The sequence below is a fragment of the Euphorbia lathyris genome, chromosome 5 (genome assembly GCF_963576675.1).
Source record: "Euphorbia lathyris chromosome 5, ddEupLath1.1, whole genome shotgun sequence".
NCBI lineage: Eukaryota > Viridiplantae > Streptophyta > Magnoliopsida > Malpighiales > Euphorbiaceae > Euphorbia > Euphorbia lathyris.
This window is the reverse complement of record NC_088914.1, coordinates 5,118,133-5,190,221: the sequence shown is the minus strand read 5'-3', so window position 1 is coordinate 5,190,221 and position 72,089 is coordinate 5,118,133. Positions and strand designations below refer to the sequence as shown.

The 72,089-nt window shown below is 36.1% G+C and overlaps 2 protein-coding genes and 1 non-coding gene across 5 annotated transcripts; 1 reads left to right on the top strand and 2 right to left on the bottom strand.

Moving 5' to 3' along the window:
* Nucleotides 1-24,530: 24,530 nt before the first annotated feature.
* LOC136229562 (uncharacterized) lies at nucleotides 24,531-27,848 on the top strand. The gene is made up of 4 exons (XM_066018433.1): nucleotides 24,531-25,316; nucleotides 25,482-25,722; nucleotides 27,097-27,214; nucleotides 27,343-27,848. The coding sequence occupies exons 1-4, from the start codon at nucleotides 24,709-24,711 to the stop codon at nucleotides 27,432-27,434; spliced, it is 1,059 nt and encodes a 352-aa protein (XP_065874505.1). The 5' UTR covers nucleotides 24,531-24,708; the 3' UTR covers nucleotides 27,435-27,848.
* A 1,771-nt stretch (nucleotides 27,849-29,619) lies between these two features.
* On the bottom strand, nucleotides 29,620-42,227 carry LOC136228622 (glycerophosphodiester phosphodiesterase GDPD1, chloroplastic-like). 3 transcript variants are annotated; one of them, XM_066017057.1, is made up of 8 exons: nucleotides 42,006-42,227; nucleotides 40,911-41,089; nucleotides 37,802-37,861; nucleotides 35,177-35,257; nucleotides 33,660-33,860; nucleotides 32,680-32,775; nucleotides 31,161-31,357; nucleotides 29,620-30,003 (listed from the first exon to the last, which is right to left on the bottom strand). In XM_066017057.1, the coding sequence occupies exons 1-8, from the start codon at nucleotides 42,082-42,084 to the stop codon at nucleotides 29,772-29,774; spliced, it is 1,125 nt and encodes a 374-aa protein (XP_065873129.1). In that variant the 5' UTR covers nucleotides 42,085-42,227; the 3' UTR covers nucleotides 29,620-29,771. The 3 variants fall into 3 exon arrangements, with proteins under 3 accessions (XP_065873129.1, XP_065873130.1, XP_065873131.1); XM_066017058.1 differs by having other exon boundaries at nucleotides 40,911-41,083; XM_066017059.1 differs by lacking the exon at nucleotides 37,802-37,861.
* A 15,490-nt stretch (nucleotides 42,228-57,717) lies between these two features.
* LOC136231562 (small nucleolar RNA R71) lies at nucleotides 57,718-57,824 on the bottom strand. The gene has a single exon (XR_010689935.1). It is a non-coding gene; the product is annotated as a small nucleolar RNA R71 (small nucleolar RNA).
* Between the last annotated feature and the right edge of the window lie 14,265 nt (nucleotides 57,825-72,089).

Sequence of the window (72,089 nt, the reverse complement as noted above, 5' to 3'; positions counted from 1 at the left end):
CTGTTAAATGGATGTTATAATATTTTTGGATCCTGGTGTTACCCATTCATTTATTGCTATATGCTATCCTATAAGAATAAATATAACTCCACAAATTTAAGGCACTCCTTATCTTAATTACTCCACTAGTAACTCAGTGAAAATAGCTCTTGTATTTTCTTCTTGTCCTATTATAGTAGAACTAGCAAATTTGATTCTGTTAGATGTGATTGATTTTGATGCCCTCTTGGGAATGGATTGGTTATCTCAATATCTTCCACTTTACATAGTCGTGGGAAGGTGGTGAGATTTAACATACTGGGAGATGTTAAATTCGAATTCAAAGGCAATAAAGATACTTCCTCTTCGATTTTCATATCAGCCATAACAGCTAAAAAGTTGTTGTATAAAGGGTGTCAAAAAGGTTAATTAGCCTTAGTAAATGATATAATGGTAGATGGGGGGAACGTAGAGAATATTCATGTTGTTAATGAATTCCCAGATGTCTTTCCCAAGGAATTACCAGGGTTACCTCCTGAAAGAGAAATTGAGTTTTGTATTGACTTAGTTCCTGGTACTACCCCAATATCCATGCCACCTTACAAGATGGCACCGGCAGAATTAAAGGAGTTGAAGGAGCAGTTGCAAGATTTAATTGATAAAGACTTCATTCGACCTAGCGTGTCTCCTTGGGGTGCTCCGGTGTTGTTCGTTAAGAAGAAAGATGGATCGCTTCGACTTTGCATTGATTATAGACAGTTGAATAAGGTGACAATCCGTAACAACTACCCTCTTCCTCGAATTGATGATTTATTTGATCAGTTGCAAGGTGCGTGTCACTTCTCTAAAATTGATTTGTAGTCTGGGTATCATCATTTGAGAATCAGGAGCGAAGATATACGTAAGACAACATTCAGAACACGATATGGCCATTATGAACTTTTGGTAATGTCATTTGGCTTAACCAATGCACCAACGGCCTTTATGGATCTAATGAATAAGGTGTTCAAACCATTCTTAGACCGCTGTGTGATTGTGTTCATTGATGATATCTTGATATATTCACGCAGCGAGGAGGAACACGCCAACCATTTGAGAATGGTATTACATGCTTTGAGAGAACATCAACTTTATGCTAAGTTCTCTAAATGCGAGTTTTGGATGGAAAGTGTGGATTTTTTAGGACATGTAGTGTCCAAAGATGGAATTCAAGTAGATCCTAAAAAGGTAGAAGCAATCACCAATTGGAAGAGACCTATTATAGTGACAGAAATTCGTAGTTTTCTGGGTTTAGCTGGATATTATAGGAGATTTGTTCAAGATTTTTCCAAGATAGATGCACCTTTAACTCGGATAACTCAGAAAAATATCCCTTTTGTATGGTTAGAAGCATGTGAGAATAGTTTTCAAAAGCTAAAGGAATGTTTGACTTCAGCACCGGTACTCACTTTACCATCTGGATCAGGAGGATTCATTGTATATTGTGATGCTTCTAGAGTTGGCTTAGGATGTGTTTTGATGCAAAATGGTAGGGTTGTAGCCTATACTTCGAGACAATTAAAGAAACATGAACAGAATTATCCAACTCATGACTTAGAGATGGCAGTAGTAGTATTTGCACTAAAGATCTAAAGGCACTATCTATATGGGGAAGCTTGTGAAATTTACACTGATCACAAGAGTCTTAAATACATATTCCAACAAAGGGATTTGAATTGTAACAAAAAAAACAAAGGGATTTGAATTTAAGGCAGAGACGTTGGATGAAACTTTTGAAAGATTATAATTGTGTCATTTTATATCATCCTGGTAAAGCTAATGTCGTGGCAGATGCTCTAAGCAGGAAATCTTCAGGAAGTCTAGCTCATATTAGCTCAGAAAGAAGGCCTTTGATTAAAGAAATGCACGATCTGTATGATTCTGGAGTGCAACTAGAGTTGAATCATTATGGCACATTCTTAGCTCACTTTAAGGTTAGATCGGTATTACTTGACAGAATCAAGGCAGCTCAATCAAGAGATCCTTAGTTGTGTAAGATTGCAGATGAATTGAATGATGGCGAGGCTCGAGATTTTAGAATTGATGATGGTGGATGTCTACGACATGGAGACCGATTTTGTGTTCCCAATGTATATGATTTGAGGAAAGAGATCATGGAAGAAGCACACTTTGCAGCTTATAATGTGCATCCAGGCTCTACAAAGATGTATCAAGATCTTAAGAAGATGTATTGGTGGAATGGTATGAAGCGAGATGTAGCAGAGTTTGTATCTCGTTGTTTGACTTGTCAACAAGTGAAACTCGAACATCAGAAGCCTTCATGATTATTACAACAATTGCCTATTCCATAATGGAAATGGGAGCGAGTAACCATGGATTTTGTAGTTGGATTACCCCGTGCTTTAACCGGATATAATTCTATTTGGGTCATAGTTGATAGACTAACCAAGTCACCGCATTTTCTTCCAGTAAAGACAACATATTCAGTGGCAAAATTGGCACAGTTGTACGTGGATAAAATTGTTTGCCTACATGGAGTACCAGTGTCTATTGTGTCCGATAGAGGCTCGGTATTTGCTTCAAAATTTTGGGAAAAACTCCAAAGTGCTTTGGGCACTAGGTTAAATTTTAGCACAACTTTTCATCCACAAACAGATGGTCAATCTAAAAGAACAATCCAAACGCTAGAAGACATGTTGAGAATGTGTGTATTAGACTTTGGTGGTCATTGGGATACATATTTTCCTCTCAATGAATTTGTATATAATAATAGCTACCACTCAAGCATTCAAATGGCTCCTTATGAAGCATTATATAGTAGGAGGTGCAGATCTTCTTTATGTTGGAAAGAAGTTGGTGACAAGAAGCTTACTGGTCCAGATATAATACAAATAACTTCTAAAAAGGGTTCCCATCATTCGTCAAAGGTTAAAAACTACCTTTAGTATGCAGAAAAGCTATGTGGATCCAAGGAGGAAGGACGTGGTATTCATGGAAGGGGACTATGTTTTCATCAAAGTGTCACGAATGAAAGGAATCATGAGATTTGGAAAGAAAGGAAAGTTGACACTTAGATACATCGGTCAGTTTGAGATTTTGAAGAGAATAGGCGAAGTTGCATATCAACTAGCATTGCCTCCTAACTTATCACAGGTTCATCTTGTGTTCTATATATCAATGCTAAGGAAATATGTCCCTGATCCTTCTCATGTTCTTCATCCTCAAGCGATAGAAGTTAGTGAAGGTTTATCTTATGAGGAGCAACCAGTGGCAATTGTGGATCATCAAGTTCGCCAACTTCGATCAAAAGTCATCTCAACGGTAAAGGTGTTATGGAGTAATCATTCCATGGAAGAGTGCACTTGAGAATCCGAATTGGAGATGAAGAACAATTATCTTTATCTATTTCAAACATGAGGTTAGTCCTTTAATTTTAAATTCGATGACGAATTTCTTTAAGGGGGGAAGAATTGTAAAACCCCAAATTATATATATATATGAAAGTTAATTGCTAAAATGAATTAGTTAGAAGGAGTTAAAGTTAAAGTATAATTACTTTTGGACAATTTTTAAAAGATATTATAAATATAAGGCTAGTATGGAAATTTGGCTTTTTTTAGAATAAATGTCGGTGGCGGAGATGCGTATGTTGAGATGGATGTGTGGTCATACGAGAAAGGACCGGGTGCGTAATGAAATAATTAGGATAAAAGTAGGGGTCACATCTATTGAGAATAAAATGAGAGAAAACCGACTAAGGTGGTTTGGCCATGTGAGACGTAGAGCGCTTGATGCGCCGGTTAGGAGAACCGAAGAGTGGCAAAGGGATGTAGTGGTGAGGGGTAGGGGAAGACCTAAGCAAACTTGGAGGAGGGTGATCGAGAGTGATATGAGTTTACTGGAAATTGAGGAAAATATGGTAGTGGATATGACGGAGTGGAGAGAGCGAATCTGTGTCGCTGACACGACTTGATTTTCACGGTTTTATATGATGGTTCATGTTAGCCGACCCCGAATCATTTCGGGACTAAGGCTTTGTTGTTGTTGTTGAACAATCTGCGATGATCGCAGATCATCTTCTTCCTTAAACATTGAAAGTTCCATTTTCATTCCTCACCCTTCCTAAACCTTGTTCTTCCTCATTTTTTCACCGTTTTTGGCGTTCTTTATACCGAAATGAAGATCTCAACTCCATCTATAAGTGCATGTAAGTTTTATTGTAAGATTTTGAGTTTTTAAAATTCGTTTAGAGAGAGAAAATTCGTCACTTTTTCTATTCTCTCTATTTCTCGGTCCTATGTTCATTATTTTGCAATTTTAACACCAAAAATGGACTCAGGAGGTCGATTTACCTATGGATACACTGTATTTTGATGCATGCAAGGAGTTTTGAGGTCTAATCGGAGCTACACCGGAAAAAGTAAGAAATCTAACCAAAGTTTAATTTTCCGGTTGATTTTGGATGTTTTGAGAGTGATTCTATACTCCTGGAATCATAAGAAACAAAGTGGTATAATTAATTTCTCAAAATAACCAACTTTAATTTTTCCGATAGGCGGATCCCGACTACCGGTGATATTTTCCGGTGACATACGAAATAAGGGCAGAAAAAATGTTTGGTTAACTTCAGAATGTTCTAAATATTATTTGGAGCAACATTAATTCTTGGATCTTGGCTAAATTCCTTTTAGTCTCTATAAATTACGAAAGTATATAGTTGGGTGAAATTAAGGAAAATAAATTAAGTTGGGTTAAAAATAATTTTTGGATCCTTATTTAAATAAATATTCAGAATATATAATTCTAAAAGTAAAGATCGATGGGAGATTGGACTAAGCATAATTAATTAATTATGCTCTTAAGATTTTTTTTTTGAATCAAAGAATTAATGAATTAATGGGCCGTTAATTGGCAATAATGTAATACATTTGAAGAAACAAAACTCGGTAAAGAATTAAAGAATAAAGGACGAATGTTTAAACGTGCCGACTTTACCATGGCATGAGTCGCCTCGTTAACTTGTCTGTGGATCCACTTGACTGAGAATAGGTCATTTGTACGAAGAATTTCCTTGCAGCACGAGATGAGGTCTCCAAATTCTGATTCGTCACCATTCGAACCTTGTATCGCATCTATTACGAGTTTTGCATCGGATTCAAAGACCACCAACTGATGTTGCTGTTCATGCTCCCAAAGCATTGCTTGCAGCAGCGCTTCAGCTTCCACCTCCTGCACCCGCGGGCAACACTGCAGTTTTACCGTTTTAACCGCCATGAACCTCCCTTCCGCATCTCGAATAATAATACCGACGCCTGCAGCATTTTCAGCAGCGAAGATTGCCGCATCAACACAGTATGATAGTTGGTTAGGTGCCGGTTTATGCCACAATTTGCACGCCTGAACTGTCGGTTTCCTGGAGCTAGCATTTCGCAGCAATTTGGCTCGATTCCAGTCACTAAGGACCTGCTGTGTGCAAAACAGAATCTGCTTGGTGGATGTAACGTTATAGTTCCACAGTCTGTCATTCCTGGATTTCCATATGCTCCATGTGTGCATTAAGAACCGATCTCCCTCCTTCTTGCATAGGCGATGGAGCATTCTACTAAACCAGTCGGCTATTCCCTCTGCGCCCTCCGATTGGGTCTGAACCAGTCCCAACAGCCCCATATGTTGCCATACCCGCAACGCACTGACACATTCTGTAAAAACATACCATTCATCTTCCCATTGGCCATTACACAATACACAACAAGTGCTCAGAATCAACCCTCGCCTTTGCAAATTGACACGGACAGGTAAACAGTTACGTGCTAATTGCTAATTAAAATATCTGACCTTATGTGGGATATCAGTGTTCCATAATCGTTTCCACATACCCGAAATATGATACCATTCTCCGCCTTCCATTTCAGTAGCCATCCTGTATGCACTTTTAACTGTATAGCATGCTCTTAAGATTATTGGTTAGTTAATTTGGTTGATATATATATATTATGAAAATGGATTATAAGTATATATGTTGTTTGATGATGAGTAATTTTGGGAGTAAAGTATTGGAATTACTGACAGTTATGGAACTGTCGGATGATTGATGTCCAACCGGGGTGATAAATTGTAGTCTATGGAGTCACCGGGGTTAGCGCCTCGCATTGGTCGCCTGGCGAGATTCCCGTGTCCATGTTTGCCGTGAGGACCATGCCCCTGTCGGACATTCGTCGTGACTTGACCCGCGAGTTTGCCCCTCGAGACGTGTGGGACCATGTAGGGGGCCGTGCTCGCTATTGATCGACGCTGTTGACTCCGGCGGACGCTCCCGAGGTTGCGATGGACGTGGACCCCAGGACAGACATGTTTTCAGCGGAGGCTGTTGCTACGGTTTTTGGTCGAGAGGAGATGCCGGTGAGTGTTCGACCCCTTTTTATTCTTTATTCGCGAGATGGTTAGGGATACTCATTGTGTCTTTATATGCAAGAGGGTTCCTTGAGGAGCACTCGGATGTCCGACTTTTTCGACGGTGCTCAGGCTCGAACGCCTACGGGCGAGCCCTCCTATTATGCGGGTGAGTCCTCAGGCACCGCCCGGCCCGAGTGGCCTCCCTTAGGTGTACCTATCCCTGACTTTGGGAGGGACTTCTCGGTAGTTCATTATGACGAGACAGGAGTGGCCTATGCCGGCATTGAGATAGCTCCTCCCGTTTTCACATCGAGGGCGCCGTTTGATCCCCCGGATGCCCTCCGCACTTCGAGGGAGACATGCACGGATTACGTGGGGTTATCTGGTTATCTCAGAGAGCGACTCAGCCTGCGTTGCGCCAGCCACCTGGTAAGTATCCTTATTTTATTTTAGTGTAGTGGAATGTATGCACATATGTATGTATGACTTCTGTTGTTGTCTGTTCTTCTTCTTTTTTTTCTTATATCTATATCTTTTATAGAGCGATCTCTATGCAAATGAGCAGAGTCGGAGCGAGTCACAGCGGGATGCCGATGCCAGGGTTGGCCAGGTCTATCGGGAGAGGAACGCTCATTGGTCGGGGATGATGCAAGCGGAGACCGAGGGGCGTCTTGTTGCCGAGGAGAGGACGCGAGTGGAGACCGCGGGGCGTCTTGCCGCCGAGGAGGGTCGTCGGATCGATGAGGAGGCCTTATCTGCGGAGCGGGCTTCTCGTCTGAGGGACTTTGAGGACTACTGGGATCTTCCCCCTTATTAGGCTTATTATTTGTAGGTTTTTCATTAGTATTACCCCGATGTATAGCTTGTATATAGGGAGAGGGATGGATAGGACGTAGGCTTTTTATGTGAAAAGAGAGATAAGAAATGTATAACTCATGATTCATATTACCATGCATTCAGTAGATTGTAATGATTCCAATCATCCTCTTCAAATATATTCATGCCTTTATTTATTTACAAACAATAGAAATACTTAGCCGCTTATACATTATTTTTATAATTGCTCAAGATACAACTACTGTTACCAGGACCTGCCTTTTTTCGGTTTTCAGATCCCAACGATTTTTCATCTCTCCTTTTACTATCCCGGAATTTTCAAATGAGTGCCGTTTCGGGTTTTCACCCATTGGGAGGTCCCTTATTGTTGCACAGGTCGCCCTTTGCGGGTTTTCAACCTATCGGGAATTTTCATTTCTTTTTTTCTTTTTCTTTTCTTTTTTTTTTTTTTTTTTTTTACGAAAAGTATTTCTTAAGCCTATCCAGATTGGTAGGTTCGGAGAACTCCATGCCATCCATAGTAGTAAGCTTAACCGCCCCTTTGCTTAGGATTTTCTTCACGAGGAATGGCCCTTCCCAGTTTGGCCTGAACTTGCCCCTAGGGTCGGTGTGCGTCACTCGGATCTGTTTCAGCACCATATCCCCTTCTTTGATAGGGCTGACCTTGACCTTTTTGTTGAAGGTTCGGGCCATCCTTCTCTGATATAACTGCACATGGTAAAGAGCGTCCATCCTCTTCTCGTCCACCAACGCCAACTGCTCACATCGCTTCTTCACCCATTCCGTCTCAGGAATCTCTGCTTCTACTGCGATTCTCAACGATCGCTTTTCAATCTCAATTGGGAGAACGGCTTCCGCACCATATACTAAGGAGAACGGCGTTGCCCCGGTAGATGTTCTAATGGTGGTGCGATAGGCCCACAAAGCAAGTGGAAGCTGCTCGTGCCAATTCCGATGCGACTCCACTGTCTTTACAAGGATCCTCTTAAGGTTCTTATTTGCCGCTTCTACTGCCCCATTAGCTTGCGGGCGATACGGAGAAGACCTATGATGCTCAATACCGTATTCTTGGAATAGACTTTTCACTTCTCCTTGAAACTGGACCCCATTATCCGTGATCATGTGATGAGGCACTCCGAACCTGGTGATCAAGTGCTTTTCAATGAACTTCCTCATTTGTTTAGACCCCAACTTGCTAAATGATTCTGCCTCTACCCACTTGGTGAAGTAATCAATGGCGACTGCAATGAATTTGTGTCCGTTTGACGCATTAGGCCTCACATCCCCGATGATATCAATGCCCCAAGCCGCAAACGGCCAAATGGGTGCTAACACGTGCAATTCCATAGCTGGTAAGTGATTATAATCTCCGTGGATTTGACAATCATGGCATTCTTCGCATACTCGTTACAATCCCTTTCCATGGTGAGCCAATAGAAGCCTTGCCTTATGATTTTCTTTGCCAATACTGCTCCTCCCATATGGGCCCCACAAATTCCCGAGTGTACTGACTCCATTGCCTCACGGGCTTCTCCCGCATCCAAGCACCTTAGTTGTAAACCATCGGCGTGCCTTTTGTAAAGCAAGTCGTTGTGGATGACGAACTGCTGAGCTAACCTTCTAATCACAGCCTGATCCCTAAGTTCCGATTCCGCCGGGTATGTTCCACTCTTCATGAAGTTCACGATATCGAAATACCAAGGCTTTTCATCTGCCCCCAACAGCATTACATCTTCGTAGCACGGTTTGTGGGACCTCTTCAATACCAAAGGCTTCGAGGCAAGGTTCCGAGGGTTATCCCATACTGGTACCAAAGTGGCCAAAGCATCCGCTGCCTGGTTCTGCGCTCGAGGAATGTGATAAAAATGACACTCGCTGAATCTTTACGCCAATCCCTCCAACTGGTCTAGGTATGGACGCAACCTTTCCTCCCTTACTTCCCAATTTCCTTGTGCCTGTTCGATAATCAGTTTTGAGTCGCCCCAGATTTCAACATATGATGCTCCCAGTGCTGCTAACGACTCTAACCCATAGATGCACGCTTCATATTCGGCCATATTATTGGTGAGAGGGAAGGATAACTTCTTTGCCATTGGGACCCTTTCTCCTTCTGGTGAGATAAGTAGCACTCCTACTCCGGCTCCATTTGAGTTAACCGTTCCATCGAAGAACATTTTCCACGGTATAACTTCTATCGCGTTCAAGTGCTCATCAGGGAAATCATAGTTTATCTCTTCCTCTTCCGCATTTAGAGGCTGATTGGCCAGAAATTCCGCTACGGCTCTTCCCTTAATAACCTTTTTCGTGACATATTCGATGTCAAATTCGGACAAGAGCAACAACCATCGGGCTAGCTTCCCTGTTAGAGACGGAGTTCGGTACAGATACTTCACGGGATCCATCCAAGAAATAATGATCACTTTGTAAGACTGAAAATAGTGCCGTAGTTTCTTTGTTAGCCATACTACTGCCACGCACGTCTTTTCGATCATGTTATACTTAAGCTCGTATTCCAGGAACTTCTTACTCAGATAATACACTGCGTGCTCCACACCAGTGTCCCCTTCCTGGGCCAGCATTGCCCTAATAGATCGCTCCTCGATCGCTATATAGAGGAGAAGCGGTTTTCCAAGTTTAGGCGGTCTCAGAACCGGTGGATTAGACAAATAGTTTCGGATACTCTCTAATGCTTGCTGGCACTTATCATTCCAAACCGTGGGTTGATCTTTCCGTAGCAGCTTAAAGATCGGCTCGCAGATCGCAGTGAGTCGTCCTATGAACCGACTGATATACTGAACCTGCCCCAGAAATCCTCTCACTTCTTTCTCATTCTTGGGTGCTGGCATTTCCTGTATGGCCTTTACCTTGTCGGGATCCACCTCAATCCCCTTGTTACTGATCACATAGCCTAAGATCTTCCCCGATGAAACACCAAAGAAGCACTTCTTCGGGTTCAACCTTAGCTTGAACTCTGCGATTCGGGCTAAAAACTTTTCAAGTGCCGCGAAATGCCCCTCTCTTGTCTCCGACTTGACCATCATGTCGTCCACATAAACTTCTACCTCTTTGTGTATCATATCATAGAACAGTGCCGTAGCCATTCGTTGATAAGTTGCCCCGGCATTCTTTAAACCAAACGGCATTACCCTATAGCAGTATGTTCCCCACTCAGTTGTGAACGAGGTCTTTGCCTTGTGCTTTTCTGCCATCTGAACTTGTATGTAGCCCATGAAGCCGTCCACATTTGTGTGCAAGATGCTCGATGCTGCACTGTCGATTAATACGTCGATGTGAGGCAATGTGAATTCATATTTGGGGCACGCCTTGTTAAGATCTCTATAATCGATGCACATTCTCACTTTTCCGTCCTTCTTCGCGATGGGCACTACATTTGCGACCCAAGGGGGATAGTCGATTACTTCGATGAACCCCGCTTCTAACTGTTTCTTCACTTCTTTTCTGATCTTATATGCCCATTCCGGCCTCATGCGTCGGAGTTTCTGTTTCACGGGCTTAGCATCGGGGTATGTCGGAATACGGTGAGTTACGATTGATTGATCGATTCCTGGCATGTCTTCGTATGTCCAAGCAAACACTATTTCGTATTTTTTAATTATTCTCTCAAATTCTTTCCTCTCTTCAGTAGTTAATTCTTGAGCAATTTGTATAAGTTTAGGATTTTCATCCGTGCCAAGATTGAAAGTTGACATTTCTATTGTATTGATTTCAAATGTAGGCATGTTATATGAATGAGAATGCATGGAATAATCAGAATCAACATCAAGCAAGTAAGCAAAATCAGAATTCATTTCATTGATAGTGTTGGCGAGTACATCATCGGATTCAAATAAAGCAGTAATACAATTTTCATCATCGGGGTTCTCGGGTTTCTCATAAGCCTTAGAGGTACTGGGCTCGTTCACCGCTCCCACAGTTGCTTCAATAGTGATGACCTGCTCCTCAGCATTCAGATCTAACATCATGATCTCCTCGATGAAGCAACTTGCCTCTCCTTTGCCCCAGTCGGTAACATCATTGAAGATCTCAAACCCTGGCAGGATCTTTCCTTTGGTGCTAGTCCATGACTCGGGAGTCCCCGAATAAACCTTTCCGTGCCTCTCATTCACAAAATACTTCTTTAGGCCCACCTTTCCTTCACCACCTGTGTTGGACGGACCTCCCAGCTCATATCCCAAACCCCTCCGGGTTTTTTGACTCTTGAAGTCCGGAAACTCTGGCAACCCTTGATGGTGTGCCCCCAAGCCCATACCAGGGATGAAACCTCCTTTCATCATCTTCACCACATCGGTGGTCATGCTAGACTCGTAGATCCCAGAAACTTGGAATCCGGAGAAAAGCTGAGGCTCAATTCCCAATGCCGCCACTGAACTCAATTTCTCAGCTCTGATTGTCATTATCTCCTCCCCGAAGGGGAATTTGATCATTTGGTGGAGCGTGGAGGGCACACCTCCCAACTTGTGGAACCATGGATGTCCCAACAACACGGCAAACGTCACCGGTATATCCAGCACAGTGAATTCAGTCTCCTCTTCATGCGGCCCTACTTTCAGCTTAGCCTTGAAGACTCATTCGATGTGTCTACGGCTATCATCATAAGCCCTGATCACGGTTTCCGAGGCCGTCAGATCTCCTCTTTCTACTCCCAACTTGGACAAGAGTTTCAGCGGGCAAACATTAATGGCCGATCCATCATCAACCATCACATAGCTAGTCTTCTTCCCGTTAATTTCAGCTCAGATGTACAAAGGCTTGTTGTGAGCCTTACCCTCCTCCGGGAGATCTTCGTCGGTAAAAGTGATTTCAGTATTCTTCCGGGCCATAATTGCCCCTACTAACGCTGCCGGCTCAGTGTCGGTAGAAATGACCAAATTTTGCAGCTCCTTCATCAGATTCTCACGGTGGTACTTAGAATGGTATAGGACTTCCCACACCGTAGACTTAGCTTGTGTTTTCTTCAACTACTCGAGGACTTGGTCATCTGGCTTGGGAGCCGATCCTTCCCCTATTTCTGTCTCAACCATAGGCGCCTTCCCTTCGGCCACTCGACCTGATCTTGTCATCACGATAATTTTCGGCTCATCATCAGATTCATCCCAAATATTGATAGGAATTCTCCGATCAGCGTCCTTCTCGTCCGAGGAACTTTCCCAAATGTCCACAACCATTAGGTCCATTACGTGAGGGACATTTGGATTTAAATACAAGGGATCTGCCGATCCATACATAACCCAGCCTATCAATTCATCATAGTTCCAGAGAAACACCCTGCTCATTCTTCTTGCCGTTAACGGAATAGCGCCTCTCTGTATGCACATGAGCTGCACCTTATCGCTCATCATTTCATGACATAACTCGTAGCGGTACCTCCACCTCCTAACATAATCCACGAATGGTTCCTCGGGGAATTGCCTGATCCTACCCAGATCTTCCAGGGATCCCGTCTATGGAACGTACATCTCATATCTCGACACAAAAGCATCCCTAAGAGGTATCCAATGACCCATTTCTTCCTCTGATAGGCCTTGGTGCCACAACAAGGCTTCTCCCATGAGAGTTTCCGGGAAATGTTCATGTAATTCACATTGAGGGAACCCAGCGTCATACATATGGTTGCGGAACAACCTTGCGTGCTCGACAGGATCCTGGTATCCACCATACCGGGGCATTGCCAACACCACTTCGGGTGTTTCACAAGATGGTGAGTCCGGGGTTTGCTCCGTAAGCATCCATACTGTATATTCCTTAATGAACCTCTTGGTCATCGCGGCCCAATCACACTTAATACGCATCGGGAGAGACATATACCACATCAGCGGCTCCCCCATCAGTGAATTGCAAAACAGACTGGTGATCTCTTCTTCCTTAAAACCCAAAGGCCCCATGGCTGATAAGTAGAAGTGAAGGTGTTCCATTGGATCCTTGTTGCCATTATACTTACTGACCATCGACAACGGGCGTTTGATAGGCCCAATCTGCAACACGAAGTGCTCTGACATCCTGTTCTTAGTGTTCTTGTACTTTTCAAGGAATAGATCGGACAATTGTTCCTAATCATGCTTGCAAGAGTCGGGTAATGAGTGGAACCACCCCAAAGGCTCGCCTATCAGCGAATGGTGGAACCACTGAGCAATCTCGTCCACCCCGAAGGATTCAACAAACATATCATGCATATACTCGCGCAAGTGCACATCGGGATTCTCTCCTCCACTAAATAGGCTCAATTCTGGCACAATAGTTCGAGACGACCCTTCCCCGGTCTCTTCAGCACCATCTTCATCATACGGTGCTCCACCGTCTAACCCTTCATCCATCGGTTCACCCTCCTGCTCCTTGCCAAGGAAGGACACATATAACCCATTTCCCACATTGCTCTTCTAATCGGAGTCCAACAACTCCTCTTCATTTTCCTTGAAGGATTCCATGACTAATCTTGCTCCGAGCCCAGACCCGATCATGCTTACCCTATGGTTAGGCAATGGATTACGCCTAGTGGAAGGGTTCGCTGACGAAGGATCAGCTATCTTCTTTTCCTCAATCAAATCATGAATCTCATGTTTCAGTCTCTCGCAGTTCTCAATAGTGTGTCTATAATTACTGTGGAACTCGCAGTATCCCCTAGCTTGTATCTGCGGAGCAGGCGGTGCCTTGTTATAATGAGTGAGGGCTTTCAATAATCCCTTTTTCTGTAATCGTTCGAAAACTTTTGAGTAGGTCTGATCAAACTTGGCGAACTGCCTTTTCTCGATAGCATTAAGATCGAGCACTTTCACTGCGGCCGATTCTGTACTCGCGCTTGGCCCTCTGGCACTATATCCAGACTTTGTCCACTTAGTATAAGCTTTCTTCAGCTCTCCGTCCCCTTCGACTGTCAAGGCACAGCTATACATCTGACTGAAATCGGTAAAAGGCATATACCGCAGCTCATTCTTAATATACGGCAACGTGTTGCCAATTACCATTCGGATCTGATCCTGCTCAAGCGGCTTCTACTTCATAACTGCCGCCTTGGCTCTCCACCTCCTCACAAAATCGGAAAAAGACTCATTAGCTTGTTGCTTAGTGCTTTCCAGTTCCTTTAGAGTAACCTCAAGCATAGTGTTGAAACTATACTGAGCGATGAATGATTTTGCCAACTCCTTCCAATCTCTCTTTGTCACTATCGGCAACGCATGAAACCATACAAGGGCAGCTCCCTCCAGATAGGTATTAAATAGTCCCAGGACTTGATCCTCAGTTAGGATTGTGTGCTTCATCACTGCAACATACTGATTCATGTGAGCCATGGGATCCCCAGTTCCATCGAACTTCTTCATGTCAGGGAGCCGAAACTTCTAAGGCAAAGCAGTTGCCGACAAACAATTCTTCAAATTATAAAAGTCCTGACTTCCGGAGCTTCCCCCACGCAGATCCTGCACCTCTTGAGTGATGTGTTACTTCCACTCCTCTTCCTTAGCCTTCTCTTTCTCAAGCTATTTCTGGATATAATCCTGATAGTCATCCTCGTTCCCGAAGCGGGGACCAGTGTTTACCTCATTCTCAGCACGCTTACTACCACTCTTGTTATCCTTCAATGCCAGCTCAGCTAGCTGGGCCAAAATTGCAGCCAACTGATCGTTAATGTTGTTCACAGAGTTTTCCAATTCGGCCACCTTTTCATCGATCGTAGACATACTGACAGAATGCTGAGTATACTTGGACGAAGATGATTCAGAAGCCACAACTGCCGATTCGGAATTGTCAATTCGTAGCTGATCAAACTGCCTGACTAGCCGGCTACTCTTGTGAAACCACAACCGCTTAATGATGAAGTCTGCGCGAACGGTATCCATTAGTATGTATGCATGATTTTATATGCATGATTCGTGGTGTGTGTGTTTATTATTTACGGATATATAAGATAAGAAGAACAAATGTTAGTCTAATTACACGTATCACAACATCTCTCTTCCACCCTTATTCCTCCACACACTCGATGGTCCAAGTCTCTTTCCTAGGATTTTGGGTTGGGGCTCACATTGCGGTCCAGGGGACGCATGATGCCGTCGATTATTGCGAAAAAAGTAAATCATCCACCAGACAATACAGTTCGTTTTGACGTATCAACGTTTAGTGACTAAGATATCGACCAACTGGATTATTCTTCTGAATAACTCGTCCCTCGTTATTTTACGAGATGCATTAGTTCGGGTTTTGACTCCCTTTGAACGCATCTCGGATTTTAGACGTGGTATGAGTTATTCTTTCAGTTCAATCGTTCGTTATTGACAATGACTCGTTCCCTTTTATCCATGTGGGTTCGTGTCTCGATTTTTGGATTACAACGGGATCTTTTTTGGATCTATCGAGAGACATAACCACGTGTTTATTTAGTGATGAAAGCACTTTTTATTTTAAGGAACGGACTTATCGCGTAACGTGTTTGTTTTTAACGTCAAGAATCCGCTTGCTCGTTTTGGCTACATGAGAAGATAGCGAGTCTTATTTGAGCGCACGGTAATCTTTCGGCTAGCAACAATTCTTTATTTCTTCCAATTTACGGGATATATCATCCTAGCGTGGTTATAGAAAGTCAACGTTTCGTTGAATCGCATGCTTATTCGAAGCAGGGATATTACCGTTCTTTTTCATTTAGGCACGAGTTAAGCAAACACGCAGATCGGGCCATATTTCTTGTAGTTTTGGTAACGGTCGAAATGATCGAGCCATTAATTAAACCCACAGTCTCATCCATATGGCGCAATTATGCGGTTTTAGCTTAATTCGGCTTTATGATTTTAAACGGCGTATATACTGGAGCGAGGCACGTATTTAACGACATTGGTTCATTTTCTTTAACTACCCTCAGGATGGATATACATCGTAGATACAGAATGACTTTGGTCGTTTGTTTATTTTTGCTTTTCTTTTATTTTCTTAGTCACTTTCGCGGACACGTCCATTTCTCTTAAGAACAACACAAGGCATAACGTAAGAGCTCGTCTTTTATTCGGAAGGGACGGACCATGTTTCCGAAACTCTTTACGTTACAACGGGGTCATTCGAACCAGAAATGTTCTTTATTTTCGTTTTGTCATAATCTCGTTTTATCCCAACCTATTTAAAGAATGTGAATAACGGCTACAGTTAATATAGTCTTTTGAATCGATATATAACTATCCTTAATACCAAACCAATTCATATTAATATGTGCTTACATCATAACGTATTTCCTGAACATGTGCCTTCTTCGGGACACGGAAAGGGACCAGGCGGGTCGCACAAGTTCATTCATATGAGATGACTAAGTCGTCTTTAGTTCGAATCGTTTCGACGTTTTGGGGTAGTTTGTATATCGGTTTAAGAGTATATATTAACGTATCGTTTCATTTTCTTTACATATTTTAGGATTAGACACGTATCATGGCAATTTGAAAACACGAATTGATTCATTTATCACATCAAAAATAGTAACGGGTAATCCTATGGCAACTTCTAAGGCTACTATATGCTGACACGGCTGATCGCGGGACCTCATAGGACCGCACAAATTCGCCCCTAACGAATGGATGGGGACCCTTTGACGCCTTACTATAAGGGGGAACTTACGCTAGCCTCTTTCGAGCGACGAATGGACTCTCGCTAGAGGTTTCGCGGAAATTACCCAAAAGGTTTGCAATAATGCTTATGAATGCATACGAAAAGAAATAATACGATCCATCCCCGTTAAAGGCTTAATACACGCCTTCCGGAATCAAATTTCTCGCTTCCCCAGCGGAGTCGCCACTTGTTAGACAAGGTGCCGAACGGCCTCGCCTGGGCGGACCGGGGGGTGGACACCTCATGGCGACGTAAGTGGTGATTGGCGCCGAAAGCAACCAATCATGGAATCAAGCTGCTCGGCAGGACCGGAGCTCGGAGTATGGAAGAGTCACCACCCACGAATGGGAAAATGAACACCGATCCCTTGCGGGAGACCGGTGAGGGTTTGGGAAACTTAGGTACGAGCCGAGAAGGCTAGCTCCTTTTCGGAGAAAGGCTACTAGGTACCCCGACATCGCCCGGTTATGAACCACCGGCCTCCTACTCAGCGTGTTAGGCGATAACGGACTAATCGCATATTTCTTTAAGTTTAAAATTCATTTGAAACCTTTTCTTCTCGCTTTGAAAACCGTTTTGAGCATGTCATTGAAAGCCACTTTAGTAAAGAATCACCCATTTTGCATGAATTTAAAGTATATAGGAGAGAGAGTGGGAGAAGAATTTGATTTATTCATAGTGCGATTTTATGCTTTAGACTATACACTAACTCTAAGCTAATCTCATTCCCAAAAAACGAGCTTATTTACATGGTTCGTACCTTAATCGCCGTTGGAACGATTTAGGTACGTTTCAAAGCCCCGTTAATTTATATGATATTTACTCGAATCGTCGTTGGAACGACTCGAGCATTTGAAAAACGTTTGAACAAGAAATTTTAACCAAAAGCGTGATTAAGCATACAAGTCCATTTATTTTTGTACAAAACCATTACGAAAACGATTCAAAACTCCATTATTTACAATCTAAGAAACGATTTTAATTACAAGGTTCGCTTAATCCGTCGTTGGAACGGATTAAGGTTTTAAAACGTGATATTTTAGAAAACAATTTAAAATGGCAAAAACCTTTCATTTACATTGAGAATCAAGAAAACTCTTTAGTTTAAATAACCAAATTGAAGTCTCTTTTTTGTGGTTTATTTCCCTTTTTTCACTCAAATGAATCTTTGCTTATCATAATCACAATAAATTAAATCACAATTACCAAACAAAACCCATTTAAAATATACATATCCATAAATGTCAAAAGAATAAGAAAAGGAATATATACATTTTAACCGAAAATAATGATATATCTATAACAAAAAAAAAACGAGTAAAAGGTACCATATAATATAGCTAAGTATAGGTAGAATGATGAAAATAATACTAAGTATATTATATTGTAACCAAAACATATGAAAATAATGAACAAAGTTTATAAGTAAGGAAAATCACATTTATACCAAAATAGTTTTTACATAGTATGTACTAAACCAACATTAATAACCCAAAAATCATTTACCCAAAAAGGCAAACAAGTAGAAAAACCATACATATATATGTACAAAGGATTTACAAAGCTAGATTAAGTTTAAAAAAAAGATAAATAATTACATAATACATAATTAATAATTATATAACCCAAAAATGATTTTAATAAAATAATTACATAGTTAAATACATGTATATACAAGTATAAATACCAAAAGGTTGAGAAAAGAGGGTTAAAAGAGGAATTTTCGGATTCCAGCAGATTACCGACGGAAAATCCGTCGCCAATCTGCTGTTAGTGACAGAAAAGACAGAATTACAGAAACAGTCCAGAGGTTTCCAGATTTGTTCAAAAGCTTTAGATTAGATCTATTCTATCGTTTTGGGTCCCCGAACTACCAAAATTGGATCATAGTCTATAACGGAGATTCCTAAAACGACGTTTTATTTTTAAAACACTATTTAGAAATATTTTCAAAAATTTATAATTACAACGTTTTTAATCCCGAACTACATTTGAATCGGATCACGGTTCGTGTTGGGATATCAAAATGAGGTTTTTATTTCAAAACAAAACCGAACGTTTATTTAACACGTGACGAAAATTAAATAAATACGGAATAATAAATAAAACGTGATAAATAAATGACTAAATAAATAAAAAACTATAACATAAAAATAAATAAATAAAGAGAAAAAAAATTAAATAAAATAAAACGAGTCTAGTCCTCTGATAATACCTTAAGATCGGTATCTGACAGTCGAAGTCGTTTGATTCCACGAGTTATGATTTTCCGGCGTTTTTTGTGTTTTCGATAAAATATTCAACTTTGGAAAATTTGGATTTTTTTGGGAAAAAAAATATTTTCTCCAAAAAATTAACTTTCTCTCTCTAAAAATGTCTAGAGTGAGAAAGCTCCAAAAATTCCCTCCTCCTCTTTGCATGGGGATCTGTGCCTTTTATAGGCACGGATCCCCGGAGACTTTGGGCGACGCCCGATTAAGATTGGGCGTCGCCCAAAGCAGGTTGGGCGGACGCCCAACTTATGTTGGGCGAACGCCCAACTCTCGTTGGGCGCGCGCCCAACAGGCGTTGGGCGTTCGTCCAACGGGCGTTGGCCGTCCGCCCAACGGGCGTCGGGCGTTCGTCCCACCTACGTTGGGCGCTTGCCCCACGTCGTTGGACGCTCACCCAACGGCCGTCGGGCGCGCGGGCCCAACGGACGTCAAGCGTGCGCCCTGCGCTGTCGGGCACGCGTCCAACTGTCGTTGGACGCGCGTCGGCTGCCGCTAGGCATTCGCACCCCGTCGCTGAGCACTCGCGAGCCGTCCACTCGACGACCGCGACTCCCATTAACTTCTTCCTTTTTTATTATATGTTTTTATTTTAAAACTTCCGGAACCAACCGCTTCGACCGTCTTGTTACAGGTTTTCGTCACAGGTCCTCCGACTCGGTGTCTACAGGAGCTCTCAGTAACTAAGGTATTAATTGATAATGGATCTTCAATGAACATTATTCCAATAACCACTTTAGCTAAGTTACCCATTCAAGCGCAAAAAGACACATACGAGATATATTGTGAAAAGTGAAAAACATAGCAAATTACTAAACATAATCAAAATTCGTTTTTGTGTAATTGTTAGAGTGAGTGAGAGAGAGAGAAAGAGAGAGATCAGTTCAATTCATTTTCAATCTGAAAATTTATAATCTTTCTATAGTTCCCAACCGATGTTTGTTGCTTTGGTTATAAGTAACAAAATGTGAAATATTGTGAGTGTTGAGCGAAGGAAGATACTTCATTCAAACTTACGCCTTTTTGTAAAAGGTTTGTTCTCTACATGTGAAAGAGATCGTTAGTGGATTAAAGCTCAATATAAGGTATCTTGAGGTCGAACCAGTATAAATCTGCTGAATATTTCTTTCTCTTCTATTGCCTTTTTACTTCTACTAAATTATATATGATCTGAACTTTATCTCACATTTCAACACTTAGAATATTCTTTAAACTGTGCATATTTTATATATAACTTGCTTTACATTCTTCAGAACCTCTAATAAAGAGTTATCCTCAAAATTAGGAATTGTCGGAAGCAGAAACAATCTAAGTAGACTGAATTGCTGATAAGCTCATTAGACTGAAATTGTCTCTGATATTGAAATTACCCTCTGTGCTACATTGACTTAAGTAAAAAGTTTTAAAGGCGTACAAGTATTCAATAGTTATATTTATTCACCCCCATTTAGAACTATTTCACCTTATTAGGGACCAACATCCTTCACCTGCCATTGTTCCACTCTTTTACAGTCTCTCATATTTCACTTTACGCTCATAAGTGTTTCTCTCTTTCACACAATCAGGCCTTTTATCACAGGCTTTGATACCAGATCTTAAAAGGAACTCGGAAAATAAAAGAGAAGCAAATGTAGACGGAATAGTCGATGGACTTTATTCAACTTAATCAGTATCTATTTATAACATTTACAAAACAAAAAAAGAGAAAAGTTACCAACCTACCATGTAGATAGCTAATAGATAAAAATTAAAAAACAATTAACAACAATACCTTTAGAATAGGACTTGGTAAGCTATTAACAACAATACCTCGAATCAATCTTTCTCGATCATAACTTATTTATTGGTTCTTTTCCCCCTTCACTTCATTTGCTTCACAGATTGTGAAATCTCGATCTCTCTGGTAACCTTTTTTTTTCTTTTTCTTTGATTTTTAGTGATCCGTACCACGAAAGAAATTATTTTAGATTGAGAATGGAAATGAACTGTAGTGAAGTGTACATGTTGAAAAGAAATGCCAAAATTATCCTTACAATTGGAATGGGTCCCATATGTAAGTTAAATATTTGGTCAAATTATACTGCGTTAACATTTTTAATAGTTAAATGGTTGTAACAGATTTTAGGTTAAGTTCGGATATTTTTATGTAAAAAAAAATGAAGTTTAGATAACATTAAACAAAATCAAGTTTATTTACCATTAGTATAATTTACATCATAAAAGAACAAAATGATTGGTAAAGCATGAAGAAATTGTGAAGCAATAATTTGAAGAGAAAGAGATAAGGAATATTATTAGGAATCAAAAGAAAGATTGAGAACAAGAAATCAAGGTATATTCTCCTTAAGATCCTCCAAAATAACAATGTATATTTAAATCTTAAATTAATAAGATAATTTTAAGATAAAAAAATTGTAATTTTTTTTTTATGAAAGTTTCACTCAAATTTAACCGTAACATTTTAAGAAAAATGCAGATTTAATCTTAATGTACGAAATTATGCAAATTTAATTCTAACGTTTCCAAACAGGTGTTTTACAAAAAATTTAGAAATAATGGTTTGACTGTTATTTAATTGTTACATCGGACCACCCAAACAAGTTTATCAATACAATAAAAGAGTTATATATATTTTTTTTGTTGGTTATTTGTACCTATATAAATAATACAGTAAAGATTTTAGACGCATTGACCAAAAAAACTATAATTAACTTACATGTAAAGACTTAGTCGTTAGCATTTTAATAGAATTTTGTAATTTTGTTAGCAATTGATTTTCGACAACGTAATGCTAAAATTGATTTTGTTTGGAAATGTTAGAATTAAATTTGCACAATTTCATACGTTAAAACTAAGCTGCATTTTTTTTAAAACGCTAATGTTAAATTTGATCTTTATCCCTAATTTTAAGATAAAAAATTGGGGATAAGGTGCAAAAATACCTTTGCATTTACATTTAGGATGAGTTTTACCGCTAACGTCTAAGACGAAACAATTTTACCCCTAATATTAATCACCAAAAGCAATTTTACTCCTAAGGTTGACAAATTAGGTCGATTTCAGACATCATTATAAAAAATATATATTTTGTTATTTATTCTGCCCCAATTGCATATACATTGTTTCTAAAAAAATCATATTTTTTTGTGTGATTTAATAATAGAATTAGAGATTAATATTTTTAAATCCGACGAAATATTTAAATTTTTTCTATCCAACTAATACAAAAATATAATATATTTATTTAATTTTTTCATATCTAATCATACGGTTGTAATTTGTTACTAATTAGTGATAAAATGACACACATATAAAACATACATAAAAGCGTAAATGACTGAAAAGATAATTTGATAAATTTTTCTTAAATTTATCAACGTTATGAATAAAATTACGGTTGGCAGATTAATTGTAAAGGTAAAATTGTACGAGTAAGTAAAATTGCTCTAGCACTATATTTTTCACCTTATCCACAATATTTTATAGTTTTTAAGACATTTATCCAATGGAAACGAATTTTAAGACAATTTCACTTAGATTAAAAGCTAATGCCACGTCAGTTTATGACCGTTACTCCACCATCACGTTTGACCAATCACCAGCGAACAACCACGACACTCGTAATATGACGACGTGGCAAAATTCTATTGGCTGATATTACACACGACTTACCAATTAAGAACACAAGAATGCCAACCAACTACCATAAACGTCTAGTGGAAAATATAATTAAAAATTAAAAAGAAAGAAATAAACAGAAATTAAAGGCAAAAAGCATTAGAAGCCCTTTGAGATTCTGATTTTAATGAATTCAGTACCTAATTTTTTTGTTTCAATATATTCGACTCTTGATGACTTTTCTTTTACTATATTATATTATTTGAAAATATATTTTTATAGATTAATAAAGAGATGAAGTATAAATTTCTTCCTATTATTTTTTAGAAAATACAATTTATTCATAAAATGTAACTTTTTTTTAACAAAATCAATTTTATTTTATTTAATAGAAATTTTGAATCATAATGGTATAATGTTATTTGACAGATTATAGGTAGTTGTATTACAAAGTTTTCTACAACTAATTTATATGTAATTTAAGTAAAATTATTAATTTTTTTTTTGAATCAAAAGAACAATGCATTAATGAGACAAATCATGACAAAATTGTAACAATGAATCAGAAACATAACTCAGTAATAAATTAAAAAAAGAAAGACAAGTGGATAAACGAGAAGACTGTGCTAACACATGTGCCATCCTATTCGCTTGCCGCCGTATCCATTTGATTGAGTAAGAGTCATTTGATGTTAGAATCGATCGTATTTGAATAATTCTATCACCAAATCCGAAATCATCAACAGAACTAGAATTTATTGCATCAATCACCTGTTTAGCATCAGATTCGAAAACCACATTCTTTGTTCCAACAGCTTCTAACAATTGCATAGCCTGTAATAGAGCTTCAGCCTCACATTCTCGAGTTGTCGGACAACATAACAGATCGACACATCTCCCTATTACAAACTGCATCTCTTACTGCTGCTCCCATCCCTGCACGACCATCAGCGTTAAAGCATGCAACATCAATACAACACGAGAGAAATTCTTCCGATGGTGGGTACCAAACCATGCAACCAGCTAATGATTATAAGTGACTTTTTTTTTTTGACCTTGTTTGGTAAAGAGTGTTTTGGGATAAAAAAGCGGTTTTGACCAACTTTAGAGGTTTGACCACTGAAACCGCTAATTGGAGTGTTTGGTGGGGAGAGGTTTGGGGGAGAGTTTTGGGATGAAAACGCTAATTTAGAAAAAGTTCTTAAAAGGAGCCTTTTCAATTAGCGTTTTACAATATTAAAATTAATGGACTTCTGTAACCCTAATAGATAGACTCTCTCTTCTCCTGCGCCAAAATTAATGCCCTTATTCGTCTTTTTGCATAAACCGCTATTATCAATCAGCTAATTTTTACCAAACAGGTCTACACAAACAGCTAATCAAATCAGCTAACAGCTAATGTAATCAGCTAACAGCTAATTCCCAAACAGGGCCTTTATTATTATAAGTGACTTTCTCGTTTGATAAATCAGCTAATGATTTAAATTAAAATATTAAATACATAAATAGGCTAATTAACTTAAAAATTGTTTATTTAATAAATTAAAATATTTAATTTAAATTTAAAATTAAAATTTATCAGCTAACATTTTTATATTCAATTAGTATTTATCAAAAATAATATGTTGAAATAAAAGATTAAGGGACCAATTCATCAAATTCAAAATGATTAGGTACCTCTTCAGATATTTGTTCCGAATAAAAAATATTATCTGGCACAGGTTTACGCATGGTGGCCCTCTCGGCTTACGTTAGCATCTTCCACTCTGTTGGTCAGAGGGAAAATGGAATTCAGTCCTTGAGACCCTAAACGCCACCAGATTCTGCCACGTGCCATAAATGTCTCTCCCGCCTCCCAAATCTATCCGTTAGCCCTAATTCCTCTTTCCCCCCTCCTCTCTCTCTCTCTCTGTCTCTCTCTTCATTTTCAATTCAAGGCGAGGAAGAGGAAGAGCAAAGAAAAAGATCAATAATTCGTGAAATTCCTCTTCAAATATAGGAAGATCAGTAAAAAATGGGTAAACTTCTTTGTGATTCAACAGCCGTTGCTGAAACGACATTTCAACCGTCATCGCCGGCTCTCCGGTGGCGGGATCCGGATGTGGCTTCTGCAGTTGAAGCCGTTGACCACCAGATTGTAACGACGACGACCACCACCGCGGCGGAAGCGGAAGCGGCGTGGGAGGACGTTATTGGGTTAGAAGACCAGCAGAGACGACATTTGCAGAAGCTACACGCGAAAGGCGTGTTGTGGAAGCATCCAGACGACGGTAACACCGAATCCCCGCCGAGATCGGTGGTTTTTAGGCTGTCTCACGGGGGAGAGGTGTCTTCCGACGGTAACTGCCTATTCACGGCGTCGCAGAGGGCGATGATGGCGCGTGAGATCGACGCGCGTGATCTGAGGAAGCGGACGGTGCGGCGGTTCGTCGAGGATTTTGGATCTGCGGTTGTGGAAGAACAAGAAGTGATAAATGACGCAATTAGACATATGTACTCGCCAGATCTGAGGAGTGGGTGGGGTATTCATGTGGTTCAAGAGGTCAAGTTCTTGGCCAAGAAGGAAGATCGTGTGGCTTTGGATTCCGCCATTGATGAGCTCGTTCAGCTCGGTATGCAAAGGTATATTTCTCAGATCTGTGCATTTTATTCAGAAATTAGGATCTTAATGTGCTTTCAGACGATAACAAATGGAGATTCTTAGATTGAAATCGCCAGTTTATTGCAGATTGATCCCGGTTTTTGTTATACCTGTGTTTGTTTATTATTTCCTTTTGTTATATGAAGAGAAATGGCGGCGGAGTCTATATATAAAGAGAGATGTATTCCGGTGAATGATGGATCAAGTTGGGCTAAATACATGTCCATCTCTGGTTCAACCGATGATGAATATGATATCATCACTTTGCAATATACAGAGGAGGGTTTATTATCTGTAGATGAAAATAGAGAAGGCCATGCTGCAGCTTTTGGAGATGATATAGCTATTGAATGCCTTGCAACAGAGTTCAAAAGAGAGATTTATGTGGTAAGGATATGAGTTTTTCTTCAATTTTTTGTGTTCTTTGGTTGTATTTTTCTGTTTGTTATCAATATTTGCTGATAATTTGAAACTGAAATATAATGTTCATTCTCAGAAGGGAATGATAACATCATATCATCATAGTTTGTAACAGGGGTTTCGAATCGCCTATCGTAGTTCGTTCTTTGGTTATTTTTCTGTTTGTTATCAATGTTTGCTGATAATTTGAAACTGAATTAGTTCATTCTCGGAAGGGAATGATAACATCATATCAATCATAGTTTGTAAAAGGGAATTGAATCGCCTATCATCATAGTTTGTTCTTTGGTTGTATTTTTCTGTTTGTTCTAAATGTTTGCTGATAATTTGAAACTGAATTAGTTCATTCTCAGAAGGGATTGATAACATCATATCATCATAGTTTGTATAATAGGGGGATCGAATCGCCTATCATAGTTTGTATAATAGGGGGATCGAATTGCCTATCTTCTGTTGATTGTGTTTGTGTGTTCTATTTCAGGAATTGGTTAGCTAATCAGTTTTATTGCCTATTTTCAGTTGCAGTTCTTTTGTTCTCCACTTGTGTAGTTTCTTCTTGTTTATGGGTCTTCTTTGTCAACACTCCGACTTAGTTTCTCACCTAAGTCGGAGTGTGAAAGTTGCTACTTCTGTTTACCTGGTATTGGGTTAAAATAAGAGCTAATATGATCAGGGGTGGAGGGAGGGGGGGAGTCCTGGAGGGTCCCCGTTGACACCCCCACACTCCAACTTAGGCGAGAAACAAAGAAAAATTAGAATTAGCGATGGTGATTTCTGTCAGTAAATGAAATGTTTCTGTTGGGAATTTCAGTCTATTCAGAATCTGTAACTAATTTGAAATGGGTCTTCTTTGTCAGCAAAATCTGCTAGATTTTGTATTGAGAATGCTTATGTCTTCATCAAAATGGCATGTGAAAGTTGCTACTTATGCTTACCTGGCTCTGGGTTAAAATAAGAGCTAATATGATCAGGGGTGCAGGGAGGGGGACTCATGGAGGGTCCCCGGTGACACCCCCACACTCCGACTTAGGCGAGAAACAAAGAAAAATTAGAATTAGCGATGGTAATTTCCGTCCCTAGATGAAACATTTCTGTTGGTAATTTCAGTCTATTCAGAATCTGTAACTGATTTGAAATCACAACTAAATTGGTGTCGGAAAAAACCCTCCCTGATGCTTAGTCCAAAAAAACAGCGATTAACACGTTTTTGTTCTAGCTCCGTCACTGTATATGATACTTTGATTTCCTTGAAAGTAATATGGTGCTATTTGACAGTATATACTTGTAGTTGGAATAATCAGAGTTTTTAATGGGATGAAACCGATGCTACCATTTCTGTAGGTTCAGGCACACGGATCTGATGCAATGGTGGATGAGGAAAATTGTGTTTTCTTTCTGCCACATCGTCCGAGAAGTGAAATTTGCGAGCTTCCGTTCTTTCTTTTCATGAAAGGAACAGGTAAGAACATAATTACTTATGCATATACATATATACATGTGTGTGTGGGTGTGTACGCGATACATTTTTGTTGAATGTGAGCTGCTCTAGATCGGCTCTGGAGTTATGTTCGTACTTGTTATGTGCAGGATGGTGCGGTGCTGGAGCGGATCACTACGAACCATTGATCGCCAATCCTTCTACAGTCATTTCCAATGAAAAGGTTGCTCTAGTTCTATGAGGGAATTAATTAGTCTTTGTAGTTTTCGAGGCTTAGAGATCGATCACTGATCCAACAAAAGTAGTTACAATTTTTTCCTTCACCCCTCCACCACAGACTATCCGACACCCCGATTTGGCTAGCCTGATTCTTTACTGATCATGTAGAATTGATCTTTACTAGCTTTGAGGTTCGCCCTTGCGCAACTTAGCAGTCTTGTAGCATTAGTTAGTAGTGGTTTTGCCCCGGCTTTTATGTTATTGTTGTTGAGCTTCTTTTCTTTTTCGTCTTTCTTCGGAGTCGGAGATTGCTCGTGCCGTTCTGTGTAAGCTTGGAATGGCACACCATTCTTGTTGTATTTTGAGCTGGATGGATGGATTCATCCATCTTATTATTCTATTCAATTTCAATGGTAAGAGCATAGAATTGGATTCATCTATTCTTATGCAACGGTAGATTCTTTTGTCTCCTAAACACAACCGGACGGATCTAAAGGGGTCGGGAGGAGGCTTGAGCGCCCATTGGTGGTCGCGGTAAACTCCATTGAATTCTGAATTTGTGATTCATCTAGATTATCCATTAATGGTGCCTTAAAGTGTAATGAATCGGTAGGCTTTTGTTCGTTTTTATTGTGTGGATCCGATTAATTGATTCGAGATTGATAACGAGTCTACACCATAAGATTTTAATTATCTAGAAACTATGGCATGGTTTTAAGGATTAGGACATGCTTGTGAACATTAGTTTCAGATAAAAATTTGAAGGTCTGTTTGGTTCAATTGATACTGTTGTTATTAGCTGATTAATTTTAAAGGTCTGTTCGCTATTGTTGTTAATTATAAACGTTTGGTAAAATTGTGATTAACTATTGTTGTTGTTAGTGTGTAAAATGGCATATAGACATGTTTTAAATTAATCAACAAATAAATTATAAATTATTAAAACAAAAATTGTAATGCATAAATTAATAAAAATAACATTTTCTATAAAAATAAAAATAACTAAATAAAAATTAAATTACAATTTATTGAACCGAGTAAAACTATGTTTTTTGAGGAGTAATGATATACATAAGAATAACATTTGTGACCACTGAAAATGTTTTAATAAAAAGAATTCAATTTTAGCTAACTTCTCAAAATAACCGATGACAACCTTAAAATGAAAATATTCAAAAATTAAAGTTGTTTAGAATGATCTTTACAATGAAACCACATTTTTTAGTTTTCAAAAATCACATTTTGTCGGAACTTTCTTTTTCTAAAAGTTCACTCTATTTCCTAATCAAACAATACCTAAATGATCTCAAAACTAAAATTTTCAAGAATTAAAGTTTCTTAGAATATCATTAACTCTTCGATCTTTTTATTTTAAGGTCGTCAATAGTTGTTTTGAGGCGTTGAGTGGCTAACGGTATTAAAAAATATAAAGTTAAGTGACAATACAGTTAAGAATTAAATTTCAATGATTACAATGTTAAAATGAGATGTTCAGTGGCCATGGACGTAATTTATCCTAAAAAAAAAAAAAAAGCTAAAAGTAGTTGTACAAAATCCAACCAATACCTTATTTTCTGCGTGAATTGTTAAATGCAATATTACTTTTAAAGTACATTTCGAGATAAAATAATTAAAATGTTTTTTTTTATGGATACATCATAAAAAAAATATTACTTTCGAATTGTTAAAAATATAAATTTCAAATGCGTAGGAAATTAACAACGTTTCATTTACAGAAATATTCACATGGATCTTAATGACCAAGTAAATTTGGTCATTTACCGTTAGATCTAGGGTTATTAAATTCTAATAAGCCTAGATTTAATGGTGAATGATCAAATACTGCATGGTCATTAAGGTTCATGTGATCAAAACTGGTAAGCTTTATGTTTTTTTTGAATCAAAGTAAATTTTATGTTTAAAGTTAATTTTTTAATAATCAAGGACTTAATGTGTATAATTATAATTGATCAAGAAATTAACGTGTCAAATTGAAAAATAAGAGATTTAATCAACAAAAATCGGAAACATCAAGGACCTCAAAATATTTTTTTCCTTCTTTTTTTTTATAAAACTATATCCATCCTCCATAGGAATGAAAATGAATTATCGTGTCATAATTGTATTGTATGATTTATATTCTTCATAAGATTATATATGATATAAATGCTAATCGTGTAAAATAGATTATATTCACAAATGATCTCTGAAAACCATATTATTCTGTCATATATTTAACAAACTTAGTCATCCACTTGCAAGTACATGAAGTAGTAATATGTTTTCAGAAACATAAATTACAAGAAACAATCTAAGTGTACATATGGAAGCAACAACAAAGCTCCCAAGACACAAGACACTATTGAGTAGCAACTGAACAAATCTGAGTGTCTGGTGAAATCTGGGTATCTGGTGAAATCTCAGCAGGTATGAAAGTTTCAAATCGTTCTTCATATAACATCCTTAGTAGTTCACCTATGTTTTCTGGGCCTTCGGAATTCGAAACAGCCGCTGTGATCTCCCGGACAAGGTCGACAATAACCCCTTCGATACCCATAAGTCGTTGAACAAATACAATCTCTGGCACATTGCTGCAAAATGTGCGATTAGGCTTGATTGCATTTGTGAAATTCGACTATGGAAAACTTGATTAATGAGTTTAAATGCATGATATTCAATTTTTCTGTTAACGTATATGTTGACTTGTTGATTTTACTGATGTGACACATTGAATTATTAATTTTATATTGATTTCATGATGATATTAGTCAATTTGTTTCTTTTACTAGCAGTGTAAAACACATGATTTCTTTTGTAAAGCAATATGTTACAATTTCCTATTTAAAAAAGTGCAAAATTCAATATAAAAACAAAATATTATTTTCCTAATTAAAAACTATACGCAAAATAATTAAATTTCACATATTTGATTTCAATAAAACAATTTCGACCAATTTGTATATAAACATTCATCGAAATATTAGTGTGACATATAAGACAGTTAACTATATACCAACTAAATGTCACACTACACGCGTTTGACTTTTATGGTTGGTATATGGAGACACATGGTAGCCACGTATTCACCACATCCTTATCCGACATAAGGCTTAAAAGACATATAATCAATTGTCGTTTGTGTCATGTTGATATTTCGTTAAGTTTTTGTATCAAAGTTGTCCGTAGTGATTTTTATTGAAATCAAATATTAAATCTATTAATTTATTAAAGGGTTAAATACACCATTAGTCATAGAACTTTCACAGTTATCTCAAAATGACCATTCAGTTTCAATTTATCTCAATAAAGTTACTCTCTTGACTTCTACAGTAAAAAGGCACCAGTAATATGATGTGGGTTCCACATCAGCACTAGTCAACTTTCACCATTAACCGAAACGACGCATGACTGCCACCTAACCGATATGTGTCGTTTCAGTCAGTTAAGTGACCGCCATGTGTCATCTAGATGACAGCTACATGTCGTTTCAGTCACCATTGAAAATTCACTACTGCTGTTTTGGCAATCACATCACTTTTCCGGTATATTTTTACTTCTGAAATCGTCGAAGTGACTTAATTGAAACAAATTTCAAAATTAAATGATTTTTTATCAAAACAACTTGAGGTAGAGCAATGATCCATTTAACCCATTTATTAAAAGAAAATGAAGTTCGATGAGTTTTTTTATTTCAAACTTCAGTGATCATCGATGCAATTACGAAATTAAAAACTATGGTAATACTCACTTCAATAGGCCATAAGTAATGAGAGAAAGGTTAGAGTGTTTGACAGTTGTAACTGATTCTGGATTTCTGAAGATTGCTTTAACTTCACATACTATTCCTTGCAGACCGCCTTCCAAACAGACCTTAATAGCTTCATCTATTGAATTCCTTCTTATATCACCATAAATTTCAGAACCCCCATTTGTTAGGAAGAACACCTGAATTTTCATAAACTTATTTCATCAGTCAAAAACTTCTTTTAATGATGATTTTTTTACAAAGAATAATGTTGTTTCTAAAGAAAAATTTGCAAGTCTGGTAAAAAAAACCCGGATTTAGACTTAATATATCATTATCTTGATTCTCGTGAATTTTCAAAGTGTTCTAATAGTTCACTGAACTTGCTTAAAATGTTTTGATCTCTATTTATAATAGTAAAAAGCATTTTAAGGTTCTGATCTTTAATTTTTTGGTGCATTAAGACACTTGTCTTTTATTTGGACATATTGAATCCCTAATCTTTTATTTTTTTGTCACATTAGATATTTACAACTAACTGATTTAACAAACAAGGGCTTAATGTGACAGAAAATAAAAAATCAGGAGCTCAATGTGTCCAAATAAAATACCAGAGACTTAATGCACCAAAAATGAAAGATCAAGGGCCTCAAGATGCTTGTTGCCAAACATAATCAATTAATTACTCAGTTGCAAAAAAAAAAAAAAACATGTGAAAGATGTGTTGCACGCTCTTTAGAATTTTATTGCATAATTCACAGAGTAGATTAAAACATGCTAAAAAAGAAGTTAATATTTGCCCAATTGTAAAATTTGTCAGCTCTAATATTAGAACTGTATACCCCTGATCTTGATCATTTTACTTTTTAAAAGCGAGTGCAACACATCTTCTGTATGTAACTGATTTTTTTTTTTTTTTTTTTTTGCAACCAAGTGATTAATTCATTACATTTTACACAAATTGAAAAATATTTCATGCAAGTTCACAAAGCTATTAAGACATTTGAAAGTTCACGGTCAATTTTTTGGACAAATTAAAAGGGCAAATAATGTGTTGAGCCCCGGATTTAATATTCATGTTTGAATTGTCAAAAAACGCAAAAAAAAAAAAAATTCAAAATATCAATTTTAAAACCCAAGGACCCGATAATTGTATTACGGGATGCAGTGACAGACGTTAATATCTGACATGCTGATTAACTTTTTCAATAAATGATAAGCACTGCAAGTTTTACTTTTTAAACCGGATTCCGATTTTGTACACATTTAGACAATCTAGACAGAAGCATTAGGTAAAAAAAACATTATTTTGAGAAAAATCGAGAAGTTCTCCAGTACTAGTGTACTGGTCCTTCCACTCAGATGATGTCATGTCACATCAACAGTTGAGATGACGTGGCATTATCAGAGTGATGAAACCAGTATTTATTGTAGAAATTTTAGGAAAAATCCCTAAAATGGTTTTCATAATCAGTGAAAGAAAAATAAAAGAAATTAGAATTAATGAAGTGATGGTAATTACAGGATATTTTCTCTGCAATTTTCTCATAAGAAGAGCTGCATCAGGTTGGAAGCTGGAGAAGATAATAGGTCTGTTCTTAGCATGTTCATATACTACCTGCAAATTTATGGAAGAAATTAAAACAAGTTCGTATTAAAATCCTATCTTAGGATGATTTTAATCTCTACAGTTTAGTCCTTTACAGAGGGATTAAACTGTTTAATAATTCAAATATTTTAGGGATTAAATTGTTTCATAAAACAAAAGTTAAAGACTAAACAATATATTATTAAAATACGAGAACTAAACAACGTGTTAGGTAAAACTAGTAAATTTATATAGTTGTTCTTTGGCTTAATACCTCCCCAGTCCCTTCAAGTTGGCCCAATACTGCAACTGATCTCCCGTACTTACACTTTTAGCAAGTAACTCCCCAACTTGCTTATTTCGAACAAATAACCCCTCAAATAGGTTATTTCAGGAGTTTTTTTTTGCCCTTTACTTAATGTATCACTAGATTGGTGAGATGTAGCAACCGATAATTTGAAATTTTTTATTTCTGATGTAATATTATGTTGAATATTTTTTTTGGATTTAGGGGTTATTTGTTCTAAATAAGCTAATTTGGGGAGTTGTTTGTTCCAATTGAGCAATTGGAGAGGTTATTTGCTCCAAATAAGCAAGTTGAGGGGGTTACTTGTTAAAAGTGTAAGTACGGGATCAGTTGCAGTATTGGACCAACTTGAGGGGGTTGGGAAGGTATTAAACTGTTTAAATTGTATATAATTAATTTTATAAAAATAATACTAGTAATAAAATTATATTATTATTTAGTGTATTTTTAATTAAAAATAAATAATCAAATTTATAACGATATAATATTTTAATTTAAATAATAACGTATCTATCTTTAATATTTTTATAATTAATAAACAATAGATTATTACTTATTTAATTTTTTACTTATTTAATTAAATTAGTGACATGTATCAAATAAATACCTTTAAAATTGCTTGAACAACGTGTTGGAATTTTTGGTTTGTATAGATGATATGATCGTCGAATTTTAATTCAATGTTGAAGCCTATCGAATCATCCACTTTTTCCAAAGCTTCTTGTAGAGTAGATAGAGGAGCATCTTCTTCTACTTTCCATTCGAAAATTCTTCCATCTTTTATCCTCCTAAATAAAGGTTTCCCCACCTGAATTTACGAGCAAAAATTTATCATTGTATATATAAAAGAAAAAAATATAAAAATACAAAAAAAAAAAAAAAACGTAAAACTGCTCAATTGTGGGAGAAACCTTTAAACCCATCTTACATTCAAACTAATCTCCGTTCGCATTGTAAAAGTCCAAAAGATATTTAAGTACTGGTTAAAGTGATAACTGTATATGAGAACGAGGTTTGAACCCTTAACCTCTCTTAATAATTTGCCACATTAGTAGACACAATTCGTAGAATTTTCTTAATTTGGTAAGAGCATAATACACCAACTCATCCCTCTAATTTAAACATATTCATGGGTCGTGATGTACTGGGCTCATCCCATGCCATGCCTAATCGAGTTTATACTAAATTATATTGGGGTCAACTTATATTATATTTTACAATTGTGCTCGGACCAGGTTGAGCCAAGGTAAGAAAACTAATTCCCAACCCAGCTCGCGCAATTAATATATGTTTATATTCAACAAATTAACCAAAATTAAAATTAAAATATAAATATAAAAAAATGCAACAAAATTTAGTTAATAATTCAATAAAATTCGACAAAAAATACTTTTATATAACCAAAAAATATTTAACAAAACAATAAAAATAAAATAAAGTAATAAATAAATATGTAGAATGTATATAATATAATAGCAGGCCGGAACAAGTTGGGATTGGGCTTTTGAGACATATCCCAAGCTCAACCTATTATTCTATGGGAAATTTACACAGAAATTCACTTTTGAAAACCTATTTACAACTATGTCAAATCATCATTTTGAATCAAATTAATAAAATTATTTTTAAAGATTAAAGTTTATAAATTAGGGGTCTAGAATATATTGTCAAGAGTTTGGATTTTATGAATTGAGGTTTAATCTTTTTAAATTAGGTGTAAAAGCATATTTTATTTGGTATATATAGAAAAAAATGGCATATTGATAATTAAGTTTGATGATATGATTTAATTGTAATTTTGTAGTCAATTATGATATTCATGTAAAAAGCCCCTATTCTATCAGTTTGAACATGTTTGGGCCGGTCCAGACCAATTCTTAAATATATATGTCCAAGCTCAGCCCATAAAAAACGAGCCGGACGGGCTCATGAATAGGTGTGTAAACTGGTCGCGCCAAGCTTGAATCTAGATAGACTCAATATTAGCTCGTTAATATCTCGAATCGAACCCTTTTAAACCGAGTTTTGATCAAAACTAACCGAGAGCCAGCCGAATTCGAATATTAATATAATTATAAATATGCAAATGCCATAAAAAAAAATTAAGAGTATTGGAGTAATTACATTTCCTGGCTCCTTTTGAGGTCCATATGACAGAAATTCAGCCAAAGTGAGGTCTGTAGTTCTTTTCTCAATTATCACTCCCTGTTATAAATAACCAACAATATAACTTTTATTAATCAACAACTATATAATGGAAAAGTTATAAGAAAAAAATTCAATGATTTCATGATTTAACACTTTAAAAATTATAAAGTTTTTGCGATACGTCAGAAATTAATATAAAAAGCTATTTTTTGGATCTTAATTATTAATTTAAATTTTTGATTTAAACTGTTACTTGACATGGTATCAGAGTATGTTAATAGTTTGAATCCCGACAGCCCCATTATTTTGATGAAACTAAAAACATATGGTGAGATGGGCTCATATGGACATTGTGTTGTGCGCGCTTCAAGTCCAGAAGTGGGCATTCGCACAAAAGGGTGTGAGATATTAATATAAAAAAGTTATTCTTAGATCTTGACTATCAGCTTAAACTTTTGGTTCAAATGATTTCTCAATGAAAAGATATTTTTTTTTCTGCCTTTATAACTTCTTATATTTTTTTAGTGCCGTCCCCTTGTTCATCAAATTCATCTATCAGTCTCTTCCAAAGTAACACAATGTTGTCGTTCTTCACTAGACAATTTGTTTCATCGTTCTCTTAGTTGGATTTTCTTCTCTTTCAGGTTGATGATATTTATTTGAGGAAGAAAGAAAATTTTCTTCATACTTCCTCCTCCCTCCTCTCACTGTTGTGTATTCTTTGTTTTTTTTCTTTATTCGTTAAGTTTTTTTTGAAATGTTGTTCGTTAAGTTTATTTTAGTTAGATTTCATATATTTTATTGGATCTTTTAATCTGTTTGAACTGCATCTGTTGTTTATTATCTTTTCATTTGTACATTTTCTGATTTAGCAAGAGCAGAAATGATAAATCTTATCCGTATATCCCTAGATCTACCTGGTTGCAAAGAAATGACTTGGATCCGGAAGTTTGGAAGAGTTTAAGGGGTGTATGTTTACTTCATTTCCCCTCATATTTGTCTTTTCATTTTAAAAATGAGAGTTTTAAGTGTTTGGTTAGAGAACTATTGTTTGCCTTTTATACATGAAAAGTACGCTTTTTCAGAAGCAGAGAATCCCTACTTTTCTAACAGCAAACAACAAACGACATGTGAACCAAATGAGCCCTAAATGATAAAGCGATGTCTTTAATAATGAATACACTTTCCGGTCACCCCTTCCGATCACCTGAATTAATAATAAACAGTCAAAAAGATGTCGAATTCCGGCATCCCCTCTCCGATGCTAAAGTCAACAAGATACTTGAAAGTACAAAACAACTTGAAAGCAAGCGACGGAAGACTATAAGTAGTAATGACCTACATGGAGTTTAGATTCCAATGCTATTTATAAACAATCATATACCTGAAATGTTATGTGTCTTACATATGTCAGCTCCGGATTGGCCTTGACAATAAGTTACACACGTGTCAGCTCATGATTGGCTTTAGACTCTTTCTCTTTATATCTTTTCGTAATGTACAACTTGATTTAGGGACTTGGAGTGTGTTTTTTGGGATCCGGAACAACCATTGGTCCACGTGTCCTTTTAAACACCTTCCTGAAGAAGTTTTCATGTGAGCTAACTTTCGTGAACCTTTTTTACATGGGCTTTTAACTCAGGTCCATATGTTAGATTCGATTGGGCTTTTGTTCGAGCTCATTCACTTCATACTATATTAGATGTCCTCCCCTTTAAACTTTGAAAAAGCTTTTTTAGAGCTTGTTTTCCTGATATAATGATGTCAATGCTGATTTGTCCATCTGACAAAGTGACATCTCTTCATCTTATCACACGATCCGTCTTTCTAACTTTTCATCATTACTATCTTAAGCCTTGGAAGAAACAATAAGGTTTAAGATAATAATGACGAAACTCTTCATTACTCCCACTTGATTATAAATTGAAGGAGAAACTATCCCAAGGTTCTTTTCTACCTCACCACTCCTACGTTCGCAACCTAACTTGTAAGTTTTTCTCCTACATTGCTCTTCTCTTTTATTTCTTTTCTTAAATGGCTCCCAAACCTCTAAAAGCTACTTCCAAAAAGATCCGGTTGTCAACCATTACTCAACCTTCTTCTTCACCCCCGAAAAAACTGCAAAAATTCAAAAAGTAAATTTGAAGATTCCTGCTCAGCCTTCCACCATAACTCATGAGCTTGTTAGAAAAGCTGAAGAACAGTATTCTTGGCTACAAAGAATGACTACCACTCTTCTCCGAGAAGATGAACAAGCTAATTTACCCCGTCTCTAAAATTGGGTATTTTTACCCAATATTTAGATTATGAATTATGAGAAGACTATGATTAGTAAATTTAGAGTGTCGAGAAGTATATGTTTCATCTGTTGTTTATGTTAGTCGTAGATTTAGTGTCTTATTTTGCTTTTTGTAGTTTTTCTCTTACTTATGTGAATCCTGTATTAAGTATAACATGTATTTATATAAGGTTTTATTTCTTACTTTTCATATTCTACTTGCATTTTTTTTTATCCAATGAAATTGAAATAAGCATTTTCATAAAATAAAATTATATTTTTAATAATATTATCTAAAATAAATAAAAGGGAAAAAGAGATACCTTTTGTTGAGTGAGGATGAAGTTGTCATGGTAAATGATTGGACAATCATCTTTGGTCACCTACAACAAATTTTGTTTTTGTTTACTTTTCCTTCTAATGGAAACCATCTACATACAATTTACAACACCACAAGTCAATTTCTTAATCAATATTTTCAATTTAATTAGTAAGATTTTTAATCAAATGCTAATTTTTAACCATAATAAAGGAGGTTCTTAGTATTTAATAGAGTAAAAAAAAACTCTCATACCATATATTAAAAAATCATTTGATTCAAAAGTTTAATCTAATAGATAAAGTATAGTAGAAGTATTTATATTATATTTAGACCTTTTTATGGGTCGAGATTGAACCTAACGGATATATTTTTAATATCGATAGTTAAGAATAATTTTATTCTTAATGTTTAAAATGATATAATTTTTTCTCTTAATATTAGCAGTCAAGAGTAATTTTACCTCCAAATTAAGTTAATTTTAGACATCATTAAAAAATGCACTATACACTGTATTCTACATCAATTGATTCTAAAAGAAAGATTTTGCTTTTTTTTAATAATAGAATTGTAAATTAATTTTTATTTCATAAAATATTTCAATTTTTATTTGTTTGGTCCAGCTTGTATATAAGTTTTTTTTTCATGTTATATTTATAATATGTTATTAGTGAATGATAGTCAAAGTGCATTGGATAAACTTATCTAAACTCGATTTAGTGAACATGAACCTTATCGGACCGTAGACCTGTCCATGGATCGGACTGGATCGGGCTCGGATCGGATCTGTCGGGTTTTTAGGTAAAAATGCTCGGTCCAAGCCCAGCCTAACCCACTATTAATTTAAGCTAGGTCCGAGCTCAAAAATCAAATCCCAAGCCCAACCTATATAAAACCCACCTAATTATAAATATAAAATTATTAATTATAAAAAATAAATATTATACTTAAAAATAAATATTTAATATATAAATATATATATTAATTAATTAATATTAATAGACGGGCTGGATCGGCCCATGTTATTTTTATTAATCCCAAACCCGTCCAAAAATAGGCGGGCTTTAGCGGACCTAGATCAGATTGGACTTATGAACAATTTTTATTGTCCAAAGTACACGAGCCGGATGGGTATCTGGGCCCGTGGACAGGTCTACCGGATCTAATTTTTTTCTCTTAAACAATGTCTGGAATTCAATTATTATGTAACGTAATATTTGCTTGAAAAAAATTGTATATTTTTATAGTGTCCCAATATTCACTCGAATTTAGAAATTAAATAACAAATTTAAGTGGATGCAATAATATAAAAGTGTCAGAACTAAAAATATGAATGGGGCAGCTAAAATAATTATGGGCTTTAGAGTACTACTATAGATGCTCCAACGTGTCAAGTTTTCATTTGATTCAATTTTTATTTTATTTTATTTAGGTAAAAGGTTCAGCAATAATCTAGAAATGCGAATAAAAGCATATGAACCCATTATATGTATAAGAAAAAGAATAATAAAAAATGGCTAAAAAAATAATAAAAAAGAAAACTATATAGTATAATGATTAAAAAAAAACTATATAGTATAATATTCAATCTTGACACGTGTCACCCATTAGAAGTTTCTCAACCCTTTCTTAAATGAATTTTGCAAATAAATATAAATTCATGAATGGAATTAATCTAGAAGATAAATTCAGGCAAGATAAATAAAAATAGAAAAAGCATAACATAAGACTCTAAAATAATAATAATAATAATATTTATAAATGTCACGTAGACCCTTACGTGTGCATCTATTCAAAAGCCAACCAAACCACAAAAGAAAAAAGAAAATCTTAACATCATTATGCACTACAACCAAACCAAATACCACTAAAAAAAAAAGCAAAAATGTTTTTTTTAATATTCTGTTGCAATACCATATAAATATTGTTGTTTTCGTTCAAATTCAACATCTTGAGGCTCACATTTAAAATGTATTTGTATGTATTAATAAACCTCAGTCATTCTATCTTCATTTTCGTATGTGATTCAATTCATTCATATTCCCATCGCTATTTTTAGGATCGTTTCTTGCTCAGACCTTCTATTCCGACTTCATCCACTCTGAACCTGGTCGTTACAGATCCACCAGCTTATGTCTGGTTCGTCCCCGAACTACACATCGTATGTCGAACCAGGCGGAAGCTGGTGGGCCTGTAACGACCCGATCTGGAATGGATGGTGCCGGAGTCGAAGGCTTGAGCAAGAAGCGACTCTAAAGGATAACGATGAGGATAAAAATGGACTGAATCCCACATCAGAAATTGAGAGGGAGGACCAGAGCTTATTACTAAGATGTGAATCCAATACATGTAGATGCGTTTTAAAGTCGTGAGGTCTAATGTGTTGGATTTGGGTCAGAACAGATAATATCTATATGGTATTGGGTCAGAATGTTACATTTTTAATATGTGTAATGTGATTTTAAAAAAACTGTAAGAACTCTAGTTATATAAAAAAAAAAACTGTAAGAACCTAAATTTAAGCCCTGTTTGGTAAATAGCGTTTTGGGATAAAAATAGCGGTTTTGACCAACTTTAGCGGTTTGACCACTGAAACCGCTGATTGGAGTGTTTGGTGGAGAGAGGTTTCGGAGAGAGTTTTGGGATGAAAACGCTAATTTAGAAAAAGCTCATTTTCAATTAACGTTTTGCAATATTAAAATTAAGGAATTCTTTAACCCTAATAGATAGACTCCTCCTCCAATATTAAAAAAAGAAATGCCCTTATTCGTCTTTTTTCACAAACCACTATTATCAATCAGCTAATTTTTACCAAACAGGTCTACACAAACAGCTAGTCAAATCAGCCAATGTAATCAGCTAACAGCTAATTCCCAAACAGAGCCTTAAACCGTAAGAAAATATAGTTTCAAAAATAGTATTTTCTCATAACAAATAACAAATCGTAACAGTAAACAACACACAATAACAGAAAACATGACACCCTAAATTAAGAGAGAGAAAGACGTGGCAACATGAAAAAGTCCTTAAATTTAGTCCTACGTGAGATTTTTTGGTGAATTCAACAATTTAATTTAATATTTAAATATAAAAATGAAATAAAATATTATTACCTGAACATCAAATTCAATGAAATCCAGAGGAAATTGAGCTGCAGAATTGAAGGAAAAAATAGAATTCTCTTTGATTAATTTCATTCTGGGATCAGAAGATTGCAACATGTTCATTCCACTCCCTCTATGTCCCATCACCACAAATTTTCCCAATTTCAATTCTCCATTTTCATCTTCACCTTCCATTTTTAATTCAATTTCATCAATTATTAACACACAAAAAAAAAAAAAAATTTAAATTTTGATAAAACAAGAAAAAAAACGACAATTTTGCATCGAGAAGGCTCAATTTTACGCTCATCGTACAAAACGACTTAATTTTTCCCTAGTGATATAAATACTAGCTCAATTTTCCCATTTTTCACGGAATTATGTCACTATATTCATCGATAAGAGGAAAGTTAAATTAAATTTTATATCACAGAGTAAAATTGAATTAGATTTCCTACCATTAAAAAAGTCGTGAATAAAATAAAAAATAAAACGTCAATATTTTTTGCATAGACAAGGCTCGATTTTACGTTCATTGTACAAAACAACTTAATTTTGTCTCAATGATATAAATTTTATTTAAATTTTCCTATTCTTCATGGAATTTTGTTACTATTTTCGTCTATATTTACTCAGAAAGGAGAAAAATTCACGAGAGTAAAATTAAACTAAATTCACGAGAAAAAATTAAACTAATTTTTAAATTACAATAGTAAAATTGAGCTGAACTTTCTACCATTAGAACAAAAGTCTACAATAACGGAAAATTGACCTTTTCCGATACTTTTAGGGGTAAATTAACCCGTATTTCTAGAAAAAGTAAGAAGATAAAAGGTCAAATTTTCATCAGCAAAGTTTTGAAGAAATTCAATTTTACATTCATCGTACAAAACAGCTTAATCTTTCCTGTTCCAGTGAATTCTATCATCAAATTTCAAAGAAAAATTAAACTAAATTTTACATTACGAATGTAAAATTGAGCTAAATTTTTTACCATGAGAGCAAAATTTACGATAAAAGCGAAATTGATCTTTCCCGATAATTTTAGAGACAAATTTAACCCGAATTTCAAAAAAAAAAAAAAAACAAAAATTTAAAACAAACCTGAAAGATTACAAAGGGCTGATGCTGCATTTTCTTCAACTTGATCAAGAATTTTCACCTCTGAAACATGAACAGCCATTTTTTTTATAAATTTAATATATATAATATATTTTTAAAAATTTAGGAAGATGTATATGGAGAATTAATAAGACTTCAATTGAAAATAATAATTGAAGCCTTTTCTCTATTTATTTTTTTTTATTTTTTTATTTTTTTTTTCAAGAACAGTCTGCAAGTTGAGCAAAATGGGAGAGATAATGGTATTTATAGAGGAATTAAATTTATTTTTTATTTATTTATATTTGAGGGGGAAAATATGACAGCATATTCCTAGTTTATGGAATAGAAGTCTCGAGAAAGATGGGGTATTATATTCCATTTAAAGATAATTAACTTTGGATTAGGATTTACTTTCGGCATTAATTAAGTATTTTCAGAAAATTCCGGTTTTTTTAATATATCTTAAAGATTAAGATAAATAAATAAATACTTTGAGGAGATAATATACATTTTTCCATTAATTTATTGTTTTTTTAACAATGGGTTAGGTAGAGCAAAAGAAAAAGAAGAAAGGAAAAACTTGATTAGTGTGGAAACCATACGGTGCCATGCAGGGGCGAATTCAGGATTTATCCCCCGTGAAGGTAAACAATACGACTAAAATAATTTTTATCCAAAAAATAATAATTATAAAAAGTCAGGGATCAAAGCTTAAGTTCAAGTAAAATAGTAGCAGAAATATCAAATCAAAATTCAAGTAGAAGCAAAAAAATACCAAAGCAGAGAGACAAAGATCGGAGATGGAGTGCTGGACCAACGATCCAATTACGGAGGGATTGGCTGTCACTTTTGATTTAATCTTACTTAGGATTAGAGATTTCAATTTAGGCTTAAGAAGAAAGAGGAATTGAGGAAGGAGAACTAAAAAGATTAAAGAGAGTAAGAGAGACCGATGATTTGTTTTAGGACCTATTTAGTTTTACATTTAAATATTTACTTTTTATTATTTTTATTTTTATTGTAAATAAAACGACATAGTTCTAATTAAATAAAACGACGTTGTTTTGCTTTAAAACAGAATTAAAAAAATAAAAATATAATATTAAATTTAAAACCATTATTCATCCTCAATTATAAAACTAGTAAACCCTAAACCTCCATTAATGAAGGGGGAAAAAGCTCTAAAACTTCAAAATTAATACATGGATTTAAAAAAAATACAAATGTCAGTGGGGACAATTGCCCCCATGCTGGACTCCCCCCCTGGTGCCATGAGATTTTGGAGGTCTGTAGATGAATCACTACACTCGTGATGACCCAATGATAAAGTTTTTGTAAAGTTCGTTATCCGATCAGTTATCTGATTATTCTTTTGGAAGGTATGCTCCACTCTGACATTTCAGTTTTTCTTCAATAAGTTTTTATGCCCTTCAACAATCTAATGATACTGATGCGAAGATCGCTGAGAGTCAAAGACAAATTTGACCAGCATTTGAGAATCCAACTCCACAATCACTTGGGAAGCCCCAAGTTCCAGGCTAAAGCTAACCCATAATAGACCCCAAAACCCAATAAGAAATGTGAAACAAATGCTGAGGTTGCAAGCAACCCCTCATAACTAGAGTCCATTTTTATCACGGATTTGACCACCTGCAGAGGCAAATTCCGAGTTCCCTTTACTAGGACCATCACAATTCACCTTGATCCATCCAATATCCGGAGGCTTCCAATCAACCAATATCTCCTGAAAGCAACCAGGATGCTCCCGCTTTGTGAACAATAAGCTTTCTCAAATTACATAGCTTGGGACACAAGAAAGTAGATCTTATTATACATGTTATTAGACTTAGTATTTCAATATTCCAAATTTAACCTACACCAAATCCACAACAAAGCGTTGCAAATAACATCGACCAATTAATGGAATTCTAGTGATAAGCAAATCTCATATTCGATGGGAGCAAACCCGAAAGATCTACTAAAAAAAATTTCCCTCGTCAACCAATAGTTTGAACGAATTCCACACTACACAAGCCATAAAAGCAACCATGAAGAAGGTGGAGCATAGTCTTCGACGTCGAACAAGACGAACAATGGTCATTGGAACAAAGATGACAGTTAACACGGTTCGTGTTCGTTAGGAGCTTATCGTGCAGAACTGTCAACATAAAATAACGAATGCACTAAGAAACTCTCAACTTCCAAATAGAATTCCAATCCAAGCTTAACATTGAACAAGTCCTAGAGGCATACTTAGCACAATAAGTCATAGGCGGACATGACATTAAACTTCCTCGATAAAGACGTGCTCTAAAACCAGCCATCCTTCATGTTCATCATTCAAAATCACATGGAAAGCAAGCTTAAAAACGTAATGGGGAAGTAGAGAAATTAGGCGAACTAGTCCCAACCATTAGCATTACGCTAATAAAAAGAAACAAAATTATTATCAGGACCCCAGAGTGCACTACATCAAGCAATTGAATGTTAAAAGCACCAAAATATCGCCCTAAATCAGATGTACAATCGATATCTAACTCCAAATAGATAGAATCATGATCCTTAATAGAAGTATTATCAGAAAAGAAGACATAAGACTTGGAAAGACTAACCACTAACAAAATTGAGATAGCACATTTTAAATAACGTGATATTGGTAAGAAAAGACTCAGACATTACAACAATATCATCAGCAAAATAGGTGTAAGAAAGAGTCGGCCCCAACCGAGAAACTTTAAAAGGCTTCCAAGAATGACCAAAAATATCATCGTAGGTTAAATGACTCAGTCACTCTAAACAAAGCATAAAAAAACAAGGGAAAAGAGGGTCGCCTTGCCGAAGACCTTGAGACGGAGAAAAACCTTGAGTCTTTTCCCCATTCAAAAAAACATTCATCAGAGATAAGGAAATACAAGCAGGAATGAGATTAATTAACATAGCAGGTAAGTGAGCTCAATTAGAGTGTCGTGAAGGAAATTACAACTAATATAATCATAAGCCTTCTCCAAATCTAACTTTGAAACCATACACCCCTTCCTATCTTGCCGTCTTTTTAGAGAGAAGATAACTTCTTGAAGAAGGATAATATTATAAGTAATCTTTTGACCAAGAACGAAATTGTTGTGAGTAGGCCCACAATATCACTAAAAGAGGCTTCAAATTATTAACAATACACTTTGTAATAGCCTTATAAACAAAATTACACAAGCGTATGGGGAAAAAGTGGGACAAACTATCCATATTAGCAACTTTAGGAATGAGAGTAATCAAAGTCTCATTGATGTGATCCTCAAACACCCCTTATTCAAAGCGCACAACGCACATGCACACGTGGAAAGGCTAACTGAACCCCAAAATTTATGGTAAAAAATGACACGAACTCATAAGGACTCATGGCCTTGAAAGGTCCATGGAGAAAAGCGTGCGATGGACCTCGTCCGAGGTGAAAAGGTGACATAAATCCTCAATAAAGTAATACATCTTAGTAGGAAAGGAACATTGCAAATGGAAGAGAGGTCGATTACCAATTGTTGGTCCCTTGTGAGGTTAGATTAGTTCTGGGGGGGGGGGGGGTGAATGGAACCATTGGTTAATTTTAACCTTTTATAATTTTTCTCACTTAAAGTTCAATAGCACAACACAGAAGTAATACTTCAAAATTAGAGGCAAGTTCCATTTACCTAGTTAATCAGTCAATAGAGCATGATTCTGCTTCTAACTTTTGCTTAAGGAAGACAACTCAATCAAAGGGGCTTCTGTATAGACTTAAGGTTAACGATCTATTGATGCACAATAGTTGGAGCTTTATATATGAGATTATCAATAAAGCATGCAATAATCAGAAGTAAGTAAAGGTAGAGTTAGAAAGGGTTACACGACGATTTATACTGGTTTGGCCTCCTGCCTACATCCATTCCTTAGAATACCTTCTTCTGAATTTTAACCCACTACTGAACTCTTTACCGGTAGAGCACAAACCTTTACAATAGATACAGAGGTTCTGTAAAGTACCTTTCTTTACAATCCACACTCAACTATTTATCTCTTTATATGTTTACTTATAACCGAAGCAAACAAAAGAGCTTCTGATCTTTTTACAATAGATGATTTTGCTCTAATCTAAAACCCAAATGGAGTACTATCTCTCAATTAAATTACACAAGTATGAACTATGGATGTGTATTTAACTTTTGCTCTTTTTCACTTGAAAGCTTTGAATCTCATTTTTGCGTTTTTTTGGATGAGCAGCGAAAATGAGCTTTATGTTTGGCTTTTATAGTGGAAGCTTTGAAGTAGAGATGTTTGAATTTGAACTTGCCCATTGGAGGGAAAGCTTCAAATGACTTCTGTCTATACTTCCAATTGCAAATGCCAATATACACAAATGAGGAAAGAGCCATTGATGAAACCAGTCTTTTGTCTGGTGTTGACCAGCATGTCAAGGGCAGCTTCTGATTTCTTCGTGTTGTAGACGTTGTATGTTCTTTCCCAAAATGGTGATGTGAGAGAGATGTTTGGCTGACAGTAGCTTCTAGCTTTTCTCTCCTTTGCCAATTTCGGAAACACCTGGATGTTGACTTTGATTCTCTTAAATCTTGTCTTCTGGCTTCTGATTCCGGATCCACAATTATACTGTTGGGCCTTAGATATTTTTAAGGCATTTGTCATTTATACTTGAGTTTATATTCAACACTTAGCAAACTCATTAGTATAAAATAAGACTAAATTTAATTCTTCAAATTAAATACATGAGAATTTAAATCTTTAAATGTGATTTATATCATAATTAAAATTTTAGTGGAATTTGTGTTTCAACACCAACCTCCTCAATATACAAACTCTTAAAAAATCCATTTCCATAACTTTTGACAAATTTGAATCCCGAACTCAGCTCCCATCTAAATCACGCAACCCCTTAATTTTATTTTGACACCGATTAATAATTATAGTGGCATGAAAAAATACCATAATACGATCACCAAACATAAGCCATTGAACCCATGATTTCTGATACCATGTCACTTATTCTGCCTAAGTAACTCATTCAAGTCACCAAGGAGAATTCGTTTAGGCTTAAGAAAACCTCGTGTATCCTGTCTCGGTTGAACCCCTGCATTCCAAGCATATAACCTTTTATTCTGATAAAATATATTACCGAACACATGTTCATTCCAATCCTAAAGCGAACCATCCAAATTTTGTAAATCATCCATAAATGGACCCTACCCCAACCAACAACTATCAACCAAAGATCTAGAATTCAGATGAGACAATAAGACGACTTAAAATCGAAATGGAGAGATCAAGCTTAGGTGTTGAAATACCGTTAATATAAATTAGAATCAAGATATATGGTCAAACTTGTTCCTAATGTTGAACAATAGCTTCAGGGAAATAATTGTTGGTCCAATGTGATTATATAAATATTAGAGGGAGGTGAATAATGTTTATTACCCTTTCAAAAAATTATCTTTCAATTTAAATAAATTTATGCTCAATATAGTTAATATGCATTCAGGTTGGCCAGTACAAGCGTCCCATTCGCATTTTCATAGACATTTATTAAGATTTATTATATTTCTAGATTGAGTTTATTTATTAGATTAAAACTAAGTATATTTATTGTTTAATTTGATTACTTATCACATTCTTTGTTTCTTGGAAATTATGTTGGTTATTAATGATTAAAAAATACCGTACTTATTTTTTTTGTTGAGAGGTGTGAGGTAATTTATGAAAGTTGCTTTCATTATTGTGTGTAATTAATGGAACTGGGAAGTGGATTACAATTGACATGTGCATGATTTGTCGTAACGTGACAAGTACGCTATTGACTTATTACTGAAGTTTGTGGTTGGATGTTGGCATCCAAAAATAGTTGAAGCATATCGCCTTAAAGAAGTGATGCAATGGATCCGAGATGTAGGTTAGCGGGTCTTGATAATAGAAGAACTATTTTTTTGATAAAAGAATTACATGAGAAAAAGATGAGAGCATGAATGAACAAACTCAGTAAACTAACTAAGCAATAATACCTAACTTATATACAGGAAGACTATTCCTAACGGTAATAAAGACCAATAGTAACAACACATACCCTTTTTTTTATTTAACCACAATTAAATATGTTAACTATATACTTAATTCTTTACACCCCCCCTCAAGCTGGACATTATGAATATCAAGCAGTCCAAGTCTCCAAAGAAAGAAATTGAAGAAAGGAGCATGAAGAGGTTTTATAAATGAATTTGCCAGTTGATTCTTTGTGCAAACTGGTCGCAATTGAACAATGCCAGCTTGAATCTTGGATCAAATAAAATGGCAATCGATTTCAATATGCTTCATACGCTCATGAAATGCTGGATTTTTGGCTAAATAAATCGTTGAAACATTATCACAATACAAATTTACTGACTATGTATGTTGAACCTGAAGATCTTTTAAAGAACCCATGTACTTGCCATCGCGCGGTACCCCACTTCTGTGGAAAATCGACTTAGAGTATTCTGTTTTTTTATTTCAATAAAATCAAGGACTTCCCTAAAAAGCAATAACCTGTGATAGACTTACGAGTCTCCTTACATACAACCTAATCTAAATAATCAAAAGCTTTTATTTTCATAGTTGTATGAATCGGACAGAATAATCCTTGTGCAGGATGAAGCTTCAAATACCGTAGAATTCTGTGTGCTGCAATAAGGTGCTGCTATTGTGGTTTTTCAAAGTATTAAGATAATTGTTGCATAGAATATGCTATATCTGCGCGTGTATTTTTTAAGTATAAAAGCATCCTAATGAGCTTTCTGTATTATGTAGAATCCAAAAGAAGTGAATTATTAGCTAAATCCTTAGCTTTGATTACAACTGATGTAATACAAGCCTTACTCTTCAAAAACTCATATTCTGCAAGTAAATCCATTGTATACTTATGCTGATTAAGATGAATTCCATCCTTATTCCTTGACACTTCTAACCTCAAAATAAAGTTCAAATCGCCTAAATCCTTGATGTTAAACTTATCATGTAAATAATCCTTGACTTCCTGAATATGTGCGTGAGTCTTACTAGCAAGCATTATGTCATCGACATAAACCACCAATGCTATAAAATTATCTCCTTGAACCCTAACAAACAAAGATGGATCAATAGATGATTGTGTAAACTGTAACTGAATTAATGCCTCTGTTAATTTTTTGTTCCATTGACGACTCACTTGTTTCAGTTCATATAGAGATTTCTTTAATCGACATGCTGCATTTGGAATGCTTGTTGAGATTCCTTCTGGAACTTCCATGTATATTTCGTTAATAAGATCTCCATGAAAAAATGCATTGTTGATGCCAAGCTACTGTAATTCCCATCCATTTACTACTGGTACTGCTAATTTAACTCGAATGGTGGTTATTTTTGCAACATGAGAGAAAGTGTCAATGAAATCAATTTCATTTTTTTTGCGTGTAACATAGCTATCAATCTTTTCACTGGCCCATCACTCTTGCTTTTAATTCCGAAAACCCATATAGAACCTATTTTATGTCTATTAGGCGATAATGAACACAATTCCCATGCATCATTCTTTTCTAACGCTTGAATGTCTAAAGCCATAGCTTCTTGCCATCTTGGGAATTCGACAACCTCTTTGTAACTGGCTGGTTCATTTTTTTTATTTGTAATATAGTAGGAAAAAACTTTCTGTTTGATGGATAAATTTTCATAGGACAAACAATTAGTAATAAGATGATATATGCCTTTGTCTTTGTGTTCATGTGCATTATATGTAAGTAAACCACAATGATAATCTTTTAAATGAAGTGGTTGACTATGTACATGAGTGTATGCTCTTGGATTTTGATGATCAATAATAGAACCACTATCTATTCCTGCACTTTCTATACTAACATCAATATCATACAAACTTGTTTCACGATCAACAACTAAAACTAGTTTCTATTCCTGCACTTTCTAAACTAACACCAACATTAGAATATTTGGAACTAGACTCATAATACGGAAATTTAGTTTCATAAAATCGCACATTATGTGAAACAATAACATTATGATCAACTAAATTATAAACTCTATACCCTTTTATTCCATCAACAAAACCCAGAAAAACCACTTCGTGTGCTTGTGAATCAATTTTTTTCCCTATATAGAGTACTAACATAACACAAGCACCCAAAGACCCTTACGCTAGAGTAGTCTGGTCTGGTTTCTTTTAAAATATCATATGGGGTTTTATGCTTAAGCAAGGGAGTTGGAAGCCTATTAATTAAATGAACAACATGTCCAATAAAAAATGGCCAAAAACCTACCGGCAAACCACTCTGAAATTTAAGAGCTTTAGCAACATTAAGAATATGTTGATGTTTTCGCTCCACTAAACCAGTTTCTTGTGAGGTTTCCACACAACTAGTTTGATGCAATATAATGTGATTAGCATAAAAAACATTCAACATAAATTCAGGCTCATTGTCTAAACGAATAACTTTAATTTGGATGCCATGCTGTGTATAAATCATTGTTATAAATGTTTCACTAAATCTGTGATTTCAGACTTTGCTTTGCACATGTAAACCCATGTAAAACAACTATGATTGTTTACTATGGTTAAAAATATGTATATCCATGCATAGAAACATGGGTAGGAACCCATATGTCCATATAACCAAATCAAAACAACAATTAGAGGAAGAAACATAAACAGGAAATGCTAAACACCTTTGTTTAACTTCATGACATATACCACAAACATTTTTAGTCGGTACATGTATATTAGGAAATTGTTTCTGAATGTCAAGTAAACACGATTTGAACAAATGTCCTAAACAAAAATGCCAAATATTCAAGACTACAAGTGAAATTTTCAACCAAGTTAACAAAAACAGAATGTACTTAGTATTACAAGCCATCAACAATCTTAGCTAAACCAATCTTCATCTTGGTTTGCACATCCTATATCAGACAAATATTAGTTGAAAAAACGAGTTCACAAGAAACATCTTAAATTAACTTAGTGACACTAACTAAATTGTAGGAAAAAGATAGAATGAACAATACATCTTTAAGAATCAACCCATCTGTCAATTTCACAGTTCCTTTAGAAAAAGCTTATAACTGAACATTATTAGGAAGAGAAACAAACCAATTAATTACAACTTCATAAGTGTCAAAACAAGACAAATTATTGCAAATATAACAACTAGCACATGTATTAATAATCCAAACATTTTTAGATTAAGAATTATGTAAAACAAACAACACTACATCACCTGAATAAATTACTTGAACATCTTGATCAGTACCAAAAAAAGCCCTTAGTAGAAGCAACACGTGCAGCTTGCTGAAAACCTTTAGCCTTTGTAGACTCTTGAAATTGAAGAAATTGTTGAAATTGATGCACCTGTTCTGTAGTAAAAGCAGACATAATAGTAGCATTAGTAAACACACCTGGTGAATGCCCTAAAATACATTCAGTGCGCTGGTCTCCAGTATTCACATAATCTTGAATGCTCATTACATCTTTCGATTTTCCACGAAAATGATTCTTCTTCTAATAGCCCGATGGATAACCATGATTTTTGTAGTAAGTGTCTACTGTTTGATTACCAAATCCACAGTAGAAACATTTCTTTACAGAAGTTGAAGAACTATGTGGTTGCTTGTTTATATGATAAGGGACATTCTTTTGTTGAACAAAAGTAGCCATCTCCTGTCTTACACCAAGATTGTCTATTAAAACAAATCGCCTCTCATCTGCGGATCCACAACAAAAGAAAAAACACGAGTTGCATCAAATTAAAGAAGAATGCAGAAGAATCATCTGCGGAGCATTAAGAAAGAATACAAAAGGATATGCAAAAAGAGATCATTATTTGTAAAAAATTTGGAAACACTCTGATACCATCCTGATAATAGAAGAACTATGCTTTTTGATAAAAGAATTACATGAGAAGAAGATGAGAAAATGAATTAACAAACTCACTAACTTATATATAAGATGACTTTTCCTAATGGTAACGAAGATCAACAGTAACAACACTGACCCTTTCTATTTAACCACAATTAAATATATTAACTATACTTATTCTTTATAAAGTTTGGATGGAAATGGATGCAAAAAGAGTTGTCAATGGCTTTCACAGCAAAATTAAAGACTTATCCGAGTTTGGGTCTATTATCAGCATCTGTCTCCCAACTTTGTAAGTAGTTGTGATGTTTTTAAGAATTCTCATGTCAAGTGTCAAATCAACACATCAGGGGATGCTCTAGCTAAAGCCACTTTATATTGCGATAGTCTCGTTTTTATTATTTCCGACCTTAGAACATTCTTAATGGTAAATTATAAAGTTTGTAATTGTTTGGGTTACACATAAGATAAAGAACAAACTAAAAATAACATTCCAATAGAGTCAGTTAATGTTTTAAAATTTTGTAGGGTAAAAAAAATTTAATTAACAAAAGACTAAAAATGATATTTGTTAGTATAAAAAGCAGAATTCAATACTCTCAGGCGCCAGACATGCCTCATCTGGTGCCTCCGTGACTCACACTTTCCATTAGGGGTGAGCATGGTCCGGTTCGATCCAAAAACAAAACCAAACCGATTGGACCAAACCAAATTACCTCTATTTTTAGGACTAAACCAAACCAAGTTATAATTCGGTTTGGTCTGGGCCGAACCAAATTATTTTAGTCCGGTCCGGTTTGGTTCATATTTGGACCAAACAAAGCACTAGAGACCTACAACTATTTGTACCTTCACTAACTAAACAATTATATAAAGAAAATAATCATATAATTAGTTTTTCTTTTGTATATATAATTAGTTGAGAGAGAAAAAACATGTTTAATTGTTTTTTCTTTTCTATATATAATTAGTTAATTAATTTAAAACCTTAAAATTAAGAGTAGTACATATTCTATTTCGGTTTGGTTTTATTCGGTTTTGGACCGGACCAAACTGAACCAAACCGAAAACCAAATTAGCTTAAAAATTAGGACCGAACCAAACCAAAATATAATTCGATCTGATTTGGTTCGGTTTTTTCGGGTTTTGGGTTCTCGGTTCGGTTCTGTCCACCCCTACTTTCCACCCTATTTTTTCTTTTTACTTTATTTGGCAACTCCAATTCAAACTTCCCACCCTATTTTAGCTTTTTATATTAAATTAGTATATTACCAAACTTAATAACAAACCAAATTTATTAACAACTAATTTAGTGGTTAGTTACAATCAATTTATTCAAAGTAGCAAATAAATTGACTCCATTTGCAGTACTCATTAATATATTTTTTTTTCCTAGAAAAAGAAACACCTTATGGTTAGTAGTAAATGTTGAATTCTTAACATAAAATAATATTTTCCGGTTTCAACCTAATAATATTTATATCTAATTAGATGCCTATGGATATTAAAATTAAAATTTTTGAAATTATAGAGGACCTAAATTTAAAAAGAAAGTCAGAGAGCACATCAAATCACGATAATAATTAATTCTTATCTCATCGAATATTAAAATAAAAATTCCAAAATTCTAATTTTTTTATAGTATCCGATTTCTCGGTTCGAGACTCGTTACACACTTTTTAAGTGAATATTTAATTCTAAAAAATTCTCCTTTGGTTAAACTGCTCAATCATATGCCCACTGTGAGGTTTTCCGCCTGGTTGCCCTAATCTCCATTAGGTCTTCTCAGGTTTCTCGGTCGTCTGGCCTGTAGTGTTCCTGTTTCCTGAGGTAACAATCGCCTTGCCGCTTTGGTGCTACTTTTAATAATCAATGGGAGAAGAGCTTGAGATCGCGCGGCAACGGCTACGAATTGATGAGGAAGATGCAGCAGAAATAATAATCAATGACGAAGAGCTTGTTGCTGACCCCAATACCAAATTGAAACTGATAGGAAGATTAGTTTCAACAAAACCATTAAACCTGAGATCAATGGCCAATGCGTTCTCCTCAATCTGGCGGACAAACAAGGGGTTTAAAGTGAATGAATGGGGTAATGGAATGTTTATGATATATTTTGAATCTGAAAGGGACAAAATACGTGTATTGGCGGATGCACCGTGGAATTACGATAGACAACTTGTAATTCTCGCAAATTTTGAAGGGATAACACAGCTAGCAGAAGTTAACCTAAGCAGCTGTGAATTTTGGCTCCGATTAAGTGGCATCCCCTTTAATTGCCGAGGGGAGAAAACAATTATGAAGATAGCAAGTGCCGCAGGAAGAGCCCTAAAGATCGATGAAGAAAGCTTAAACAACTGGGCACAGTACATCCGTGTCCGAATCAGCCTGGACGTGCAAAAACCAATGAAGAGAGTAATCAAGATCAGGAATGGTGGAGGAGACCCTGTGATAATCCAATGCCAATATGAAAAATTACCCAACTACTGTTATATATGTGGTATCATAGGCCATGTAAAAGATGACTGCGAGTTGGCAGAGAATGATATTGAAGGAGAGGATTGGCCCTACAGCCCGAGAATGAGAGCAACACCGAACAAACTCAAGTCCTTCAACTGCGGATTCAAGGAGAAAAAAGGCCATGAACAGGCCAGAAGCCAATCTGAATCTATCTCTGAAAATAGTGCAGCAACAAGGAGGCAGCTATTCCCACAGGCTACAGCCCAGCGACAACCACCTGAAACTGATGATTCGATCGGCCAGGTACAAGAGAGCCCAGTGACAACGAATGACGAGATCGGGGGGCCTGAGGTAGTCCAGCAGCTCCTCACTAAAGTAATCAAAGCTGTAAAAATGCCAGAAAAGGTGCTGCAATTTGCAATTGGGGAAACCGGAGGAACGGTGGGAAAAGGGCAACTTAAACAGAGAAAATTCAGAATGAAAAATCTAGCCAGGGGAGGAGCAAACAAAGTAAACCAGTTAGAAAATGGCCTAGAGAAAGGTCAGCAGAAGCATAAACGCCCACTAGACGGATGATATCGAAATGACACCGATGGATGAGGGAAAGAAACAAAAAATGGCAGAATAGAATGATAAAGAAGGGGTGGACGCCGTGAGCCGGCTCCACCCGGAATTATGAAACTCCTCAGTTGGAATGTGCGGGGTCTGGGCAACCCATGCACATTCAGAGCGCTAAAACAGCAGATGAAAAAGAGTAGCCCTGATATTTGGTTCCTGATGGAAACAAAGTGTTATGATCATGAATTAGCCGGAATCAAACGATACTTCAATAGCTATGATTTTTTCAGTGTCCAGCCCCATGTCAGAAGAGGAGGGATGCTGCTGGCATGGAAAAAGGATATGAATGTGGAGATAAAAAATTATGGAGACTACTATATATATTTCTGTGTCAGAAATATAAATAACGAAGTTGATTGGAGAGGGATTGGTTGCTATGGTTGGCCCGAAGAAGGAAACAAACACCGCACATGGGAGTTACTCAGGCATTTGTCAGAACTCCATTGTTTCCCTCTTCTCGCATTTGGAGACTTCAACGAAATTCTTTACCCGTCTGAGAAAAAAGGGGGTAGAGTGTTAAGCCCAAAATATACCTAAAATATCATATATAAATACGTTAAATTTACATTGAAATCGAGTTAATTATATTCATTTGGAATACTGTTACGTCTTTATTTACTTCTTTGATGCAAGGTACCTAAATATTTGGTAAAATCCAAATAGGAGCAAAAACGGAGCTAAAATGGACGAAAAACCTTAAAAACGTACCGAGAATGCATATCAGTCAGAAGAACGCTCGAGGCGGACGAAAAGCAGTCGAACGCCAGGGAGAAATCTCTCTGTCGCGACTGAGATTCTCAAAATCTCAGTCGCGACTTGCGGAGGCCAGATCGGGGGAAAATGAAGTTTTTAAGCTCGCCCATATATCCCCTGTCGCGACTGAGATTTTCAGAATCTCAGTCACGACAGCGAACCTTCCTGCACGCAAAACACATGTTCGAAATCGGAAAAACACGTCTGTTCGTTCGGATAAAAGCGACCCTTCACCAGCAGACACGACCCGTCATTTACAACCCTTCAACAACTATAAATAAGTGATCCATTTCAGAAATCAAGGTTGGTAAAGTTGGAAAAGTTAGAGAAATTAGAGAAGAAAGTTGTTATGTTGAGTTTCTGATTCATAAAAGAATCAGAAAGTTAGAGTTCATTTCTGTAAACAATCGTGTTGTACACGAATTGTATTTAGATTAGTTATAAACACAGTATTAGTTTAGTTTTAATTCTGATAGTGGACGAGACCAGTCTCTATTCCGAAGATCCAGCGAGAAGAATTGACGGCTGAAGCGCATGAGGTTTGACGAACCTACGGAGTTTGAGAGAAAGATTGACGACCCGGATCTCAAAGTTTTCGTTGCAATGCTATCCAAGTTTCTACTCCTCTGTTAACTTGTGAAAATTCACATTTCATTAATGATATACTTATTTATTCAATATATTCTTACTGTTTGTTATTTTGATATTGTTCTGACAAAATGATTTTCAAAATGATAAATTGGTGTTTTTATTAAAACGTTCTATTCCATCTTATTCATATAAGAACTTTGTTGAACACTTAACAAATTTAGTTTTTATGGATGACATGATCGCTGATCGCGGCTTATCAGAAATAAAACACTAGTTTGATTAAGGTAGGAATCATCTCAACGCCAGGGGGATTTCTATGGTTCGAAGCCATTTAATTGAGTAAATCGCTATATTGTTACATATCCATAATCTCACAAAGTTAAAGTTGTTTACTTTGCTTTATGAAAATAAGATCTATTTTATTCCAATTACGGAAGTATCTGTTTTGTAATCAAAATTCCAAAACGGAATTGTTCTCTAAACTCGATATAATCCTTCTATCTAATCCTAATTTACGAAAACCTATTCCATCAACTAAACGTATTTCTTTTATTAAACCTAAACACGTGATTAAACCGAATTAAATAAAGTTTTAGTTAAAAAGCGTTCCCTGTGGGTTCGATATCTTTTATTACTACAAGCGTATACCGTGCACTTGCGGAAATCGCTCAACAAGTTTTTGGCGCCATTGCCGGGGAACGCCAAAATTTTTGACAAAATTTTAAATTTTTCGTGTTTTATTTCGAATCTAGGTTTAAACATACTTATTTTAACTTTTATAATTTAAAAGTTTTCATATACTAATTTATTTATTTTTCAAAAATTCTGTTTTGTAGGTAGTTTTGGTTCGTGCAAGATTTCAGGTTCATGCGCAGTTCTCGAAGTTCAGGCATTGTACCAGACCCTATAGACCCAGAAATTGAGAAAACCATTAGGAAGAACAAGAAAAATAAGAAAAACAAAAATAAGACCCCAGTAAAAACACATACCGAGCCAGAAAAAATGGCAGACCCACCAACACTTATGGAATACGCTAGGCCAGGTGTGGCCGGTGTAACCAATAGTATCGTTAGACCCAGAATCACCGCAAATCAATTTGAAATTAAGCCAGCTTTGCTTAATATGTTGCAAAATAATGTAACATTTTACGGGTTACCTAACGAAAATCCTAACACCCACTTAACAAATTTCATAGAAATTTGTGACACTTTTAAAATCCCAGATGTGACTGCAGAAGCAATCAAACTTCGCCTCTTTCCTTTCACTTTGAAGGATAGAGCCAAAGAATGGTTAACTTCTATGCCAGCCGCAACTTTTGCCACTTGGGAACAATTAGCCCAAGCATTTTTATCTAAATATTTTCCTTTAGCAAAAACCGCAAGAGTCATAAAAGAGTTAACATCTTTTTCTCAAAATGATAATGAGACTCTTTATGAAACTTGGGAATGTTTTAAAGAACTTCAACGTTTATGCCCACACCACCAATTACCCGCTGAACTTTTAATGCAAACATTTTACAATGGACTAAATCCTACAACTAGGGGTTCATTAGATGCTATGTCGGGAGGGCTATTTATGAAGAAAACATCAGCCCAAGCGAGAGAACTTTTGGAGGAAATGGCAATCAACAGCAGTATGTGGCCCGCGGAACGTGGACATATGCCGGTGGCGAAACCATCATCCTCAGCCTCACCATCAGTTAAAGGTATAGTTGAACTTGATCCAGTCGCAATGCTACAAGCCCAATTTTCTGCTTTATCGCACAAAATTGACCAATTTATGGCACCGCGCGATACCAATGGTAATCCAATCCAAACGGATGTGGATTACGAAAATATGAGTGAGATCGAACAGGTACATTTTGTCCAAGGGCAAAACCAAACTAATAATCCTTATTCTAATACTTATAATTCTGGATGGAGGAATCATCCTAACTTTAACTGGAAAGATAACAGTAACAATAATGCTAGTGCTAATCAAAATCGTACCACTAATTATCAAAATCAGTCAAGAGATACGATTAGCACTTTATCTTCTAAAATCGACAAGTTTATAGATGCTATTAGTGGAAAAATAAGTAATCACGACGATGGTTTTAAACGGATCGAAAATAAATTCGATCAGCTTATTAAAAACCACTCATCTAGCATCCATAATTTGGAGATTCAAATTGGTCAACTTGCTAAATCAATTCCATCCCAAAAAGAGAGAAGTCTTCCCAGCCATACGGAAGAAAATCCGAAAGAGCAGGTGAAGGCTATTACTCTTCGTTCAGGGAAAAATTATCAAGGGTCTGAAATGCCCAAAGATGCAACATTATCAGGAAATGATTTACCAAAGTCCAAAGAGGATATCTTAAACACAAAAATTTCACCATCTGACGCAGGTACCAAAACTTTTGTACCCAAGCCACCTTTTCCGCACAAAGTCCGAAATAAGGACTATGATAAACAACTTCTAACGTTTTTGGATAAACTTAAAAATTTGCATATCAATTTGACGTTTATGGATGCAATCACACAAATTCCTAACTATGGTAAGTTTTTAAAGGATTTGATTTCAAAGAAAATCAGTTGGGAAGGAATTTCATCCATTTCGTTAACTGAAGACTGTAGTTCAATAGTATCAAGTAATTTGCCCACTAAACTCAAGGATCCCGGATGTTTTACTATTCCGTGTAAGTTGGGAGATATTGAATTCCCAAGTTGTCTTTGTGATTTAGGAGCAAGTATAAACTTAATGCCATTGTCTATTTTTAACAAGTTAGGTTTAGAAGAAGATATCAAACGTACCAATATGGTTTTGCAATTAGCGGATCAAACCACTAAAAGGCCATATGGTATAATTGAAGATGTTTTAGTCAAAGTCGATAAATTTATTTTTCCTACCGATTTTGTTATATTAGACTTTGCATATGATGTAAATTGCCCTTTAATTTTCGGTAGACCGTTTATGAACACGGGACGCGCTCTAGTAGATGTGTCGGAAGGGAAGGTAGTTTTAAGGATAGGAGAAGATAAGGTCGAGTTTAACATGAACAAAGCGATGAAATACCCTATGGAGGAATTCGCTTGTATGAAACTTGATTTAGTCGAAGAATGTGTCAATGATGTAATTCAAAGTGAAGAAATAATTGAACCTATAATAGATGAGGAACTAGACGATAAGGACCCAGAGCCTTTGATTCGAGAAGATGGATCAGTTCCGCCTTCAATTGTAACACCCCCTAAATTAGAATTTAAAGAGTTACCCAATCAGTTGAGGTACGCTTTCTTAGGCGAAGGCGATTCTCTACCTATAATTATTTCTAACAAATTAACAAGCGATCAAGAAGAAAAATTAAAAGATGTTGTTAGAAATAGGATAGGAAGTATGGGATGGCAAATTTCAGACTTAAAAGGAATTAATCCTAGTATAGTAATGCATAGAATTCACTTAGAAGAGGATAAGCCACCTAAAGCGGATAGGCAAAGACGCTTAAATCCGAACATGAAAGAAGTAGTAAAAAATGAGATTACTAAACTTTTAGACAATGGAATCATTTATCCGATCTTGGATAGTGAGTGGGTTAGTCCAATCCATTGTGTACCTAAAAAAGGAGGCATAACTGTTGTAAGAAATGATGAAGGTGAACTGATACCTACACGAACCACCACTGGTTGGAGGGTTTGTATTAGACTATAGGAACCTAAACAAAGCAACCAGGAAAGATCATTTCCCTCTACCTTTCATTGATCAAATGATCGAAAGGATAGCCGGTCATGCATTTTACTGTTTTCTAGACGGTTATTCCGGATTCTTTCAAATTTACATTTACCCGGATGACCAAGACAAAACAACCTTCACATGTCCTTACGGAACTTTTGCATATAGGAGAATGCCTTTTGGTCTATGTAATGCACCAGCAACTTTTCAACGATGTATGACAGCAATATTTAATGACTTCATTGAAGACATAATGGAAGTTTTCATGGATGATTTTTCAGTTTATGGAGATTCTTTCGATGCATGTTTACAGAACTTAGATAAAGTATTGTCTAGATGTGAAGAAACGAATTTAGTATTAAATTGGGAAAAATGTCATTTCATGGTAGACGAAGGAATAGTTTTAGGTCATAAGATTTCTGAAAAAGGTTTAGAAGTGGACAGAGCAAAGACTTCAGTTATAGAAAAATTACCCCCACCAACCACTGTTAAGGGAGTAAGATCATTTTTAGGTCATGCAGGTTTTTACAGATGGTTTATAAAGAACTTTTCTGTAATCTCCAAACCACTTACTAATTTTCTTATGAAGGATTCAACTTTTGATTTTAATAAAGATTGTTTACAAGCTTTCAATACTTTGAAAACGGCTTTAGTCAGTACACCTATAATATCAAAACCCGATTGGAATCTACCTTTCGAAATTATGTGTGATGCGAGTGACTTAGCTGTAGGATGTGTATTAGGTCAAAGGAAGGATAAGAAACTTCATGTTATATATTATGCGAGTCACACATTGTCCGGTGCACAACTAAATTACACCACAACTGAAAAAGAAATGTTAGCAGTAGTTTTTGCATGTGATAAATTCCGATCTTATTTGTTAGGATCTAAGGTCATCATTTATACTGATCATGCAGCTTTACGATATTTATTTGCTAAGAAAGATGCAAAACCACGTCTTATTAGATGGGTTTTACTATTGCAAGAATTTGACATTGAGATTAAAGACAAAAAGGGAGTTGAAAACCTGGTCGCCGATCATCTATCAAGACTTGAGGATGAAAACGGTCCCATCGGTGAAACATCAGGTATTCGAGATGATTTCCCCGATGAACATCTCATGCAATTACAAAAGGTCATAACTCCATGGTATGCGGATATAGCCAATTACTTAGCTGCACATGTTGTGCCAGATGGATTGACTTCTCAGCAAAAGAAGAAATTCTTTTCAGAAGTTAAGAAATATTTTTGGGAAGATCCATTCTTGTTCAAAACATGCGGCGATGGAATACTTAGGAGATGTGTTAGTGAGTTTGAACATGACTCTATAATAATAGAATGTCATGCTAGCGCTTACGGAGGTCATAATAGCGTAAGCAAAACAGCAGCTAGAATACTTGAATGCGGATTCTTTTGGCCTACTCTGTTTAAAGATGTCCGTTCATTTATTATCCGCTGTGATAAGTGTCAAAGAACAGGGAATATAGGAAGGAAAGATGAGATGCCTCTTACGAACATATTGGAAGTTGAAATCTTCGACGTATGGGGAATTGATTTCATGGGTCCTTTTCCTCCTTCTTTTGGCAAAAATTATATTTTAGTAGCCATAGATTATGTTTCAAAGTGGGTTGAAGCAATTGCAACCCCGACAAATGATTCTAAAGTAGTTGTTAAGTTTTTAAATTCAATATTCTGTCGATTTGGAGTTCCTAGGGTTATGGTAAGCGACGGTGGTACTCATTTCGTAAATAGAGCTTTTGAGTTACTTATGAAAAAATACGGAGTACACCATCGTATCTCTACACCGTACCATCCTCAAACGAATGGTCAAGCAGAAATTTCAAATAGAGAACTCAAATGGATACTTGAGAAAACAGTTTCGTCTTCTAGAAGAGACTGGGCACATAAACTTGACGATGCATTATGGGCATACCGTACTGCATTTAAAACGCCTATCGGGATGACACCTTATAGATTAGTCTATGGTAAAGCTTGTCATTTGCCGGTAGAATTAGAACATAAAGCATATTGGGCTATAAATACCCTTAATTATGATTTGCAAAGCGCAGGGAAAAAGCGTTTGTTTGACTTAAACGAGTTGGATGAATTACGCTATCTGTCCTACGAAAATGCGAGCATTTATAAGGAGAAAATTAAAAAGTGGCATGATGCCAAAATCAAAATTAAAAACTTTAATGTTGGAGATAAGGTCTTACTTTTTAATTCTAGATTAAAATTATTTCCAGGTAAACTAAAATCTAGATGGGCTGGACCATTTTTGGTTGTTCAAACATTTGATTACGGAACATTGGAGCTAGAAAAGTCTAATGGTGACCGATTTAAGGTCAATGGTAATCGTTGCAAAATTTATTTCGACGGAGTTCCTATTCAAGCAATTGAATCCGTGGATAAATTTTATAAAAATTAATTTCTTTGATTTTCATGTTTTTAATTTATAGTTTTTTTTAATTTATTATTTATTTTATATTTATAATTATTATTCTTCTTCTTTTTAATTTATTCTTTTCTTTTTAATTTATTTGTTTTTTTTAATTTAATTTATTTACTTTAATTTTTTATTTTTATATATTTATCATTAAGTACAAATGAGTTTTGTTCACATTAAAATTTTAATTTATTCATGTTATGAAATTTTCATTAAGTGTTAAGTGTTATTGAGAAATTATACATGCAGAAATCTCATTTGAGATTTTCTATGTTCCAGGATTTGGAAATCTCAGTTGAGATTCCGAAAATCTCAGTTGAGAAATTTTCTGTCTTTTTACATTTGAAATAACTGTAAGGGATTACAGTCCTTTTTCTTTACAATTTTCTGCCAGTTAAATCGAAGAGGTATCATTTTGACACCTATTTCTTTCTAACAGACACATCCTTTCACTTACAGGATTTATATATTCCTGTAGGATCAGACTTCTTCCATTTCACTTCATCTTTCTAAATTTCTTTCTCAAGTTCTCAAATCCTACAGACTTCATTTTTCTTTTCTATCACAGACATGACTAAGTCTTTGAAAAACGTTCAAAAACACACTTCTTCTAGAAAGGGGAAAGTTGATATATCTGATAGATATGGTGCATGGTTTCCCATTTATAACCATGACGAAGGGAAATGTTTTATGCAATTCAGATATGCTCAGTTCTTTGGCATGATGTATCTGGACGGGTTTCTGAATGAGGAACTCGGGATAAGCGAAGACATTGATCGCTATCTGACTAATTTGGGTTGGTCCAAATTTGTTTCTATGAAATTCCCTATTATTGGAAATTGGGTTTTGGAATTTTTCTCCACAGTTCGATTCGTCAACAAGAGACGTGTTCGTCTCAGTTTTCATTGTGAGGGGGAGGTATTCACTTTTGGGTATCCAGAACTTCACAATTGGTTTGGATTTCCACCCCGAGACACAACTCAACACCATCCTGGAAGGGATATGACTTCTAGAGACATATGGAGGATGTTAACAGGATTTTGGCGATTCAATCCACGTCTTGCCTTCAACAAATCCATTAATTCTAATTCCATGCTGTGTCTGCACAAATTCCTCTGTCATAGCCTTTTTGGTCGAGTCAGTAGCAATTTTGTGAAAGATACTGATCTTTATGTGTTGGGCGACATTTTCCAAGGCAACTCAGTGAACTCCTCAAAGATTCTAATGGAGGGGTTAGTTGCTGCTTCCCGTTCGAAGAAACGGAAGATTGGGTTCGCCAACATCATATGTGGAATAATTTTAGGAGCCAAGGGAACCATTTCTGTTCCTTGGACTGATACAGAACCATTCCCTATTTTAGACTACGAGTTCTTGGAGAACGAGGGACTTATCCAACGAGTTTTCCGTTCTGGTCCCACATTCCTTTCTGCACCAGAGAGGCAAGTCTTCGTTCAAACGAAGATTAACAGGGCCAATGCACGTCGTCTGTCATCTAGTTAGGGATATATATTTTATGTGTTTCTGTTTATTGTTTTTAATATATATATGAGTGATTGTTTGTAAATTATGTTTTTATAATGTTTCTATATAAATGTATATTATGGTATTGTTTATAATGATAAATAAAAGTGCATTGATTCCTTGGTTTATTTCTTTTATTTTAAGGAACAACCTTTGGTTTTCCTTTAATTTAATGTTTCAGTTTTGTTTATCTCAGTTTCAGGGATTAATGTTCACATTTTTGGTACTTAATTTTAAGAGGAATTGGTTTAGAAGTGTTAAAATCATCAAAAACAGTCCCAATTTTACCCAGATTTTTCAGAATCTCAGTTGAGATTTCGAATTCTCAGTTGAGACAGCGAAGGAAGAATTTTTTAGGCAAAATTTCGCCCCTTCCCTACTTGCTGTCGCGACTGAGATTTTGAAAATCTCAGTCGCGACTTGCGACACGTAGGTGCGGGATTGGGCGAAATTTGGCCATCTTTTCCTATTCCTACTCTAATTACTACCTATTCAACTATCCTAATCAATACCTATACTTACACCTATTTATATCACCTATTTTTACACCAATCAATCATCTTTTCTCTTCCCAATAACAAGATTCACTCATCTTCCCCATAAATATTTACCCTATTCATCTTCTTCTTCCCCAATTCACCACCATTATCTTTTATTCTAACCTTCATTCTTTCATATTATTTTCATCTATTTCACCCAAATTTCATCTATTTCACCCAAATTTCACAAACACAAAATATGCCTAGACAAAAGACCGTTGCAAACAAAGCCAAGGCCACCGAGATCAATAGATTACGGGTTCAATATGACGCACCATTCGATATTACATCGGAAGCCGAAGGACGCAAATATCGCCGATTCTCTAATGTCCTAATAGAGTTCGTCGACATGCCTTTTCTTGACACCGACACGGTAAATACTCTTTCTTTTACCGAGCGTATTGATGAATTTCTTACCGTTCTTGGTTGGAAACGATTTGCTAGTATGCGTTTTCCTAGTCTTAAAACGCATATTATTGAGTTTTTGGTTACTCTAACCTATGACAAGAAGAAAGGAGTTATCTCTTTTCGAAGTAATGGAGTCCGTTATGATGTTAGGTATGCGGCCATGAACCGTTGGTTTGGTTTTCCTACTCGGAATTTTTATTCAAAGCCAAAGCCTTTTGATTCCCACTCGGTTTGGAATACTTTAACCGGTTTAGATGTTTTTAGTCCAAAGAATACATCTAGTAAGCTAATTAAGGATGATTGTATATTCTTCTTTCACAAGTTTTTATCATTCTCCTTATTTGGTCGGGTTGAAAGTTCAAAAGTGCAAGTTCGTGATTTGGTTGTGTTTGATGCTATTTTTAAGGGTTTGACAATTGATAGTATTGAGATGATATTTACTAACTTAGTTCGAGCTTCCAAGTCCCGCAATAAGCAAGTGCCTATGGGTAATTTAATTACCGGCATTGTATTGGACGCTCGAGGTGAATTAGCGGATTATCAAAATATGTCTCATGTTGGTTTACCATCATTGGATCTCACGGCACTTCAAAGGGCCAATTTATTGAAGAAAATGGGACCGCCCGCCTTTATCTCTTATGCGGATCGCACAAGACGTGTTTTTGCTACGATGAGTAGTGAAGCCTCGGGTTCTCAAGGTTTAGGTGCCCAAGATGATGATGAGGAGGATGAAGAGGAATTTGACGAGGAAGCGGAGGAAGAGAACGTTGATGTTAATGCCACCGAGCAAGCAAATGTGGAACCAAATGAAGAAGAACAAGTTGGATGGCAACGTGTTTTGACACAAATGAACGAGCATAACCGTCACATGAATTTGCGGTTAGATGAAGTCGTTGCCAATAATGCCGAAATGAGTTCAAGGATCACTACGTTGAGTCGTGAGCATAAGTCTACTCGTCGCCGGATGCTCTCTTTCTTCCGACGCCAAGGAGTTGAGACTACGCCTTCTCCACCACCATCACCTTGATAGGTTTTATCCTTTCCTTCTTTAACTCATTTTCGTTATTATTATTATTATGTCTTATTCAAATTGGTACAATATTTCAAATTATGTTTGATACAATTCTCTTTATTATTATGTTTGAATGTTATGGTACTATATTTTTCATTTCTAATTCGTATGATTTATTTCGTACTATTTTTCGTGTTTTATCGCTTTTTGCACCAATGAGGACATGGTTCAAATTAAGTGTGGGAGGAGGTATTTCATATTCATTTTATTTTTTAAGTACGAATGAATGCAACGAATAAGAATGAATGCTATTTATTTAAGTATAAATGCATATTGTTATTCAATTTTAAGTAAAGTATAATGCAACATTTTCAAAAACAAATGCAACATTTTTTAATAAAGTGCAACACTTTTCAAAAATTAATAGCAATTTTTCATAAACATATAATTTTTGTTAAAGTATATATTTCATATGTTTTTAACACTTTAATTTTAAAAATAATGTTAAGCATATTTTAAGGTTATCATTATTAATAGAAATAATATTTCTATACGGGCTATATTTTTAACAAATATTTTTACAAATCTCCGATACGATTTTATCAAAAACGTCTCGAGTAAATGTATATAAGTAAAATTTCTTTAGTTTCAAATCTCTATTTTATATCATGAAATTATGATAAATATAAATCTTATTTTCAATTTTCAATTAGGTTTATAGGCATAACTCGAACTAACAACTTTAGCTTTTTAGCTCGATATTATTTTTCGTCTTACATTAAAAACCAATTGAAGTTTTTAAGGAAACTTTAGCCATAATACATGTTGAATTTCAAGTCAATATAGGATGAATGTGCTATTTTTCTTTCCCAAATTTTATTTTCATGTTAATTAAATCACGTAGTCGTATTCTTAACTTTTGGCCACGATTGAGACCAACCTTATCACAATCGAGGTATGAAAGGGAAGAACATTAAGTACCGTTTACTTTTGGCCACGATTGCGACCACCCTTATCACGGTCGAGGTATGAAAGGAACTTTAAAAAAATTAAAGCAAAATTAAACGTGTTTAAAGTTTTAAGTAACGATTGCGTCCACCCATGGCATGGTCGGTACCTCTTAAACGAACACGAAAGCAAATAAAATGCGTATAAAGTTACGATCGAGACCACCCTTATCTTGGGCGTAACTAAGCAAATATATTAAACCTAAGTCCTTAAATCTATATTTATAATAGTTTAGGTTTGGGAAAGGAAATTTTGTGCTTAGAAATGCCTTGAGACGAAAGATTCGGAAACATGCGTGCTTACACCGTCCCGAATTCTTCAATATAAAAATTGAAATACAAGGCGAGTAATATATCTATTTTACTAGCTAGTTTGATACTTTGCGTATAAATATACCATGAAGAGTTTATCTTTCGGTTTAACTAATTCAAAAAGAAATATATGGATATATGTTCTATTTATAAAGAGATTGATTAAAGAATAAATTCAGTGAAATTTTGCTCGGGACTAGCAAAAGCTTAAGTGTGGGAGTTTGTTAAGCCCAAAATATACCTAAAATATCATATATAAATACGTTAAATTTACATTGAAATCGAGTTAATTATATTCATTTGGAATACTTTTACGTCTTTATTTACTTCTTTGATGCAAGGTACCTAAATATTTGGTAAAATCCAAATAGGAGCAAAAACGGAGCTAAAACAGAGCTAAAATGGACGAAAAACCTTAAAAATGTACCGAGAATGCATATCAGTCAGAAGAACGCCCGAGGAGGACGAAAAGCAGTCGAACGCCAGGGAGAAATCTCTCTGTCGCGACTGAGATTCTCAAAATCTCAATCGCGACTTGCGGAGGCCAGATCGGGGGAAAATGAAGTTTTTAAGCTCGCCCCTATATCCCCTGTCGCGACTGAGATTTTCAGAATCTCAGTCACGACAGCGAACCTTCCTGCACGCAAAACACATGTTCGAAATCGGAAAAACGCGTCTGTTCGTTCGGATAAAAGCGACCCTTCACCAGCAGACACGACCCGTCATTTACAACCCTTCAACAACTATAAATAAGTGATCCATTTCAGAAATCAAGGTTGGTAAAGTTGGAAAAGTTAGAGAAATTAGAGAAGAAAGTTGTTATGTTGAGTTTCTGATTCAGAAAAGAATCAGAAAGTTAGAGTTCATTTCTGTAAACAATCGTGTTGTACACGAATTGTATTTAGATTAGTTATAAACACAGTATTAGTTTAGTTTTAATTCTGATAGTGGACGAGACCAGTCTCTATTCCGAAGATCCAGCGAGAAGAATTGACGGCTGAAGCGCATGAGGTTTGACGAACCTACGGAGTTTGAGAGAAAGATTGACGACCCGGATCTCAAAATTTTCGTTGCAATGCTATCCAAGTTTCTACTTCTCTGTTAACTTGTGAAAATTCACATTTCATTAATGATATACTTATTTATTCAATATATTCTTACTGTTTGTTATTTTGATATTGTTCTGACAAAATGATTTTCAAAATGATAAATTGGTGTTTTTATTAAAACGTTCTATTCCATCTTATTCATATAAGAACTTTGTTGAACACTTAACAAATTTAGTTTTTATGGATGACATGATCGCTGATCGCGGCTTATCAGAAATAAAACACTAGTTTGATTAAGGTAGGAATCATCTCAACGCTAGGGGGATTTCTATGGTTCGAAGCCATTTAATTGAGTAAATCGCTATATTGTTACATGTCCATAATCTCACAAAGTCAAAGTTGTTACTTTGCTTTATGAAAATAAGATCTATTTTATTCCAATTACGGAAGTATCTGTTTTGTAATCAAAATTCCAAAACGGAATTGTTCTCTAAACTCGATATAATCCTTCTATCTAATCCTAATTTACGAAAACCTATTCCATCAACTAAACGTATTTCTTTTATTAAACCTAAACACGTGATTAAACCGAATTAAATAAAGTTTTAGTTAAAAAGCGTTCCCTGTGGGTTCGATATCTTTTATTACTACAAGCGTATACCGTGCACTTGCGGAAATCGCTCAACATAGAGCAAGGGAATGGAATAGATGTGCAGCCTTCTCTGAATGTTTACATGACTGTGGGTTGAAAGATCTGGGATATGAAGGACCGAGCTTCACGTGGACCAACGAGAGGCAGAATGAGGCAAATATTCAGGAACGCCTAGACCGGTTTGTTAATGATGAGCGATGGGAAGCCCTCTACCCAATCTACCGGGTCTATAACCTGGCCAGACATGGCTCTGACCACTGCCCAGTCTTGCTAACAACAAAAACAGACATCCAGGCGAAAGGAAAAAACCGATGGCATTTCAAGTTTGAAAGAATGTGGATTCGTGAGGAATCATGTAAAACAGTAATAAAAGAGGCCTGGAACCAAGCAAGCATGAACCAAAGTGTAGAGAATAAAGTGAAAAGCTTCTCGAGATCTTTAAGCACGTGGAATCGAGAGGTGTTTGGAAATGTACAGCAAAGAATAAACTCGATCACTGAAAGGCTAACTAAGCTACAGGAACAGAACTGGTCGAGTACCAATGATGAACAACAAGCTCAACTCCAACTAGAGCTAGAGGAATTACAGACCAGAGAAGAGATAATGTGGAGACAAAGGGTGCATGTAACGTGGCTGCAAGATGGAGACAAAAATACTGGATTTTTTCACGCAAAAATAGAATAAAAAGAATTCAGACTAGCCAGGGAGATTGGGTGGAAAATGAAGAAGAAATTGGTAGTGTCATCGAAGCACATTTCCAAGACCTGTTTACGGCAGGATTTGTGAGTGAAGTTGATGAATTTCTGGAAAAAATCCAAAAAGGCATATCGGAGGACAGCAAAGAAGCAATTGGGCAGGCTTTCTCTGAGGAGGAAATTAAGCAAGCCATGAACCAAATACACCCGGATAAAGCCCCTGGCCCTGACGGTATGCCATCTATTTTTTATCAATCTTATTGGGATGTGGTAGGAGCTGATGTGATTAAGATGGATCTGGATTTTTTCAATACTGGTAATATGCCGGCAAACCTAAACCACACCTTTGTCACCTTAATACCCAAAGTCCAGAATCCGTCAAAAGTTCAAGAGCTACGGCCGATCAGCCTATGTAATGTACTGTATAAGCTCTTGGAAAAGGTACTAGCAAACCGATTAAAACTGACACTGCATGAAGTTGTATGTGAAAACCAGAGTGCTTTTGTGCCGGGGAGGGCAATTACAGACAACACAATAATTGAATTTGAGCTGTTCCATACTATGAAAAAGCGGATGAAGGGAAAGAAAGGCGCCTTCGCCTTTAAACTGGACATGAGCAAAGCGTACGACAGAGTTGAATGGATTTTCCTAGAGAAAATACTATTGAAAATGGGCTACCCTGCAAAATTTGTTATGCTGATTATGAGCTGCATTAGATCCGCTACGTTTTCATTCCTAGTGAATGGCCAACCTAGAGGATATGTCAAGCCGAGTAGGGGGATTCGTCAAGGTGACCTGCTATCCCCTTACCTATTTGTATTGTGCGCGGAAGGCTTATCAGCTCATATAAACCATGCAGTTCAGAATGGGAGGCTACATGGTGTTAGAGCGGGACGTTCATGCCCTGAAATCACCCATCTCTTATTTGCAGACGATTCAATCATATTTGGGAAAGCAAACAACGAAGAAGGGATTGTGGTGCGAAATATATTAATGAAGTATGAGAGGGCATCTGGTCAAATGGTGAATCTGGGAAAATCTGACATCTCCTTTAGTGCAGGGGTTACCAGGGAGAGAAGAGACGAGCTAACCCAGATACTGGGCATTCAGGAGGTAGGCAATTTCCCAAAGTACCTAGGAATGCCAACTATTATCGGAAGATAAAAAAAGGCAGTTTTCCAATTCCTACTTGAAAGGCTAAGCAAGAAGATAAGAGGATGGGGTGAACGCCTACTATCACAGGGTGGGAAAGAAATACTCATCAAAGAAGTTGCACAAGCTATCCCGCAGTACTTACTGTCGTGCTTTATAGTGCCTCATTCCTTTTGCAGAGATGTGCAAAGCCTCATTGGACGTTTTTGGTGGGGTGGTACGACTGACCGAAAAGTAATACACTGGCTATCATGGGGTGCTATGTGCAAACCAAAAAGAGATGGTGGTATGGGCTTTAGGAATTTTGAATCTTTCAACCTAGCTATGGTTGCGAAACAAACCTGGAAGCTCCTCACACAACCAAACAATCTATGTTCATGACTTATAAAAGGCAAATATTTTCCCCTAACTGATTTTTTTGATGCCCAAGCAGGTAACAATAGCAGCTATGTCTGGAGAGGCCTAGTACAGACCAAAGGGATCATTAAACAGGGCCAGTGCTGGAAACTTGGAAATGGGGAGAACATAGACATATGGGGTTCAAATTGGATACCTGAACTAAATGCAAAAAACCCCCTAACCAAACTGGAGCCGGTGAATTTTAATACAGTCAACAATCTAATCAACACCGAGACAAAGCAGTGGGATCTAGAAGTCTTACAGAGGTGTTTTAGCCCCGACGAGGCGACGGAGATCCGAAAAATCCCCCTAAGCCGACAAGCTCCCCAAGATGAAATCTATTGGCCGGCAACGAGAGATGGGACCTTCACCGTCAAATCGGCTTATCACCTAGCTGAATCAGTACGGCAATCTGCAGAGAACCGAGCATCTGGGTCTGCTGTACAACAAAATGATTGGGAATGGATCTGGAATTTGCAGGTAACACTAAAGCTTAAACATATAATATGGCGAGCATGTTTGAATGTATTACCAACCTTTGATCAATTGAGAGGAAGAGGTGTCACTGCATCTGAGGCATGCCCACGATGTGGTAGAGATGGTGAATCAATAATGCACGCACTGATCCAATGTCCATGATCCAAACATATCTAGAAGGGGTTCTTCGGGCAAGATTATCGATGGAAAAAACCCCAGGAAAACATAAAGGATTGGCTGACCCAAATACGAGAAATTGAAAGCCAAGAGCGGCTGGAAATGATAGTCACAATAATCTGGCTAATTTGGTTCAGTCGAAACAAAATGGTATACAATGGTGGTGACGGTGCGAAGTTTGATATATTAAGAAGAGCAGAG

Bases quoted from the DNA above. Each gene is read 5' to 3' on its own strand.
- LOC136228622 (XM_066017057.1), bottom strand. From the start codon at position 42,084: ATGGCTGTTCATGTTTCAGAGGTGAAAATTCTTGATCAAGTTGAAGAA. The intron at 37,862-40,910 runs GTAATAATATTT...AATTTGTTGTAG, and splicing joins TCATTGAATTTGATGTTCAG to GTGACCAAAGATGATTGTCC. The intron at 30,004-31,160 runs GTGAGTATTACC...CACATTTTGCAG, and splicing joins ATTACTTATGGCCTATTGAA to CAATGTGCCAGAGATTGTAT.
- LOC136229562 (XM_066018433.1), top strand. From the start codon at position 24,709: ATGGGTAAACTTCTTTGTGATTCAACAGCCGTTGCTGAAACGACATTT. The intron at 25,317-25,481 runs GTATATTTCTCA...TGTTATATGAAG, and splicing joins GTTCAGCTCGGTATGCAAAG to AGAAATGGCGGCGGAGTCTA. The intron at 27,215-27,342 runs GTAAGAACATAA...TGTTATGTGCAG, and splicing joins TCTTTTCATGAAAGGAACAG to GATGGTGCGGTGCTGGAGCG.